The sequence below is a fragment of the Dipodomys spectabilis genome, unplaced genomic scaffold, assembly GCF_019054845.1.
Source record: "Dipodomys spectabilis isolate Male_0828 unplaced genomic scaffold, ASM1905484v1 ptg000095l, whole genome shotgun sequence".
NCBI classification, from domain to species: Eukaryota; Metazoa; Chordata; class Mammalia; order Rodentia; family Heteromyidae; genus Dipodomys; species Dipodomys spectabilis.
Genome location: NW_024870772.1, coordinates 23010479 through 23082567, shown reverse-complemented (window position 1 = coordinate 23082567; position 72089 = coordinate 23010479).

The following is a 72089-nucleotide window of genomic DNA, read 5'->3' as shown; positions in this document are numbered from 1 at the left end:
AAACAGGGGTTATACCGTGGGGGAGGGACATACAAAGCAACAAAGAAATCATCTGATAAATATGTTAGAAACAATCGCAAGAAAGAAAAACCATTTGAGTCCTTATCTTGGGTTCATTTCACCTAACATCAACTTATCTGACCTTTTCTGCTTGTCTCAGACATATACTAGATATTGCAAATAAGGGAAACCGTGGAACCTATGTTTCTTTGAGCCTGGCTTACTTCATTTAATAGAATTTTCCCCAAGTCTTTCCCTTTCCTAACAAATGGGGCAATGCCATTCTTTCTGATGGAAGCATAGAATTCCATTGTGTATATATACTGCATTTTCTTGATCCATTCATCTACTGAGGGGCATCTGGGCTGGTTCCATATCTTAGCTAATGCTGCAATAAACATAGTGATACTGTTAGCTTTAGTATGGTATTGTTTGTGATAATTTGGGTAAATGCCCAAAAGTGGGATTGCTGGGTCATAGGAGAGCTCTATATGGAGTCTTTTGAGGAACCTCTATACTACTTTCCAAAGTGGTTGAGCAAATTTACACTCCTACCAACAATGCAGTAAGGTTCCCTTCTGTCCACATGCCCTCCAGCATCTGTTGTTATGAATTCTTGATTATAGCCATTCTAACTGGAGTGAGGTAGTATTTCAATGTTGTTTTGATTTGCATTTCTTTTATGGCTAGGGAGGTTGAGCATTTCTTCATGTGTCTATTGGCCATCCTTATTTCCTCTTCAGAGAAGTTTCTCTTGAAGTCTTTAGCCCACTTATTTATTGGGCAGTTGTTTCTTTGAGGATTAGTTGTTGGGGGATTTAGTTTTTGAGTTCCAGGTATATTTTAGATATGAGATCCTTTTCCATTGTATGGCTAGTGAAGATCTTCTCCCAATCTGTGGGCTTTCTATTGATCTTGCAAGCTATGTCCTTTGCCATGCAGAAGCTCTGTAATTTCATGCAATACCATTTGTCCAACCTTTCTTTGATTTGTTGTGTTTCTGGGTCTCTGTTAAGAAAATTTTAGCCTGTGCCAAAGAGACCTAGGGTCCTGGAATATTTTCAGAGTGTTTGTTTTGACTTCAAAGTCTTGGATCCATTTGGAGTTGATTCTGGTGCAAGGTGATATAGAAGGATCTAGCTTTAGTTTTCTACAAGTGATAAACCAATTTTGTCAGCACCATTTACTGAAGAGGCTGTCTTTCTTCCATTCTATTTTTCTAGCTCCCTTATTGAAGATTAGATGGCTATAGGTCTGTGGGTTCATTTCTGGGTTTTCAATTCTATTCCGTTGGTCTTGAGGTCTGTTCTTGTGCCAGTACCAAGCTGTTTTGATTACTATGGCTTTGTAGTAGAGTTTGAAATTTGGTATTGACGGACCTCTATGATGAAAACTTTAAATACCTGAAAAACAAAATCAAAACATAACTTAGAAAGTGGAAAATCCTCCCATGCTCTTGGATTAGAAGGATCGACATCGTGAAAATGGCAATACTTCCCAAGGCTATCTATAAATTCAATGCTATACCTATCAATATTCCAACCTCATTCTTCAAGGAAATAGAAAAGGCAATCCAAAAAATTCATATGGAACAATGAAAGACCCCAAATAGCAAAAACGATTCTTAACAGAAAGAACAGTGCTGGATGAATATCAATACTAGATTTTTTGTTTTTTTTTGTAAACCTAAGTTATGCCTTCTGTCCATGCCTGAAAGTGGAGAAGAGCATTACTTATGTATAAGCACTTACTTTATATTGCATATTTTTATGCACCCAGATTTTTCACAGTACAAACTAGATAGGGGTGGAGCCAAGATGGCTGAAATACATATGTAATCCAAATATATCATCTCAGACAATTGCTTCAGTATTTACCAACCCTCTTTTCTGAGTTCTTAATAGACTAATTTGTGCTTTGTGCTGTAATTCTTGCTAATCTAAGTGTTTGGGGATGATTACAAGCATTGAAATGGAAAGAAAGTAGGTAATGTAATGGGGCAGGGAGCCCAGCCCATAAACTAGATGATCATTCTCTGAATTCTTTAGAGTTAGCTATAAACACTGTTTTGTAATTATATGGAAGCGTCTGGGTGATTTATACTGAAAGTCTGGAAACTGTGACAGGAGAGACATACCTTGCACCTGTTTTGCTTTTTCTTTGGACTTGACTCTGTTAATAATAAAACTCATACAACATAAGAAAATTACTGCTGACAGACTCATAGGCGACACAGTGCTTTGGGCATATAGAAAGTTTAGGCAGTTGTGTCTGCACTGAAAATAAACCTTTGTTAGATTATAGGGGTTCATGGAATAGCACGCTATTGATCACTTGGTGTGATTGATTCAGAGAATCCCGGGGTCACTCTTTACAATTTTAGAAATCTACCCCTCCACTCAAATCCATATGGTTTAGGCAAAAAACATGTCCACCAGTCTTTAGGAAAGACCTCATCTTGAAATCACAGGATTCTTTGCTCTTTTGAGTACTGACCCCACCTTTATTTAAACTGACCTGAAAAAGTCACTTGATAGAAACAATTTCTTCAAACAGGTGATGCAAGTTGACTCACTAACATGGGGACAAATGTTGTAAGAGTTTCTTTTTAAATTTCGTCCTTCTGTTATCCTCTTTTCATGGGTATATCTAAATATTTCCCCTCCATCTTTACTTCATTAATTTGCTCTGTAGCTTTCAGTTTATTTCATTCACCTGCTCTCCATGACATTTATATGTGCACCTATCTTCTGTGCAGTACCTATCTGGCATTTACCCATCTCTTCATTTATTACATATACTTGTTACATACCACTCCATTTATCTTTCATTTACTGCCTGTTGTTTTTATTCATTAATTTGCCTCCTTGTTATTTAGTTAGTAGTTATATGTCTTTTTTTTTTTTTTTAAATTTGTTTGTTACCCAAATCCCTGTTCCTCTCATTCACTTGTAACACTCCTTTTCTCAGTACCATTGTCAGCATGGGGGAGAGGGCCGGATTGATGGAGTAAGGGAATCTTCACAGAAGGAATGGAAGTGCTATGCCCCCTTAAAACCAAGTTTGAAGAAACAGTGGAAAAGCTCAATAGAACTCAGGCTGATATCACCATACAAGGAACCAAGTTGAATTCTTAAAGTACTATCATCCTTGAACCAATGACAGGTGTCTGTTCTCCAAGTGTGAGAAAACTTCAAAAGGGGATGGATGCCTTGCCTGGTTGGAGCTAAAGGAACACTGTGGCATCTCCTGTCTCTAGAGTGATGGTAAATGGTTGGTGTAGCTGCGTTGACAGGGAGACCTAGCAGCTTTGGGCAAGGTATGAAGACCCAGTCACCTCTGTGGAATGGGGACAGTGGAGATAGCCATTCTTTTTTTTTTTTTTTTTTTGGGTCCGTTTGTGGGGCATGAACTCTGGGCCTGGGCGCTGTCCCTCAGCTCTTCAGCTCAAGGCTAGCGGTCTACCACTTGAGCCACAGCGCCACTTCCGGCTTTTTTTCTTTTTGCTTATATGGTGCTGAGGAATCGAACCCAGGGCCTCAGGCTTGCAAGGCAAGCGCTCTACCACTGAGCCACCTTCCCAGCCCTGAGATACCCATTCTTGATTGCCCTTGAGACTCTCTGCTCCTGGACACTCAAATTGGTTATGAGAGATAGTGAAGAGTTTCCTGATTTGATGCCAGGCTGAACTGCCACAGCCAGTCTTCCAGATGATGGATCTTAGTGTATTTTCAGTAGTCTGAGTGGGATGATGCTTTCCAAGAACACAATCTGGACTTTTACAATCTCAACACTTCTCACTGGACACTGAACAGAATCAGCCTGTCAACACAAGCCTGAAATAAACATCTGAACATTTCAGATATTAAACTCTGATTATTATTTTATATCACTCACTTATCATTACAAAAGACTTTGAGATCACAAGGACCTGTATTTGAATTGGTTAGCAGCTGGGAGATTTTAGTCAGTAGCCTCTTCTAAGTCTCCTTTCCTCACCCAATAAATTGTAGACAACATAACTGTATCTCAGTGCTGTGGTGATAAAACAAAACAGAGAGCCTACCTGTCTAAGGGGGTGGCAAATAGATGCTCAACTTTACTTGAATCACTTGCTTTCCCAGACCATAGACCCTGCTGGTCTCAGGGGTCAATGACTATCTCTATGTATCCCTTTCAACTATTGTTAGTGCCACAAGATTTCTCATTTTTTTTGCCAGTCCTGGGGCCTGAACTCTTGGTCTGAGCACTGTCCCAGAGCCTCTTTGTGCTAAAGGATATCTCTGTACCACTTAAGCCATAGTGCCACTTCTGGCTTTTTTCTGAGTAGTTTATTGGAGATAAGAGTCTCACAGACTTTCCTGCCCAGGCTGGCTTCATCTAATATTTTTTAAAGCTAGTATAATCAAAGAATTTTAAAGTAACTTATCCATAGTCATAAGGCTGGAGTTCAACATAGGCAAGTTTCCAACCTAGATCTTTCAAACTCATATGCCTACATGGTTTTTTTTTTTTAAAACAAAATTGCCTGGTGCCAGTGGCTCACACCTATAATCTTAGCTATTCAGGAGGCTGAGAGTTGAGAGTTGCGGTTCAAAGCCAACTTTGGCAGGAAAGTCTATGAGACGCTTATCTCCAATTAGTCATAGAAAAAGCTGGAAATGGTGCGATGGCTCAGTTGGTAGAGCACTATCTTGGATTAAAAGGAGCTCTGGGACAGTGCCCAGAGTTCAAGCCCCAGCACAAGAAAGAAATTAAAATTTTATCTTATTTGTTGTATTGCTGGAATTTGAACCCAGGGCCTGGGCATTTTCCTTTAGCTTTTTTACTGAAGGATGGCTCTCTATTATTTGAGCCACAGCTCCACTTCTTGCTCTTGGGTGGTTAATTGGAGAAAAGAGCCTCATGGACTTTCCTGCCTGGGTTGGCAATCTTCCAATCTCACTCTCTAAGATTACCAGCCTGAGCTATCAGTGCCTGCTGAATTCATTGTATTTTATTCTCTTGTAGAACTTTGAAAACCAGGATATATTTGTTCATGTGTTGTATTCTGCCAGAAGCATTCTCCCAGGTGAACACAAAGCAGACATTGATGCAAACTAAACTACTCCATATCTTGTTCCTCAACCAATCTAGAGGTGGCTTTCCCCTTTGCTCATGCCCACATTTACATGGCTAGCTGAAAAATGGCCCCTAGGTACATATTTGTGCAAATTGGTGGGAACCATGAATGCAGCCTTATTGGGAAAAGGGTCTGATGTAATGAAGTTGAGGCTCTTCAGATGAGATAGTTCTCCTGGATTACCCAGTCAGGCTGTTGACCTAATGATAAGTGTCTTTACAAGAAGAAGGCAGAGGAAGGCCTGAGATAGATTGAAGACCCAGAGAAGAGGAGGAGGAAGAGGCAATAAACATCACCTTGGAGTAAAACATTGCAGTGATGGCAGCCATCAGCCACAGAAAGCTTAGAGCTAAGGGTAGCTGGAGGAACAAGTGAACTCTATTCCAAGGGAGTTCCTCAAGGAACATGTTGGAATTGACACCATGGCTTTAGACTCTTACCTTTAAGAATCATCGAAGAGTGAGTTTTTATTGCTTGACGCCACCAAGTTTGAATCCTTTTTATTACTTGAAGGTCGGAGAATGAACACACTACAGATTTGTATGCACAGGCTAACTATAATGTGTGAAATTTCTTCTCTTGAGTGCCTACCCTCTCCTGTGATTCCATATCAAACATAGATCCAGACTTGGAAGCATGTTTAAGAGCTTACCGTTCTTTTCTCTTAAGTATTAAGGTTCTGGCTTTGTCAGCTGGTGGCAGAGCTGAAGGGCTGCCACTAACCAAGCTTGAACAGAGCAAGGTCAGATGACACTGACAGAAGCTTGGAGAGTTTAGAAAACTGGGTCTCAAAGACCCAGGGTCAGTGTTTTTGTCTTTAATCACTTGCCTCCAGGAAGGTGAGGTCAGAATTCTCATTAAATATGGAAAATACTAATTAAAGAAATGAGCAAAGAAGATCATCTCATTACCCGGCAAATTGATTTTTAGCTCACCAGCAACTTGGTGCCACCCGATCTGAAATCATGCTGGTGGGGAGTTGAACACATCCTTTGCAGGCTAAGATAGCTACAATGAGGCATGTGCATATTTTGATAATTAGGACAAATTTCTGCAGGATGGAGGTAAGCATTAAAGTGATCACTTGACATCAGAAAGTAAGGTGATCCAGGGTTGTTTCCATTGTAGTGAATCATAGCAGAATTAAGATGGAAAAATGAAGTAAATTAAATCTTAAAGACTTAAGACAAGGGCTGTTTTTCTGGGAGCCAATATGCTACAAGGAGAAACAGGAGAAGAGCTTTCTGATAAAAGAAACTTGTTGCTGTGTGTGAAGGGGGGGGGCTGTCTGTGATGGCAATGGGGGGGGGGAAGAAGAAGGTAATGAGGATGAGCATCATTGAAGTAGATTTTTCATATTATAAAACAGCATATATACCATTAAAACTATGAAAAAGGCAGGATAGGAAAGAAGAACAGAGAAGAAGAGTTTAGCCAAGGGATATAATATGCATATAAGAACATAATCCAAGTCACCTGAGTGTATTTGATCTTTGTCTACCTCAGGAATTAGATTTGATTTTATAATCATTTACAAGTAAAAGCACAGTAGTTCAAAGTTGAGAGAGGAAGAGAGAGAGGAAGAAAGGAGAAAAGAAAGAAACAAACCTGTCCACAGTGATGATTTTTAGAAGGACCTTTTTTCACCATTAGAAAGTCAAAGAGAAGAATAATGTCACAAGGGCAGTGAATTAATCTTCTGAACAACCACAATACTACAATGCAATTAAAAAAGACATAGATTTATACCTGGAAATAAATTTGCTGAAAGAGATTGTAGCTCCTATTTGATTGCCAGGAGCTATGACTTTAGGCACAAATCAAAAATACTCAGAATACAAAGCGATGGATTTCAGGGCTGAATCCTTGGTCATCCAAAGGTGGCTGAGCTTGTTGCACAGGAAGGCAAATCAATCAGGGTGAGCAAAAAATAGAAGTGATGTTCCTGCTCATCCCCATTTTGTCACAATTTTATGAATTCTCCATTGTAATGGTAATATCCATCATGCATTTTTTCCTCATGACTATTACTGAGTCACAGACATGGCTCTGGTCAGCAGTTCCTTTGGTTCTCTATTTCATTTTTTATGAAGTCCTGTGGTTATCACAATGCTTGGGAGAAAGGTCAAAGGGACAGAGTTCAGAGGAAATCTCCAAATGTTCATGTCCAGATGTACCTATTGTGGAAAATTGGTAACAAACTAAGGTATGATTTTTGGAAATCAGCTTTTCAATCATCAAATAAAGCTTAAGTGTACTTGACACATGGACACAAGCATCCAAAAATCCATGATAGAGAACGAAATCAAGGAAAGTAGTGTGTGATTTCTCCTGCAACATCCTTCTTCCCCCTCCATCTTGTCCTCATGGGACTCTTCAACCAGGTTTTTAATCACACAAGTATGAATTAATGAGTGTTATAAGTAATGGGGCCAAGATTTCATTTTCAAATGACATGCGTTTATCCCATCAGAGTTTCTGGGGGTCAGGAAGCACAAAATGGCTTAATGGAGTTTGAGCTGAAACTGGATGGGGGCTGTGTGGTCCCCTCAAGCAGATGGTACAGTGGGACCATCTTTTGCTATGTTCATTCATGTGGATATTGACTGCTGGTAGATCAACACTCAGTGGTCTGTGGTCAGGTTGGTCATGGTGAGTGAAAGTCCATGTGTAATCTCCCTCCCTGCTACATTGGAATGATGGAATGCTAGCTTCTACTTCCACTACCTATTAAATCTTCCCCTGAGGCCAGGTGTCTATGGCTCATGGCCATAACCCTAGCTGCTCAGAAAAGTTTGTGAGACTCTTATCCCCAATTATCCACCTAAAAGCTGGAGTTGAGCTGTGGTAGTGCTAGTCTTGAGCACAAAAGCTCAGGGACAGCACCCAGGCCCTGAGTTCAAGCCCCAGGGCTGGCACTAGAAAGAAACAAAAACAGAAAACAAAAGTCTGCACCTGTAGACTTATAGAGATTTCACCAAAGTGCCAAGTCCTAATTTTTACATGACATTTGTTTTTCATTCTTGGGTGTATTAGTATCTCACTACCTTGAGAGTAGCCACTCTCAACTTCCAGGATCCAACATCAGGTCATCAATTTAAGGGATAACCTGGAGCAGGACAAATTCCATCATGATCCTTGCAAAATTAATTAAAACATAGGGCTGGAGAATTGATATTCTTTTAAAATGGATAGTGAAACTATTTTGCAAGCCTTACTAGATAAAAGCAAAGTGTTTCCGATGATCTAATAGATGTAGAGAAAAAACTTAATTTCCAGATCAATGCTTACATAATCAGCAGCGGGAGATGTGTTTACTTGTTCTAGCAACAAGCACACCCAGTTGGAAAAGCAGCTGCAACTTGTGTTAACACCTGATTAGACTTAACATTAAGCCACAGTCACTGACCTCCAGAGAGCTCAGATCTCCAGGAATTAGTCAGAGTTTATGTCCAGTGAAGTCTCCCAAAGTCTGATTATTTCCCCTAATAGATGCACAATAGCCCTAGTAATGGCTATAGGTTCTGAATGTAACCCAGCCAACACAACCTCTAAGTCAGTTCCTAGCTATGTGCCTCCTCAGTGTGTTCCGTTGGTTCTGCCTCTCTAGCTGAAACCATTCTTTCTGCCAATTTCTCCTAGGATCTTACTTCTACCTCATTCCTTCATTTGTTACTATTTGTCTCTTTGCATGGATATTCTCACAAGGTTAAGCAACAGCCGTAATAGGGCAGTCACGGTCAATGTTAGTGTCATCAGTGTCTTTAGCAAAAAGGTCTTTATTATCTCATATAAAAGCGAGTTGAAAGGTGGCAATCTGACCTGGGTCCTCAGGGAAACTTCGAGTCATGACTTCTTGTAGCTTCTCATGCCCTTCTCTACAGCCTGGTCTGCCTACTTGGAATATAAGAAAATAATATAGGTCTTCTAATCTTCTTCATATATACGGCCTTGTGTTTGCTTTATGGCAAGAGGAGGAGGAAAAGGCAAGAAGTTCATACTAACTAATTCTTAGCTTTTTTTAATGAGGAACACACTCCTGGCTTGATGAATCTAATTAAAACTGACATTGCATCTCTAACCTCTCACTCCAGCTCCTTCTGAGCTTTAATGGAGGCAGGGGAGGGAAATATATCTTTAGTGAGCAGATTGCATTCCCAAGCAAAACTGGGATTCTTCATGGAAGGAAGGAAGAATGGATAGATGCTAGAAAATTTTACCTTGTGTTTTTCCTTCTTCCTTTTCCACAGTTAGGATGCATTGAAATCATTGTGAGGGAATGAGAAGTAGAGTGAGGATCTGAAACAAAGGATAGGAAAAGGAGGATGAGAATGGTATGCTATAGGAATGGTTCCTTTCATGTTTAGTGAACCTAGTCATTTTCAATGTATATATGTTCTTGCTCTCTTTCTAAGAGAAGTGGCCTGGGAGAGAAGGTTTCCTTCCTTCTTTTTTTTCCCCCATGAGATTTTTTTTATTGTGAAAATACCGTGCAGAGGGGTTACAATTACATGGGCAAGGTAATGAGTGCATTTCTTACCAAGCCATTTCTCCTGCCTTTCCCCTCAGCAAGGCACTACCTTACTCCCCCATCGTTACTTGTTATGAGACCTCAGGGAGTCCTGTAAGGTTTGGTAATCCTCCGTCTTTTCTGTCTCCAAGTGGCTTTTTCCGCTTTGGATTTTCAATTCCCTGTTATTTTTGAAACACTGAATCTGTTTTAGCTGCTTCCAGCAAAAGAGTGACTGCTTTATAGGAGAGAGGGGAAGATTTTAGGCTAAGTCATGATATGATCAGTTGGAAGATTCACTTTTAGATAAATGGGATATAAAGGAAGTTTTCTATTTGTCCCAAATAATGGTGTTTTGGCTATGGAAATTCCCCTTAAGCTCATTCCAGTAGCCAGGACCAGTAAAGGCCTCTTAAATTCCTGGAGAATAGGTTTTTAACAGGGTGATTTTTTTTAATATTTCTAGTATTTTTTTTATTGTAAAGACATTGTTAGATACCTTACCTAAGTAAGGTAATGAGCACATTTCCTACCAAACATTGTTTCCTCCTTTGTTTTCCCCCTACCATCCCTTCACCTCCACCTCTGCAACTCCTCCCTCCCAACCCAAAGTTGTAAAATTTGTCTTCAACATAGTGTCTTCTACATCTTATTGTTACAATGGGTCAACCTGTATCCTTGTTTCAGCATTTTGTTATTTCCCTCCCCTCCCCAAATTAGAAAAAAATGAATATACGAGATTCAGGGCACTGGAATCAAATACAATGAAAACAAGGGTTATACCATGGGGAAAGAACATAAAAAAGAAACAAAAAAAATCACATAGTATGCTAAAAACAACAGTGGCAGTGTCCCTATCTTGGGGTTTATTTCGCTTAGCGTCATCTTATATGGCCATATGTACATAGCTTTTGACCTTTTCTGCTTGTCTGGTAAGATTATCCTAGATGTATACTAGTTATTGCAAATAAGGGAAACCATGGGACCTATGTTTCTTTGGGCATGACTTACTTCATTTAATATAATTTTTTCTAAGTCTTTCCATTTCCTAACAAATGAGGCAGTGTCATTCTTTCTGATGGAAGCATAGAATTCCATTGTATGCCACATTTTCTTGATCCATTCATCTACTGAGGGGCATCTGGGTTGGTTCCATAACTTAGCTGTGGTGAATAAACATAGCTGTGCTGGTAGCCTTATCATGGCCTTGTTTGTGATCATTTGGGTAAATGCCTAGAGGTGGGATTGCTGGGTCATAGAGGAGCTCTATGTGGAGTCTTTTGAGGAACCTCCATACTGCTTTCCAAAGTGGCTAAACAAGTTTACACTCCTACCAACAATGCAGTAGGGTTCTCTTGGCCACATCCCCTCCGCCATCTGCTGTTATGAGATTTCTTGATTATAGCCGTTCTAACTGGGGTGAGGTGAAATTCCAATGTTGTTCTGATTTGCATTTCTTTTATGGCTAGAGAAGTTGAGCATTTCTTCATGTGTCTATTGGCCATTCTTTTTTTTTTATTAATAAGTTTTGTTTTATTGTGAAAATACCATACAGAGGGGTTACAATTACATGAGCAAGGTAATGAGTACATTTCTTATCAATTATTGTAGCCTCCTCCTTTGTTTCCTCCCATCTCCTCCTCCTCTCCCCTCCAAAGTTGTAAAGTTCATTTTTCAACATAACGTCTTGTATATCTCATTGTGGTAGTGGGTTCACCTGTATCCCTATTTAAACAATTTGTTTTTTTCCCTTCTTATTTCCTCTTCAGAGAAGTCTCTCTTGAAGTCTTTAGCTCACTTATTTATTGGGCAATTGTTTCTTTGAGGATTTGTTGTTGGGGGATCTATTTTTTAAGTTCTAAGTATATTTTAGATATGAGAGCCTTGCCTGTTGTATGGCTAGTGAAGATCTTCTTCCAATCCTTGGGCTTTCTATTGATCTTGCTAGGTATGTTCTTTGCCATGCAGAAGCTCTGCAGTTTCATGCAATCCCATTTGTCAAAACTTTCTTTGATTTGTTGTGTTTCTGGGTCTTTATTAAGAAATTTTCGGCCTTGTGCCAAGGAGCTCTAGAGTTTCTCCTGTTACTTCCTGCAATGTTTTCAGGGTGTCTGGTTTGATTTTGAGGTCTTTGATCCATTTGGAGTTGATTCTGGTGCAGTGTGATATATAAAGATGTAGCTTTAGTTTTCTACAGGTGTTTGACCAATTTTGCCAGCACCATTTACTGAAGGGGCTTTCTTCCATTCTATTTTTTTAGCTCCCTTATCGAAGATTAGGTCTGTGGGTTTATTTCTGGGCCTTCAGTTCTATTCCATTGGTCCTCAGGTCTGTTCTTGTGCCAGTACCAAGCTGTTTTGATTACTATGGTTTTGAAGTAGAGTTTGAAGTTTGGTATTGATATTCCTCCAGCAGTGTTCTTTCTGCTAAGGATTGTTTTTGCTATGCAGGGTCTTTTACTATTCCATATGACTTTTTGGGTTGCTTCTTCTATTTCATTGAAGAATAAGTCTGGGATATTGATAGGTATCACATTGAGTTTTTAGATAGACTTTGGAAGTATTGCAATTTTCACGATGTCAATCCTCCCAATCCAGGAGCATGGGAGGTTTTTCTCCTTCCTTAGTTCTGCTTTAATTTCCTTTTTTCAGGTTTTTAAAGTTTTCATCATAGAGATCCTTCACATCTTTTTTTTTTTTTTTGGGTCCGGTCGTGGGGCCTGAACTCTGGGCCTGGGTGCTGTCCCTCAGCTCTTCAGCTCAAGGCTAGTGCTCTATCACTTGAGCCACAGTGCCACTTCTGGCTTTTTTCTTTTTGCTTATGTGGTGCTGAGGAATCGAACCCAGGGCCTCATGCATGCAAGGCAAGCACTCTACCACTGAGCCACCTTCCCAGCCCCCTTCACATCTTTAGTTAAATCCTAGGTATTTTATTTTTTGTGGCTTTACAAAAGGAATTGCTTTCCTGATATGTCTTTTGATTTTTTTGACCATGTATAAATAACAAAACACCAGGTATCGATAATAAATATTAGTTAAATGGCAGATCTTCCTGCCAACCATCTTATCAGAAGAAAACCTAGATTATCTGAAGGGGGTTAGTTATTTCATTATTTTTATATTTTATTTATATTTAGTTTATTGTATCTATACATCAAATATATATTATAAATAATGCATCAATAAATGGACAGGATAGGGCTAGGAATGTGGCTTAGTGGTAGAGTGCTTGCCTAGCATGCATCAAGTCCTGACTTCAATTCCTTAGTACCACATAAACAGAAAAAGATGGATGTGGAGCTGTGGCTCAAGTGGTAGAATGCTAGCCTTGAGCAAAAGAAGCTTGGGGACAGTGCTCAGACCTTGAGTTCAAGTCCTAGGACTGACAAATACATAAATGCATAAATAAATAAATAAATAAATGGACAGGATGAAACTATAGAAGATACTGTATAATAAAACAGTTGTGAAAATAATATGCAATAAGGTGATAAATGGTATTATAACTCATAAACTATGTAGGAAAAGATGTTAATTCTTTTTGCTCCAAGGTAAGTATTTTGTCCCAATATTCATATTGCTAGTCTCAGTGGAAAACTATCTTTAAAAAAATCAGTACTTCTCATTCTTGAATTAGTAGGCTTTAATAATTTAAACTATGTCTTTGATTTCCAAGCTGTCTCCATGGTAACCTAGTTGGAAGTCTGTGGCAACTAGGTGGATGGGAGTGTGTACACAGCCACCTTGACTTGTGGAAAATGACCAATAGCTTTTCATTCTTAAGAGTCACTGTACTTGATTTTGGTACATTGCATCTTGTATATACATATGTCCAATCTGGGGAGGGGAAGGGGAATAACAAAACGTTGAAAGAAGGACACAGGATGAACCACTGCAACAATGATACCCACAGGACAGTATATTGGAAATGAACTTTACAACTTCGGGTGGGGGGTGGCGAGGGGGTGGAGTGGGATGGGGAGGAGTGTGGGAGGTGGGGGAGGAAAGGGCAGTGGGACAACAACAAGGGAAGGGGTGACAATGATCCACAAGTAATGTGCTCATTGCCTTCCTCATGCAACTGACACCTCTATACAGCATTTTACAATAAAATTAAATTAAAAAGAAATAAGTCACAGAGCATCTCATTACAGCTGAAGCATTCTTCAACTCTCCGCACTGAAGAAGATTTAGACCCTTCCAGTTTAGAGTTGGAGACTACTTTTTTCCACTGGAGGTGATAGCCCTACCTTCCCTTCCATATTCTCCATCCTAGTATAGACAGAATCCTGATTCCCCCTCTCTCCTGAAAAGTCAAACTCTTTTGTGTGTGTGTGTGTGTGTGTGTGTGTGTGTGTGTGTGTGTGTGTGTGTGCGTGTGTGTGAAAATACCGTACAGAGAGGTAACAATTACATGGGCGAGATAATGAATACATTTCTTATCAAGCATTGTTGCCTTCTCCTTTGTTTCCCCTTCCCATCCCTTCCCATCCCCCTCTCCCCTACATAGATGTAAAGTTCATTTTTCCACATAAGGACTTGTACATCTCATTGTTGCAATGGGTCCACCTGTATCCCTATTTAAATGATTTGTTTTTGCCCTTCCCCTCCACAAAGTATACCATCATCAAATACAGTGAAAGCAGGGGTTATACCATGGGGGAGGGACATACAAAGCAACAAAGAAATCATCTTATAAATATGCTAGAAACAATCGCAAGAAAGAAAAAAACATTTGAGTCCTTATCTTAGGGTTCATTTCACCTAACATCAACTTATCTGACCTTCTCTGCTTGACTCAGACATATACTAGATATTGCAAATAAGGGAAACCATGGGTCCTATGTTTCTTTGGGCTTGGCTTACTTCACTTAATAGAATTTTTTCCAAGTCTTTCCATTTCCTAACAAATGGGACAATGTCATTCTTTCTGATGGAAGCATAGAATTCTATTGTGTATATATACCACATTTTCTTGATCCATTTATCTACTGAGGGAAATCTGGGTTGGTTCCATATCTTAGCTATGGTAAATAATGCTGCAATAAACATAGCTGTGCTGGTAGCTGTAGTATAGCCTTGTTTGTGATCATTCGGGTAAATGCCCCAAAGTGGGATTGCTGGGTCATAGGGGGGCTCTATGATGTGGAGTCTTTTGAGGAACCTCCATACTACTTTGCAAAGTGGTTGAACAAGTTTATACTCCCACCAACAATGCAGTAAGGTTCCCTTCTGTCAAACTCTTAAGAAACAGAAGGGTGTGTGACTAATCTCCAAGACACTTACGTTTGTGACCCTTGTGTAATTGCCATATCTATATGTTTTGTGACTTCATTATTTCTGTCTTTTCCAAGCCAGCTATTAACTTTGTCAGCTGTTCTGCCACTACACTTGAATAAAGTTTCTTCCTGTTCATGACCCATTTATGCATAGTAAGAACATAAAGCAAAAAGAGGAGGAACTAGGCTTAGAACACCCAATTCTTCACTGCCTGACACCTCTTCCTCTGGCAGCTCCTTCTACAAAGCTGCCAATTCCCAAGGTGAGATGTCAAGCTACCTTGAGGATGATACTAAAAACTTCATTTGTGACAGACACTCAAGGGAACTTAGGAGAGCTACAGGGCAAAATTAGCCAATGATGTCCTTTTCTGAATTGATTTCATCATCATCATTTTTTTCCTTGCAACTGTCAGAATGCATTTGTGTGCACATTCATTTCAGACAAGGTAGGAGGGTTATAGACACCTACTTTTCAACTTCTGTGGGGAACTTATGAAGTGATGGTCCATCTTCATTTCAGAGAGAGAGAGAGCGATCCTCTCAAACATTGATCAAGTTCTGTTGAATTGTACAACCACTTAAAGATAATTAAAATATTAAAAAAGTAAATATGCAAAGCAATCCCCTCACAGTCTATGTCTCTTTGGGTTTGGTTGATTTTGCTTAGTATAATTTTTTCCAAATCTTTTAATTTCCTTATGAATGGCAATGCCATTCTTTATGATGGAAGCATAGAATTCATATATATATATATATATATATATATATATATATGTGTATATGCATATATATGCCACATTTTCTTGATCCATTCATCCACTGAGGGGCATCTGGATTGATCCCAAATCTTGGCTATGGTAAATAATGCTTCAATGAACATGGTTGTGCTTGTGGCTTTAATGTCGCCTGGTTTGTGGTGATTTGGATAAATGCCCAAGAGTGGGCATTTACACTGATTCCCAGAGTGTTTAACAAGTTTACATTCCCACCAACAGTATAGTAGTGTTCCCCTTTGGCCATATCCCTGCCACCATCCGTTTTGTTAGTTTTCTTGATAATTGTCATTCTAACTGTAGTGAGGTGAAATTTCAATGTTGTTTTGATTGCATCTCTTTTCTGGTCAGAGATGTTGAACATCTCTTTGTGTGTCTATTGGCAATTCTTATTTCTTCTTTGAAGAAGTCTCTCTTTAATCTTATTAATTGGGTTGTTGTTTCTTATCTTAAGAAACATAGGCTGCATAGTTTCTCTCATTTGTAATAATTAGAATGTGCCTATAAATCTACAACTAAACCCAATGGTTTGTAAAAGACAAATTATTACACCTGGACATTATTAATTAAACAGCAGTCTAAACATTCACACAGTGAGAAAAAGGAGGATATTCTTAGGAGAGGATTACAAGAGCATAATAGCTGTGTGCATACAATCATATAAAATGAGGCTTATCGAAATGAACTCCAAGAAATGGAAATAAGAGGTGTTTTTAAATAAATTGTACTGTTTGTGGTTCCTTTTTCCTTCTTTCCTTTCTACTTTGGTTTATTGACTTTCATTGATATTTTTTATTTCTGTATTTTAACTATCTGATTTGGGGAAGGCAAGAAGTTCAGAAATGGTAGGACATGGTGCTGGTAAAATTGGTTAACTACTTGTAGAAAACTAAAGCTAGATCCTTCTATATCACCCTGCACCAGAATCAACTCCAAATGGATCAAAGACCTCGAAGTCAAAGCAGACACTCTGAAAACATTACAGGATGGAATAGGAGAAACCCTAGGTCTCCTTGGCACAGGCTGAAATTTTCTTAATAGAGACCCAGAAACACAACAAATCAAAGAAAGGTTGGACAAATGGGATTGCATGAAATTGGAGAGCTTCTGCATGGCAAAGGACATAGCTAGCAAGATCAATAGAAAGCCCACAGATTGGGAGAAGATCTTTACTAGCCATACAATGGACAAGTATTTCATATCTAAAATATACCTGGAACTCAAAAAATTAAATCCCCCAACAACAAATCTTCAAAGAAACAACTGCCCAATAAATAAGTGGGCTAAAGACTTCAAGAGAAACTTCTCTGAAAAGGAAAAAAGGATGGCCAATAGACAGATGAAGAAATGCTCAACTTCCCTAGCCATAAAAGAAATGCAAATCAAAACAACATTGAGGTACCACCTCATTCCAGTTAGAATGGCTAAAATCAAGAACTCTAATAACAACAGATGCTGGAGGGCATGTGGACAGAAGGGAACCTTACTGCATTGTTGGTGGGAGTGTAAACTTGTTCAACCACTTTGGAAAGCAGTATGGAGGTTCCTCAAAAGACTCCACATAGAGCTGCCCTATGACCCAGCAATCCCACTTTTGGGCATTTACCCAAATGTTCATAAACAAGACCACACTAAAGCTACCAGCACGACTATGTTTATTGCAGCATTATTTACCTATAGCTAAGATATGGAACCAACCAAAATGCCCCTCAGTAGATGAATGGATCAAGAACATGTGGTATATATACACAATGGAATTCTATGCCTCCATCAGAAAGAATGACATCACCCCATTTGTTAGGAAATGGAAAGGCGTGGAAAACATTATATTAAGTGAAGTAAGCCAGGCCCAAAGAAACATAGGTCCCATGGTTTCCCTTATTTGCAATATCTAGTATATGTCTGAGTCAAGCAGAAAAGGTCAGATAAGTTGATGTTAGGGAAATGAACCCTAAGATATGTATTCAAATGTTTTTTTTCTTTCATGCGATTGTTTCTAACACATTTATAAGATTATTTCTTTGTTGCTTTGTATGTCCCTCCCCCACAGTATAACCCTGCTTTCACTGTATTTGATGTCGGTATAATTTGTGGAGGGGATGGGGAAAAACAAATCGTTTAAATAGGGATACAGGTGGACCCATTGCAACAATGAGATGTACAAGTCCTTATGTCGAAAACTAACTTTACAACTTTGGTGTGGGGAGCGGGGGGGGGGGGGGGGGGAGGCTTGGGTGGGGGGGTTGGGTGAGGCTGGGAAGGGATGGGAAGGGGAAACAGAGGAGGCTACAATGCTTGATAAGAAATGTACTCATTATCTTGCCCATGTAATTGTAACCCCTCTGTACAGTATTTTCACAAGTTAAAAAAAAAAAAAAGAAATGGTAGGACAAAGGGCAAAGCAATGCAACAGTGATACTCATTAGATACTATGTTGGAAATGAACTATACAACTTGGGTTGGGGGAGAGAAGTTGGAAGGGGGAGAATGACACTGTTCAAAAAGAAATGTCCTCATTATCTGACTTACGTAATTGTAACCCCTCTGTACACCTCCTTTACACTAAAATTTTAAAATATAAAAAAGTAATCCCCTCACAAATATACTATAGAACTTGAATACTTCATTTGCCTTCTCTATAATTAGATCCCTCTTTCTTCCTATGAAAAAGTCTTTTCTCTTTTTCAATTTTGTTATTTGTCTTCAGATCATCTACAATCCTAGCTTTCCTAGTTTCGCTTGCTGGGGCAGAGATTATTGTCTACCATCAATTCATGCTCCCATTGACAGTGGGCAATTGTCCAGCCATGGTCTGTTTCTCAATTCCTTTGCCTTTAGTTGAGTTGTCTGGCTAGTTTTCTCTGATAGAATAGGAGTAGAAATGATAGGCTATTGTGCTTTGTTTAAAGAAGCACTTTTTCATTCCTTGTTCTTCTCTGGATTGCTGGCTAGATTTAAAGTATTTTGAAGCCCAAGAGGGTGGTGGAGCTATAAGATGAAAGGTGCCTAGTCTCGAACTTCTGTGTGAAGAAACTATTGACAAACAGTTGACAGACTCCATTGTACATTTAGACAGTACTACCTGTCTAATAAACTGCACTTTCCCTTTGTTCCTTGTTACCTTCCTATGATTTTCCTAGGTGAATAGCTAACTGGATAGGTAAGGCTGAAGGTAGAAGGCAGATAAATGATGAATTCTGATTTGCAGATAGTAATCTAAGTTTACTGTGAGATATCCAAATAAAGACGTCAAGTAGGAATTTAGATATCTGACCACAGATTTCAAAGAAGTGTGGGCTAGACAGAATGATAAGAGCCATTTGTCTAATACTTATATTTAACTCCAATAAAATTGCTGAGATGATCTAGGAAAAGAGGATAGAGAATAAGTTTTAGCTTCAAGGTTCCTTGACATTTGGAGTATAGAAATGAAATTTGAGAAGGAGTAGAAAGGAAGAAGGAAAATCTGGAGAACATGAGGATAAAATTGCTAGAGGAGAAGAGTGGTTCAAGGAAAGAATAGCCACCATTTTTGACTGCCACGGAATAGCGGAGTAACTATGGGAGTCCCTGGTGATCTTGACAAGAGATAAGGCATTTCATGATGGAGGAAAACTAGGCTAGAGTAGGGTGAGGGGATAAGCAGAGGTGAAAAAGTGACAAAAAGATCTTTACAAGAAGTTAGGAAAGGAAGAGGAGTTTTGAGAAATATGGTGGAGTAGGACAAGATATGGGGATGTTGCTTAAAAGAAATATTTCCTTGAGATGAAAACTACTTGAGTCTATTATATGATACTGAACAAGACCAGGTGGGAAAGGGGAAAGGAAGAGTACAGGAGAGCAAGGGAGGAAGAATAGAGAGAAAGAGGGTGAGAGTGAGGAAGAATGTGTATTAAAAACAGAGTCAGAGGGTCAAGGGGTTTCTAGGTTTTGCTGCTCACTCTCCGGAGTGGCCTTTACTTTCTCTTTACTAAATTAACATAAAAAACCAGAGGCCAGATGAAATGATAAATCCAAGTGAAGGACTTGGGCTTGAGGGGAGAAGAAACATGGCAAGAGAAGCTGAAAGAATCAAGAAATGGATTTTCTCGAGTAAAGGTTGTTATTTATTATTATTACATTATTATTGTGTTATTCCTGGGGCTTAAATTCAGGGTCTGGGTGCTGTCCCTGAGCTGTTTTTGCTCAAGGCTAGGACTCTATCCACTTGAGGCACAGCTTTACTGGCTCTTTTTGTTTTGGTAGTCAATTGCAGCTAGGATTCTTATGGATTTTTCTGCCCTGGCTGGCTTTGAATTGAGCCTCAGATCTCAGTCTCCTGAATTGTTAGAATTACAGGCACAAGCCACTGGTGCCCAGCTGAAGGATTTATTTTTTTAAATTATTATTATTATTATTTGTTGTTGTCTGTCATGGGGCTTGAACTTGGGGCCTGGGTGCTGTCCCTGGACTCTTTTGCTCAAGGCTAGCATTCTACCACTTTGAGCTACAGTGTCACTTCTGGTTTTATGGTGGTGAATTGGAAATAAGAGTCTCATGGCCTTTCCTGCTTAGGCTGGCTTTGACCTGTGATCCTCATATCTCAGCTTCTGAAATAGCTAGGATTACGGGTGTGAGCCACTAGTGCATGGCCTCAAATATTATTTTATATGCTTTTTTAACTTTAAAAGTTAGTGTACATTAATAGTACAAAGGGATTTCATTGAGATAATTCCATAGGTGTGTGCCATGTTCTTTGATCAAGTTTATCCTCTGTTTATATTCCCTTAACCACTTTCCCTTCTTTCTTCCCCTTTTCAAGCAGTGTTTGGATTTTTTTTTCTGGTCCTGAGGCTTGAACTCTGGGCCTGGTGATGTCCCTGAGCTCCTTTTGCTCAAGGCTAGCACTCTACCACATGAGCTACAGCACTACTTCTGGCTTGAGTAGTTTATTGGAGATAAGAGTCTTACAGACTTTCTTGCCTGGGCTGGCTTTGAACCAGGATCCTCAGATCTCAGCCTCTGGAGTAGATAGGATTACAAGCATGAGCCACTAGCACTTGGCTATTTCAGTTTTTTTTAATGGCTAAATACTAATATATGGCCAATATATACACTATAGTTTCTTTACAATTCGTTAGTTGTTTTGGGGTACATTGGCTGATTTCATACTTTGGCTTTAATAAACATGGGTATGCAGCTATATTCCATCCATTCTTGTTCTTATATTCTGGACAATTGGAGTCCTATTCAGAATATAATTACCTGTGCTTCTATCTTCCAGAATTTCCTGTAGCTTCAGATCTTACTTTTAGATCTTGGATCCCCTTGTACAGAGTATCAGCAAAAAGTCCAGTTTCAGTTTTCTGCATGCAGATAGATAGCCAGTTTTCCTCAGCACCATTTATGAAAAGGCTTTCCCCCACAGTATACGTTTTGGCTCCTTTGTCAAAACTTGGGTAGCTTTAACTATGAAGGTTTTTTCCCTCCTCTAGGTCCTCTATTCGGTTCCATTATTCTTCAGGTCTGTTTTTAAGCTTACATCTATCTTTTCTACGTGATTCTTCCTGACATCTGGAGTCAGATGTTTCTCTGACACATCCTGCAAAATTGCAAGCAGCCATCTGCAGTACACTTACCACATTGAAGGATGATTATCCTAACTAATCTTTTTTCCTAATCAACATCTTGCACACTGACTTCAGAAACCAGGCCCTATTCATCTTTAAATGCCAAGAGACTTGCAAAGTGTCAATCATTTGATAGGCATCCAAAAATGTTTAATGAATGAATAACTGAAAACAGCATGAAATTGGATGATGTTTTATAGAGTTGGTGGTTAATCTTTATTTGCCCTGTGGCTAAGCAATATTCTTTTGCTTATATAGGCTTGAAATACTCTGTCTTTAATCACACGTTGCACCAAAGCATTAAAGCATAAAGAAATGCCCATTCTACTGCTAAAAAGTTTGTAAACTATATTTCAATAATACATGACACAACACAAGAAACTCTGTGAAAGAAAGTTGAAATTGGGTAGAACAAATGGATTCTACTGATTAAATTGTTTGGAAATAAAGGCTTTTGATTTTGAAGAAATTAAGTGGCATTATACAGTCTATTTCTGTCAAAAAGTTAATTCTCATTGGGTGAAGAAGATTAATGTGTGATGTAATGTCAGGAATAATTATCTCAAATTGATGATGAGAAACAATCTTTCTGGTATAGCTGTTGCTGAAGTGAAACTTTTGTGTTAATCTCCTACCTCTTAAGACACAGTGGGAGTAGGGAGGAATTCTGTATCCTTTTCAGGGTAATTTACCATAACAGATAATTTACTTTCAAGGAGAGCATTTGTGAGCTACCTCTAGGAGACTTGAAAAGCCACATTTGTAGTTTAGAGTCGTAAACAGTAGATTTGTTTAGTGAAATATAGGCTCTGTGACTGGTCTTTCCAGAGCTGTTGGATTCTGCTCCTTGACAAAAATGAAAAAAAGTCTTCTCTTTAGAGGTTAAAAATGGCAGTTACGCAGGGGATAGAAGCTCATGCGCATGAGCTGTCTAGAATATCTGGAAGAAATAAATAGCAATGGCAAACTATCAGTGTGACTAAATATGGCTTTAGAACTCGAAATTATAAACAAGGAACATTCATCTTTGAGGGGAATTACTTTTATTTATTGCTTTCCACTAAAAGAGCAACACAATAGAGGAGAGAACGCAGTCATAATATTCAAGGCATAGCCTATGAAATTAACAAAATTGAGGGTTAGGAGTTGGGTTGGGAGGGATGGGGAGAAAGATGAAAGAGGAGACACCAAGGTGCATTGTCTTTATAAACTGATTTGTTGAGTGGTAACGCCCTTGAGTATGAAAAGATAATAAACCTATAACTTAAAAAAGACCAACAACAAATTTTTTGTCATGTGTGGCAGTATACATCTGTCATTCCAACATCCAGCCTATATCCAGGGCTACAGCATGAGATCTATGTCAGAACAAACAAACAACATTCCCCTTAACCAAATTAAAAAAAGACAGACTTAATGAAAGCTAAAATTAAAAACAAAAATGAAAAGAATAAATTACTACTATCATCAACAAAAAAAATGTTAACTGACAAACCTTTTTTTTTTGGTTGGTTGTGGGGCTTGAACTCTGGGCCTGGGCTCTTCAGCTCAAGGCTAGTACTCTGCCATTTGAGCTGCAGTGCCTCTTCCAGTTTTCTGGTCATTTATTGTGGATAAGAGTCTCATGGATTTTGCCTCCTGGGCTGGCTTTGAACTGCAAGCCTTAGATCTCAGCCTTGTGAGTAGCTAGGATTACAGGTATGAGCCACTGGCACCCAGCAACACAGGAAAATGGACTAACACAGGAAAATGTCATGAAGATGGGCAAAAACCCAAACAACTTTCCCCTCAAACTCTTGGAATCAAAATATATGTTAGGGCTAGTACAAGGATTTATAAAGTTCATTTAATGGCAGAAGAAAGCAGGGTGAATAGGAAACTTTAGATTCATTTTGTCTTTTATTTTTGTTTTTTGTTAATGTATTGATTATATAGTTTGATAGGGTTTGGTGTGATATTTTCATAAATGAAGTCAGGAATAAAGGATCAGATCCAATTTTCTTTTAAGCACCATCTTCATTTCCAACCTTTAGTAGTCTACCTTTTAAATTCAGGTCTACTGAAAACTCGATTCTTAACACCAGAATGGAAATGCCAGGTTGACAGCTCCAAATTGAGCCCAGGTCACCTCACGCTTATAAAGCACACTTTATCACAGAATTGAAATATTCAGGTTCATGAATCGATTCAACAGATTTAAGAGGCAGGTACAAAGAGAGGTGGCAAATAGAATCTGAGCTGTGGGGACCAGGGCTGCTGTTAGAACTGAAATTCCAGCTGCTTCCTCTACACTGCTGTGTTTGTGAAGCACAGCCCCTCACTCACTATTCACTACAAGATTTTAACTCCGCCATCCTGCCACCCTGGGCCTCAGCTTTCCCATCTGGACTTAGGTAGAGTCAGCTTGTTACTTCAGGTGATCCTGGAAGGGAGAAGCAGATCTGCGCCAGACACCTGGCAAGTGTTTCTCTTAACGGTAGCAACTTTGTATCATGTAAAATTCAGTATGCATGTATAATTATTCTGCTAGTTGATGGAGTACCAGGGCTCATTTGTCACAGTTCTGGACATAAGAGGGAGGGAGGGAGTGGGAGAGAGAGATATTGAGACTGAAATGTGAGATATAAATAGAAAGCTCAATGTAGGATTTTCCAGAAGAGCTGATCAGAAAGGGCAAACTCACAGGATGTCTGATGAATTAAAGCATGAGATAGACAACTTCCGAAGGCCATATCAAATCATGCTTTTCTGCATGGGAAGGGTTGACAGTCTTCTGTTTTTCCCCTTGCCCTTCCACCCCCATACACTTAAATCACATCAATGATGGCACATTGCTTTTCCTCCCCAGAACCCTCCTTGGATGTAGCCCTGTGACTTCTACCTTGTCTGCCCAGACTTCTACTGTGGACTACCATCAAATGTCTGCCTGGACCAGGTGTTCCTCAAGTCCCTTTTCATGAAATGCTAACCCTTGGGCCCCAGAGTCTTACCACCTTCTCACTTCACTCTCCAAATCCATCTTTTTTTTTTAAGTCCCTGCATGATCACAGGTGTGCCTGAAGCTGATTAACAGCTGCTCCCTTAAGATGCTCCTTCTCAGTCCCATCTCCTGCCAGATTTTTACAAGAGCTATAGACATGCAGGGTAACCAGAAATCACTGCAGGATGTACTCCAAATGGTGGAAAAAATAAGAGAGGAAAGAGTCTGGACAAGTCCACGGTAGTGCAACTAACCCTTGTATAATTTGAAGGAGCTCAGGGGCTCTTGTCTGTTTCCCACATTGCCTATCTTTCCTTAGTGTAGACAGAAACTACTTTAATCCTTTTAAATATAGTTGGCTGAGTTGCTCTGCAGCAATGCTATTTAGGGGTATCTGATACTTTCGTTGGTGTAAGAAATTCATCCCTTGCCCTAAAGTTGGAAGGCTGGGTTCTGACTCATTAGCCAAATGTTCTTAGGAAAGTCACTTTGTCTCTCTGTACATCTGTTGTCATCTAAAATTGGTTCCTTCCTCCTGGACACATGGCTGCCCAGCTAGAGATGACATCGATGAGCTTCTTGCACAACTTTTGGGCTCATGACTAAGTTCTGACTGATGGAATGGAAGGAGAGGTGATGTGTGAGGAAACTGCCCACCTTGTATACTTTTCTTTCCCCTCTCTTGGCCTGGTTGCTGGTTTTGGGAGACATGACTTCTAAGGTGTACTTTTGAGTTAACTTCTTGCTAACTCTGACTAGACATTGGACAATTTTCAGTATTCTGAGATTCAATCAAAGAAATACATAAGAATTAAACCAAATGGAGATGAAGGCACAGTGGTTTTTAGCATGCCTAGAAACTTCTGCAAGTGATATTAAAGAGTTAAAGAAGTTGATCATGAGTTGGGAAAGCATAAACACAATGAATGGAATGATAAACATAATTACATGGGCCCCAAATTGTCAGTATCTCTAATTTAGTCCACAAATGACTATTACAAGAACTACATATATGTATGTATATGTGTGTGTGTGTGTGTGTGTGTGTGTGTGTGTGTGTGTGTGTATACATATTTTGTGCTAGTCCTAGAGTTTGAACTCAGGGCCTGAGTGCTGTTTTTGAGCTATTTTGCTTAAGCTAGCACTCTACCACTTGAGCCACAAGCTCTACTTCCAGCTTTTGGTGGTTAATTAGAGGAGATAAGAGCCTCATGGTTTTTCCTGCCTGGACTGGTTTTGAACTATAATCCTTAGATCTCAGCCTCCCAAGTTGTTAGGATTACAGGCATGAGCCACTAGTGCCAGACGAGAATGAGATTGTCTTAAGAAAATATATTGATGGGTGATAGCTGAATTGATGTAGAAATAGCTTAAAGTTACCTGAAATAAGCATCTTAGAGTTGTACATAAACCATCAAGAATAAAGATTTGTTATATATTTAGTAGTTATATATTAGGACAATTAAAGAGAAGATCCACAAAACATTTAGAGACTTGGTTGTTATTTATGAGGAATGGATTCGAGCAACCCTTCAGGATCCAACTATAAACCATTAAAAAACAATCTGAAAAGCCCAGTGCTGGTGGCTCATGCCTGTAATCCCACTACCCAGGAGGCTGAGATCTGAGCATCACATTTAGAAGCTAGCCTGGGCAGGAAGTTCTGTGAGACTCTTATCTCGAGTTAACCACTAGAAAACTGGAAATGGAGCTGTGGCTCATTTAGCACTAGCTCAGGGACAATGCTCAGGTCCTGAGTGCAAGCCCCACAACTGACCAAAAAAAGACAATCTTAAGAGAATCTATGAATCCTGGCCTTTGTCTAGAAACTTCCTGAAGATGCTTTCTGATAACATTGAGAAGGTGCTACTATCAAAATTGATAGAATGAATAATGAGAGGTGAGAAAAATTCTCTAGAGACAACAGTGGCACTTTGGGCTATAGTCATGACTCAGAATGGTAGAGTACTTGCCTAGCAAACTCTAGACCCCAAATTAAAACCCCAGTACTGCTAGGAAAAAAATTAAACTAGTGCTACATCTCAAGCTGACTGTGGTGGCATATGCCTGTAATCCCAGAACTTGTGATCAAGAGTTTAAAGCTAGTCTGAGTTACATAATGAAAAACATAAAAGTTTTTTTTTCAAATAAAAATGAAGGGGAAGGGGAGTCATAAGGGGTGGGGAATAGGAGAAAATTAGGAGGGGATAATACTGTTCAAAAAGAAATGTACTCATTATCTTACTTATGTAACTATAACCCTTCTGTACATCACCTTTACAATAGAAATTTGAATTTAAAAAACGAAACAAAGATTGTGAGTAACAAGAATGTGTTGAGTATTGTTTACTATCTCCCGTGTATTCTTTCCTTGTGCCTCACTAAATAATGGTGAAGTTACTGTTGGGCTAGCTTCAATTCACTTCAAAGATTGGAAAGTTGGCAATACTTGAACGGCCTATCTTCAATGTCACCTTCACCCTGTAAACGTAAGTTTATGACCTTCAGAGTTCTCGTTCTTGTACCCACAGGAAATGTGCTCTGTGCTCCCAGGAAGTCTTTCATTTCCTCTGGTCCTCGTTTCTACTTTCCTTCTTTATGCCTTCTTCCCTTCCTCTGGAGACTTCTCTATCTGGCTTAATAGGAAGCATGATTTCAGCCTCTTCAGCTTTCCTACTCTTGCCTTTCCCTTCAACTGCTTCTCTACCACGGTTGGGTTGTAACGTTTGGGTTGATATGCCGTAATTTCTTTTTTTAAATTTTATTTTCTTTAGTTGTACAAAGTAGTTTCCACTAAGCAGAGCCGTTCATGGCCAATGTCTTGATCCATGTCACCCCTGTAGCATTCTCACCCATCCCTCCCGCCCCACCCCTTCCCTCACGGTCATAATTTTAGGCTATGTATTGGGTTTTTTTTGTGTGCCATTTAACAAGGCAATTTGTGTATAACGTATCTTGATCTGTGTCATCCCTTCAACATTTCCCTCTTTGACCTACTCCTTCCTTTATTTTTCTCAGTTCTGTGGCAGAAACTATGTATTCTTGTCAGAATTGAATCATGCGACATTTAAAATCTTCTGTGCTTCTACTGTCAGATCATCTCCTGGCTCTAAGTCTATACATATTTATCCTGCTCTGTTAAGCTTGCAGGCAGTCATTCTCAACAACATTCACCTTTGCCAAATGGATCCCTTTCGTTTTCTGTCAAGAGGGATGGAAGAGGAAGATGGGAGAAAACTAGGGAAGAGGGACTTGCTGTTCAATCAGCCTCTCAGAGCTATGAGCTGACAGCTGTTCTGTACTGACAGCTGGAATTGGGTGCCAGTAGTAGTTTGTGGTGGTGTTCCTCTTTCTTCTGGAACTCTGTAGTCTCAGGATGTCACCACCAAGTCAGTTGGTGTCCTTTCCCAGAAGTCTGAGTTGCTGGGCAGCTGAGCCTGGGTCTTCTTGGAGATCTGGTCCAGGGCCTGCAGGACCCCACCTTTACTCCCTAGCCAGTCTCTTCCTGGGTTCCCATACTGGATGTTTCTGATAGTTGAAATCTCTGCATTAATTCAGAATTCACTTTTTGCTTTATTAGTCCATTTTACAATACTGGCACAATTGCTTTTCTATGTCAAATTCTCTCTGTTAAAATAACTTTTAAAGCTCCGTTTTTCCCTGACTGGGTCTTGATTGCTACAGAAGTAGCAATTGATTGCCCCAGAAGTAATCACTGTTTTAAATTTGTATGTATTTCTCATTTACATTAATTTATCCCTACTTTAGGCATGTATGCCACAATTCATAAACATTATAAAATATAAATTTTGCATTTAAAACACAAAAATAAACTTATTCTATATGTATAATTTGCAGCTGGCTCTTATACTTATTTTTAGAAGAAAAGTACAAGGTAAAACATAAAGATCTAACTGACTTATTTAAACTTTGGACAAACAATCCCAGTAATGGGTGCCAAATATCCACTTGGTTACTGATACAAACATTGGTCACAGAGAGGATTTTTGTTTACCTATCTTTGGGTTCACATGCAAGAACTTCCCAAGGGTATCATCTTAGAAGTAGATTTGCTATATGGTATGGGTAGGCACATCATTCCAGTTCATTAGCTATTGCAACTGGCTCTATAAATATATCAGTTCTATATATGAATTTTGTTTCTCTGTATTCTTACTAGCTGTCATTTTTTTTTGCCAGTTGTCTCTCCAATCTGATGATGGTATAATATGCTATCTAAATTTTGTTTAGTTGATTTGCATTTTCCTGATTACTAATCAGGATGAACACTTCAAAAGTATGTTGGCTATTTGGGTTTCTTTTTCGGCATTTGCTCCACTTATTGGGTTCTTTGCCCTTTTTCTTATGGTGAGAAGTTGTTTTTGAAAAATGAATAGATGTCATCACCAGGGTCTGCCTGGACAGACCTTGGGTAGACCCTGGTATCAGCATCAGGGGGAGGGAGCAGACAGAGCTTGACAAGGAAGCTTGTTACATTTGCTGAGAATCACCGAAGGTTTAAGACCATCTTTCTCATTGAAAAAATGTTAACTTATTAATCAAAATTAATATTCATCATATTGAATGTTTATGATATTTATATAAAATGACATGAACCTTAGATAAATCGTATTACTCTCAAAATAAACGTTGTCATTTAAAATAGGAACATATTTCTTGAATACACATTTAATACATATATAAATAATCTGGATAGCAATCTATTACTTTTGTCTATTCTTTTGTCTCTATTTTTTGGTTATGTATTCTTTTGTTACACTATAGCTTGTCCTCACTTTATGTTCTTTTCTGCCATAGAGAAGCTTTCATTATTAAGGGAGACAAATCTATCCATCTGTTTTTTTTTTTTAAAGAATATTTACCAAAAAAGACATATAAAAGTTTGTATTGCGTGAGAACATTCTCCTACTACAGATCATTTAGATCATAAAAATGTTCTGGTATTTTAAAGGTTAAAATTTTTTGTCTTAAAAAATATTTTGCTTTAGTCAGGTGGTGGTGGTTTATGTCTGTCATCCTAGCTACTCAGGAGGCTGAGATCTGAGGACTGCATTTCAAAGCCGGGCCAGGCAGGAAAGTCTATGAAACCCTTATCTCCAAATAGCCACTATAAAGCTGGAAGTGGAAGCGTGGCTAAAGTGGTAAGGTACTAACCTTGAGCAAAAATAGCTCAGGGACGGCACCCGGGCCCAGGAAAAAAAGTTCTTAATGTCCTTGCATTAGCATCTGTGTATGATGCAAATTTGGAATATAATTTTTTACCATTTTTGACATAGAGGGCCTTTGTCTTGGCCAATCTTATTCCATTCCATTGGTCTGTGTGATTAGCCCTGTTCCTGACATATTGTCAATTTCCATAGCTTTCTGATTTTCCTGCAGGGTAACAAGGGTGAGGGACTCATTATTTTCTTTAAACTTGTCTAGGTTATTTTCAGCTTCTTACTCTTTCAAGTAAGTTTTAGGACAAAAATTTCAAGAAAAATCCTTTTGGAATTTTGATTGGAAATGCTCTGCATTGATAAGTTAGTTAATGGGGGAATTTAAAATGTCATGACAGAGGAGAAACTTATTAACTGAGGTCTTCCTTGGTCTTTGTGACTGTAACATCGACATCACCCAGAATTTGATATTCTATCCTACATTTGCTGAATCTGGAAGAGTTGTATTGTTAAAATTTAAGAAGAGCTCTAAAGCCATTTCTTTCTTCTTTCTAAATAAAACTTTAAAAACCAATCATTGTCAGCATCTTTACAATAAAATAAAATACAATAAATTAAAAAATGTTATGACCTAGAAAACAATTCGTGTGTGTGTGTGTGTGTGTGTGTGTGTGTGTGTGAGCGTGAGTGTGTGTGAGTTTGTGTATTGGTATTGGGCTTTGAACTCGGGCCTTAGGTGATGTTCTGGAGCTTCTTTGGCTCAAGGTTAGTGTTCTACCATTTGAGCCACAGCTCCACTTCCAGCTTTCTCTCCCTCTCTCCCTTTCCCCCTCTCTCTTTCTCTCTCGCTCTCTCTGTCCCACTTTAGTAGTTTATTGGAGATAAGGAGCCTCATGAACTTTTCTACCCAGGCTAGCTTCAAACCATGAGCCTCAGATCTTAGCCTAGGATTAGAGGCGTGAGCCACCAGCACCCAGCTGTTTACTTATTCTTAAAGTTATCTTTAAAATTGTATGATAGAAGAGGTGACATTGATTGAGAAGCTTTGTACTCGTAAATTGAGACAGGAAGACAGAGGAATGACTGGAAGATGAGAAAGTGGGGGCAGTGAGCACAGGGTTCTTCCATTAAGGAGTTTGATGGGGAAGGGAGAGAAGGATAGTGGATAAGAGCTGGCTAAAGTTAGAGTTAGAGGTTGTGTGTATTTATCAAGATGACAGGTAATTTGGAGAATATGGTAGAGAAAGTGGTGCGGAAAATAGAATAACACTCCCTCCTTCCACACTAGCTGCTGGAGCTCCAGTTACCAAAGACCTCTTACCACCCCGTCTCTGCTCCTCTCCCAAGGCTCCCTTGGCTTGACCTTCTTCCAGCATCTCTGTGCCTGGCACCTGTTACTCTTTTTCTCTCTCTTCACAGTAGTTGACTCAGCCTAGTCTCTTGACATCTCAAGTGCACTGCCAAGCTTCTAATCAGTCTTCTCCAGGTGTCCAATCCTTTATAAAGTTCCTCTGTTTCTTCTGAATGCAAGTCAGGTCATGATTCTATTTCATTGAAACCTTTTGCTAGGGCTTACCTGACAAAAGCTAAACTTCCTTGGACAACTTCCTTTCCCTGCTCTTCCCTTCCTTCTCTTGAGCCTGGGTTCCAGCCAGTTTGGACAACCTGAAGTTCCCCACATCCCGTGCCCCTGCCTGTCTCTGTCTTTGCATTGTCATTTCCTTCTACAGGGTATCTCTCACTCTTTTGTTGGGTCTCATCCTTTGAGATCCAATCCAAATGCTTTTTCTTCTGTGACAATGTCCCTACCCAGTCAGCAGGGACTCTCTACCATGGTGAACCACATTTCTATGACTATATTACAACATAGTGTGGCAACTACTGTTTACCTTTTGTTTCTTTTCAGAGGAAAAGTAATTTCAAGGAATTAATGAGGGCAAGTCCTGACAAGACTTAATCTTAATTGTCTATGTATTTCCATCAACAGGCATGCAGTAGGCATGAAATGAATGCTCATGGCTTGTTCAAATGGAAGACTTAAGGCGGTAGTGGAGACATTTATTTATAGTGTTTGCTCTTGTTCCTGTGTCTGCTTCCAATATTTGACCTGAGTCCTTTGGGATTACATAAAATTCTCCCTCCCCCAGAAGTCCTTTCTAAAATGCTAATGGAAGCACTCAGCCTTGAATACTGAAATACCTCTTCTTGTTGGTAGATCTTTTAGGCTCTTAATCTCTTGCCCTGCATCTGTGTCACTGCCATTCAATCCTAGTCACATGTAGGTTCCATCAAGAATGGGATTGTCCCTTATTGTTCCTCATCCTTTTCCCAAGTGTCCAGTGTAATGCTTTCTCATGGAAGCCACTTGATTGTTGCCTGTTGAAGCAAATCAGCATCGGTTTAATTTAAGCCACTATGAGCTTTACAAGAATACAAGAGAGCTACAGATTCCTAAACTGGCTAGAACTGTTATATGGGTGGAGCATTTATGGAGAGAGGACTATTTTCTATTGGGCAGACAGATCATTCCAAAAATTAGATGCAGATTATTCAGAGAGAGAAGGAGACAGAGAGAGAGAGACAGAGAGAGACAGAGAGAGACAGAGACAGAGACAGAGACAGAGAGAGACAGGGAGACAGAGACAGGGAGACAGAGACAGGGAGACAGAGAGACAGAGAGACAGAGACACAGAGATAGAGACACAGAGACAGAGACAGACAGACAGAGTCCATTCTTAGCCTGATGTAGAATATCTGATTATCTCTGGATTTGGGGCTAAGCACTGAAGGCTGTTTTAGAAGATGTCAGAGGAGAGAGTATGATTAAATCTTCCTGAGCTCTGAGCGATGCTGGGAGGAAATTTGTTCCCTCTGCTTCAGCTCCCTTGGCAGAAGCCTCACAGTTGAGGAGATCTCCGCTCTCACTCCCAGAGGCCATAGGGTTCCAGTCCAGCACTGGAGAGGAAGGAGGGCCTGACTCGCTAAGAACCATTAGCTTAAATGGAACACACTGAGCTCACGGTTCTGTGTTGGCCCTCAGCAGTCACAACAGCTCACACCCCATTCTAATTCTCACCTGCCCTCACACTGAAGAAGGGGTCTATTCAATATGAAATATGCCAACTACTGATGCTGCCTTTGCTATGCTCATGAAGCATCAGATATTTCAATCTTTTATATTGGATGCTATTAATTATCATATGAATATATTCACCAGGGACTATTTCAGAAATTGTCCTCCGTTCTTGTAATCAAGCTAGCACCCTTCAGCTCCTCTCTTGACTCTTCAAGGAATTAAGTTGTATTTGGCCCAAAGTGGCTTCTCCTGGGCTTCTCATCATATAGGAGAGGCAGAGTGAGGATAGAATGTCTCACAGTTCCTCTGACAGCAAGACAGAAGACCCAGCTAGGTGACTTTGGTTTTCTAGTACTGGACAATGCTTTTCATTGCAATGTAGCATAGGTACATAATCATTCTACTAGAAAGGGTTATCTCTAATTTAAAGAAATCCTGTACTATATTAAACAAAGCAAAGTTCAGATGATTATCTGGCAAAGGCTAGAAGAGCATAGCCCTTAAGGGCTTCCATTTTTCTTTCTTTTCAAAGTAGAAATGAAAGGGAAAATTAAAGATAGGTGGAAGAAACCCCGTTCTCTTCATGTGGCTGAAGAACTTATTGAGTGATCACCAATCTCAAGAGAGGCGTGGGTATTTCTTTAAGGCTAGGCAAGGGTCAGCTGACAGATATCACTCTGTGGAAGTATAATGACTGGAACTGACTCCGATGTTTCCTGTTTGTCTTTCTATCTCCACATTGTCCTCCTCCCATCTTGCCCCTGTCCTGGAGATTAGCCATTATTAGATAAAACAAGAGGGCTCTCTTTTTCCTTCTGGGTGTTGCTTGGTTTTACTCAAAGAAAAGCATCCACAACAAATCAAAAGGAAGGGGAGCCAAGGGCAGGAAATTTAATCATTGGCTCTTCCCTGTGTAAAGTTGCTGGCAGGCAGTAGGTTCCTTGGCTTCTGTCCTGGGATCCTCTCCTACAATTTCCTTGACTTTCTCAAGGGTTTTACACTGACTTCTTTCCTCTTCCTGTTGGATGCAAGTGTTGGATGCATCACCATCCTCTTGTTGATATCTCTTATCTCTTGCCACACATGGTAAACAGACTCTTTGTTAAATCTGGCTAGAATTGTTGGCGATAATCCATATTTCATATTGAATGGACATAGAGTTCTCCCTGCATTACCATTTATGCCTGGCCCAGTCTGTCTGATACAGAAGTGATCTTGGAAGTACTAGAGCTAGGTACTTTATACAGTGTGCAGGAATTGGAAGGTATTAGGAGGATGTTGAGCATGAAGCCAATCATGGAGGGGCAAGTAGTAAAAATCACTAGCTAAGCTGCAGGCCATTAGTAGTGGCTGGTACCTATCATTCCTGTGGCAAAGACATTACTTATTGGGCTTATAGCTATTGGCTCTCATTCCCCAGGCATGGGTCCCATTTATGATGAATGGAGTTATGAATGAAGGCAGAGAAATGAGAGACTGGAATACTCTACAGGGTCCAGGTGACCATACCTGGGACACAGTAAAAAATGCTTAGGGGAAAAATAATTAAAAGACTTGGAGTAATCAGATGAGAGGGGGAAAAAAAGATTCAAGGATGATCATATGTGACTATCAACCTAAGATGGAATTCATGTGGAGCTATCAAGAATAAAGGAGTCCACTTGGGAATCATGAATCTTTTTTTTAAAATAAGTTTATTATTGTGAAAATACTGTACAGAGGGGTTACAGTTACACGAGCAAGGTAATGAGTACATTTCTTATCAAGCATTGTAGCCTCCTCCTTTGATTTTCCCCTACCATCCCTTCCCTCCCACCTCCACAACTACAGTTCCCCCACCTCCTGCCTAAATTGTAAAGTTCGTTTTTCTACATAGGGTCTTGTACATCCCATTGTTGCAATGGGTCAACCTGTATCCTTATTTAAACATTTTCTTTTTTCTCTTCCCCTCCCTAAATTATACCAACATCAAATACAGTGAAAACAGGGGTTATACTATGGGGGAGGGACATACAAAGCAACAAAAAAATCATATGGTACCTTATAAATATGTTAGAAACAATAGCAAGAAAGAAAAAAACCACTTGTGTCATTATCTTGGGTTTCATATCTGACCTTTTCTGCTTGTCCAAGACATACACAAGTTATTGCAAATAAGGGAAACCATGGGACCTATGTTTCTTTGGGCCTGGCTTACTTCACTTAATAGAATTTTTTCCAAGTCATTCCATTTCCTAACAAATGGGGCAATGTTATTCTTTCTGATGGAGGCATAGAATTCCATTATATATATATATACATATATATATATCACATTTCTTGATCCATTCATCTATTGAGGGGCATCTGGGTTGGTTCCATATCTTAGCTATGGTAAATAATACTGCAATAAACATAGTTGTGCTGGTAGCTTTAGTATGATCTTGTTTGTAATCAATCGGGTAAATGCCCAAAAGTGAGATTGCTGGGTCATAGGGGAACTCTATATGGAGTCTTTTGGGGGAATCTCTATACTGCTTTCCAAAGTGTTTGAGAAAGTTTACACTCCCACCAAAAATGCAGTAGGGTTCCCTTCTGTCCACATCCCCTCCAGCATCTGTTGTTATTAGAGTTCTTGTTTATAACTCTATAGTTATATGGAGTTCTTGATTAACTGGGGTGAGGTGGTATCTCAATGTTGTTTTGATTTGCATTTCTTTTATGGCTAGAGAGGTTGAGCGTTTCTTCATGTGTCTATTAGCCATTCTTAGTTCCTCTTCAGAGAAGTTTCTCTTGAAGTCTTTAGCCCACTTACTTATTGGGCAGTTGTTTCTTTGAGGATTTGTTGTTGGGGGATTTAATGTTTTGAGTTCCAAGTATATTTTAGATATGAGACCCTTATATGTTGTATGGCTAGTGAAGCTCTTCCAATCCGTGGGCCTTCTATTGATCTTGCTAGCTATATCCTTTGCCATGCAGAAGCTCTGCAACTTCATGCAATCCCATTTGTCCAAACTTTTGAAATTTTTGACCTGTGCCAAAGAGACCTAGGGTTTCTCCTATTCAGTCCTGTAATGTTTTCAGGGTGTCTGCTTTGACTCCAAGGTCTTTGATCCATTTGCAGTTGATTCTGGTGCAGGGTGATATATAAGGATCTAGCTTTAGTTTTCTACAAGTGATGAACCAATTTTGCCAGCACCATTTACTGAAGAGGCTGTCTTTCTTCCATTCTATTTTTTAAGCTTCCTTATTGAAGATTAGGTGGCCATAGGTCTGTGGGTTCATTTCTGGGTTTTCAGTTCTATTCCATTGGTCCTGAGGTTTGTTCTTATGCCAGTACCAAGCTGTTTTGATCACCTTGGCTTTGTAGTAGAGTTTGAAATTTGATATTCCTCCAGCACTGTTCTTTCTGTCAAGGATTGTTTTTGCTATTTGGGTTTTTTTTATTGTTCCAAATGAATTTTTGGATTGCCTCTTCGATTTCCTTGAAGAATGAGGTTGGAATATTGATAGGTATCACATTGAATCTGTAGACAGCCTTGGGAAGTATTGCCATTTTCACGATGTTGATCTTTCCAATCCAGGAGCCTGGGAGGTTTTTCCACTTTCTAAGTTCTGCTTTGGGGAATCATGAATCTTAGCCTCTTGGGGCATGCAAACTATGCAGGCCACAGGCATCTGTGCATGGAGGGAGAGAGATGGAAATTTTTTTAAGGACTAAGAGAAGTCCAGAACCCATGGCCTCCTCCAACTCCATTTTGTTGGAGTTTGACATAAGTGAGTCCTCTTTGGGGGCCACAACTTCCAAATAACTGACATAATTATTTTGTTCTTTTTCTCCTTTATATTCTAATCAGCACCTATGAAGTATACTCAACATGGGGTTTTGTTATGACATGTTCATACACATGCTTTAATAGATGATCATTTGAATAAGCTACTTCCACCTAAATTCACTTTTCATCCTTTTATTTGTGCTAGGAATAGAACTTGGACTGCGGAACTGGGCAATGTTCCTTAGCATTTTCACTCAAGGCTGGCACTCTACCACTTGAGCCATGCCTCCATTTCTAGCTTTTTGGTGGTTAATTACAGGTAGGCATCTCAATGCTGGTGCTCTACTGCTTGAGCCACACCTCCACTGCCAGCTTTTTGGTGGTTAATTAGAGGTAAGAGTTTCACAGACTTTCCTGCCTGGGCTGACTTCAGACTATGATCTTTAGATTTCAGCCTCCTGACAAGCTAGGATGTACAGATGTGAGCAAGTGGCATCCAGCCCTTTTTTCCGTTTTGTAACGTTCAATCCTTCATTCCTATTGATCTTTCAGGAAATCCTGCTGAGACATCTAAACTCAGGCAGATTTCATCTTGGTTAGATGTGTATGCAACCAAACATCTGTGCCCTGTCACCACTGAGTTATAAAGGACACAGATGTTCTGCAGCCTTGCCCTTTTTAGTCTCCCTAGCATTTCCTGAGAGGCTACTGGCTGTGGATAGATGTGCAAGTTCCAAAAATGCCACACTTGGGGTCTTTGCCCTAAAGGAGTAATGGATGGCTGTAAGTGTAAATACCAGGTAGTTCTTCCCTCCCACCTGGGATGTTTCTGAAAAATATCCAGGAGGAGGAAGTGTTTCAAAATATGCAGCCACAGCTTAACTCCATCAAAAAAGAGCTAGTTGGGTATGTGGTATGCGGGTTGGGAATATCTAGCCAGGGTGACAGAGGTGGGTGCTTGATCATGCTTTCTGAAGTTAGCACAGCTGCTAAGATGGGGTTGTATCTGTGTATAGCCTTGAAAGGCAGATTAGTGTTTGCTGCCAGGGGTTGGGAGGTGGGTGAGGGTGGAGATAGGGAGCTGGTATTCCTGCCTAGGTGAACAGCCTGAGCAAAGGTGGAGGAGTAGGAGGGCAGGCAAATGGCAGAGATGAGAATCAGATCACTGCACACAACTGCCTACGGTTTTCTCTGCATTCCATTAATTAGCTGCGGCTCTATTATTAGAATAATACTTGATTCTGGTAAAAAAAAAAAAGTACACTGAAACAGAGGCATATAAAGTAAAAGGTGAAATTCTTTTTTTCCTAGACCAATTTTTCCCGAGGGATCAAAAAGCCATTAAGACATCTGTGTATTTGTTTCCTCCAGGTTTTTTTTCTTGTACATCCTGATTTTTCTTTATTAAAAAAATAAAAATCAGTGAGCAATGTCTACTCAACTTGTAACCTGTGTTTCTGATTTTAACAAAACTTAAATTGCTCTCTGGCTCCTCTTCTCATTGCTACATAGCATTCCACTTTAGACTCCTGAAGCCAGCCAAAAATGAAGGCTGTGTACCACATATCCTGAGACATCAATGCCAGCATTTTGCCATTGCAACTGGTGCTGAAACAATGTTCCTCATGTCTCTGTGTGGATGTGTCTGACTGGAAATGGAGTGGGTGGTCTAAGGCAGTGAGTGGTTTGAGTTTGCTGTCTCTTGTCATGCTCATCGCAACCAACCACACTCTTTTCTACACACACTACTAAGTGTGTAAGTCCTAAATACATGGCTTTCCTGAGCTTGACAAACCAGAGAATTACTACACTGGATATTTCACAGTACCCTGGATACCACCAAGTGTACACCAAATGTCTATCAGGTACATGAACTCCAACCTGGTTGCGTTCTTTCTCTCTCAATTGAAAATTATATTTGAGCATCAATAACTTCCACTTCTTAGACAATGTGTCTTCAATTAGAATAAAAAGAAAGAAAAATCTTTCAGACATTAACGAATCTAATTTCTTCTATGGGCTTCCTCTTGGATATTTCTTACAGCTTCTGACATGTGTTATTTATTTTCCTACCTTAAATATGTGAGCATTTTTAGTAAATTTTCATATGTGTTTTTTTCCTTAATACCTTCTTGCTACTTTCTCTTGATATCTAAAATCCTGTATTACTTCCTTAATTAATTAATTAATTAATTAATTTTGAGTCATGGAGCTTGAAATGGGGGCTTGGGCACTGTTCCTGAGCATTTTTGTTCAAGGCTAATGCTCTACCACTTGGAGCCACAACACCACTTCTGGTTTTCTGGTAGTTAATTGGCAACAAGACTTTTCTTGCCTCAACTTGCTTTGAATCAAGATCCTCAGCTCTCAGCCTCCTGAGTAGCTAGGATTATAGGCATGAGCTATGGGTGTTGGGCTATTTCCTATTTTTTTTTTTTACAGGGTTTTCTGGTCCTCTAATTTTTGCTTACATTGTTGTTAAGAAAGCTGAAAATAAATAAGTAAAAAGAAAATCACTACAAAGAAAGAAAGAAGTACCATAAGTAGAAAGAAGTAGAAAAGAAGTACCATAAAAATAACATGAAGACAAGATTAGAGAGTTTTGAAGTTTGTATGTGGGATATGATATTTAGATATACAGGTTGCACAAGATCTCTTGACGAGCTGACATTTGAGTAGACTCTGAATGATGTGAGGTTCACAAAGAAGGGAAGGGGTGGAGAGTCAATTAGGCAAAGAAGAGTGTGTGTAAAAGCCCTGCCCTGCGGTGGGATTTAGTTTACATGTTCGAGATCAGCTAGAAATCATTCTAGTGAGCCAAAGGGGAAAAAGGCAGCAGCCAGGTCATGGAGAATCTGAGTCAGGTTGGGCCAATCCAAGTGTTAAACTGAAGAGAGACAAGATCTAGCTTAAGTTTTTAAAAAGTGTTAGAAGGTCATTTTGGGGATATGTGTTACACTGACTGCTTCCTGATTTCTCTAGCATAGTCATCCAGAGCATTCTGTTTTACCACATGGTATTGCACAAATCAAATAAGTGAGCATTCAACTACTGGGCTGGCTTTTTGTTTTCTTTTATATATTTGTGTTTTGTTTCTGGTCCTGGGGCTTGAACTCAGGGCCTGGGACCTGTCCCTGAGCTTTTGTGCTCAAGGCTAGCACTCTGCCACTTTGAGCCACAGTGCCACTTCTGTTCTTCCGGTCGTTGGTTGGAGATAAGAGTCTCATGGACTTCCTTTTTCTGGCTGGCTTCAAACTGTGATCCTCAAATCTTAGCCTCCTGAGTAGCTAGGATTACAGATGTGAGCCACTGGTGCCTGGTTGGGCTTTTTGTTTTATCTCCCCTCAGGGTCCTTGAATTCATTTTTTCAAATATAGCTTAATTATACCATTCCATTTAATGTTGGCTGAAGTATTTTGAGTAGATCTGTTAAAAGATCAGATGCCATTTAAAAAACAACCACACTTATCTTAGAACAGACCCAGATTGTTCAACATTCACTTACTCTCTCCAACTCTTCAGAGATGCTTGAAATCTTCCATTCCTATGGAAATTGTAAAAGAAAAGCCATTTCAGATGAGTCAATTCTCTTTTTCCTTCTCTCTTTCCATATTTAATGACAATTTTCTCCATGTTGAGAAACATTGTCAATAAAAGTCAATCTGAGTGAATTATAATTAGAGATATAGTCTCTGAGGTTGCCAAACCAGGCTCTTCCCAGATCTGCAGACATTTCTCTAGTTCTCTCTATTGGCAGATACAGACTTGGAGGGCTTTTCTTCTTTGCACACTGGCTGAGGAGCATCAATTTAACTGCTGGCCAGTTCTATAACAGATGCGTCCCAGGCATTTTCTTCAGTCTCCTGAACCTTGTAATCTTCTGCACTTGGACCCCTTCTTACGTCTTTGCTGACTTGCATAATGAATAGATGTCAAATCTCTCAGAAAGCACTCTCTTTCTATCTGATGGAATTCTGGATTTTAAAAAGTCCTTGCTGACTAAATTGAGTTCAGTGTAGGCATTTTGATTAACAGCAGAAATCAAGTCTAAGAGACTTGATTGTGAGGAGCTCAATGTGAGAATACATAGCTGAATAGCCCAATCACATAGTACACACCCAGAGGTTGGAGATTGGGGGTGGACAAAGAGAGGAGAAATGGTTGAGGAAATGGTTGAGCAGTGCCTGGTGGCTTCTGAGCTGGTTCATGTACTGTGTCCTGTGTCCTGGATTAGCAATTTTTAAAAATATTTTTTATTGTAAAGATACTGTGCAGAGGGGTTACAGTTACATAAGTAAGGTAATGAGTACATTTCTTATCGACCTTTGTTACCCCCCCTTTGTTTTTTCCTTACTATCCCGTTCCTCCCACCTCCCCAATGCCTACCTCCCTCCCTCCCACAGAAGTTTTAAAGTTGGTTTTCAACAGTGTCTTGTACATCTCATTGTTACAACAGGTCAGCCTGCATCCTTGTTTCAGCATTTTGTTATTTCCCTTCCCCACCCCAAATTATATACAAGATGCAGGGCACTGGAATTAAATATAGTGAAAACATGGTTATACCATGGGGGAAGAACATACAAAAGAAACAAAAATAATCACATAATACATTAAAAACAACAGCGACAAAGATAAACCAACTTGTGTCCCTATCTTGGGGTTCATTTCTCTTAGTATCATCTTGTGTGGTCATATGTACATAGCTTTTGACCTTTTCTGCTTGTCTGGTAAGATTATCCTAGATGTATACTAGTTATTGCAAATAAGGGGAACCATGGGACCTATGTTTCTTTAGGTCTGGCTCACTTCACTTAATATAATTTTTTCCAAGTCTTTCCATTTCCTAACAAATGGGGCGATGCCATTCTTTCTGATGGAGGCATAGAATTCCATTACATACACACACACACACACACACACACACACACACACACACACACACACACACACACACACATATGTATATATATCACATTTTCTTGATCCATTCATTACTGAGGGGCATCTGGGTTGGTTCCATATCTTAACTATGATGAATAATGCTGTGATAAACATAGTTGTGTGGACCAGCAATTTTTTAGGAATTGCCAGCCATGCCTTTTCCTCTCAATCCCAACTCAGACCATCTATTGCTCATCTCAGAAAGCTTTTATGAATCCCCAGTGTCTGTATAATTAAGCATCAATTCTGGTGCATTTGATTCTTTAATTGCCTCCTCTTATTTTCACAGTCCAGAGTACATTTCTTAAGATTTCCAGCAAACCAGGAGAGCCATTGCTTTTTTCCTTAGTACTCTGAGCATTTCTGATTCTATCACTTGGATCACACTGACTCTACCAACTGGGAATGCCCTGTAGCATGGGTTTGATCTGTCAAGTTCTATTTATCTTTCAGACTTAGTTCAAAGGGCATATTTTAAATGAAAAATTAAAAAAAATCCTTTCAGTTTGGATGTGCATCATTAAGCAATCATCACATTTTGCTTTTGTGCTAGTCCTGAGGTTTGAACTTGTGAATAGCTTAGTTTTTTCACTAAAAACTTATGCTTTACATCTTGAGCACTTACAGATTTTTGGTGGTTAATTGCACATCAGAGTCCCATGGACTTTTCTTCCAAGGCCCACTTTGAATTGTGATTTTCATATCTCAACTTCCTGAGTAGGAGCCACCAGTGACCAGCAACTATCACAATTTATACTTCATATATATATGTATATATACATGTATTATGCATCACATGTATATAGTGTGTGTTTCTTTTACATATATTTAGTATATAAACTTGTACAGTCTCTCTCTGATGCTGGAAATTACCTATGGGCAAGGGATTAAAGACAGGGGTCATATACAAGGTGCCTGGGGTGTGATATTTAATTCTTACACTGAATTAAATGAATTAAGAGCCTTATCCACAATAAGCAAATATTTCCATCACCTTATGTGGCCATCTGAAAAGCATTTAACTTTCCTGGCTCATATCAGTCTCTGAGAGAGTACCTCATAAGTTTATCTCCTGGAACATACAGTTTTCACTTAGCATGAGAATGAAGTAAAAATTAATTGAATATATATCTATATATACATATATATAATGTACATATATGTGTGTGGTCTGAAAATAAAAGATGTCAGGCAAGTATAGATTGTTTTATAGCACAGTGCCTAAATTCTTTGCTGGATTGAATGGAATGAAAACTTAGTTGGATTTTTTTTTCTTATTGGGCTATTTGAATTGCATGGTAATAGAAATCCTATTGCCATTGTGGGGCATATCCTCTGTGTCAAGTGAATTTGCCAGGAAATTTTCTGGGAATGTAAAAAAGGAGACATTTCTTTCACTGGAGACACTTAGTATCCAGTGAGCAAGGTTATCATGTAAAAGACAGTTCTATCTTATAATGAGAGTGTAGAGGACTGTGGAAGCATAAGGAATGGTACTTAATCTATTTAAATGTTCAGGGAGGACTTTGTGAGATGGTTTTTAGGTTGGGCCTTGGCGGATGCTTAAGTGTTGAAGGATACTCAGAAGACAGGTGAATACAGGTAGAGTTGGTATTCTGAGCACATGGGATAATACCATCAAACCCCAGGGAATGAGGCTACCTGATGTGCCTGGGAAGTTGCCAGGCATTTGGCCTTATTGGAATGTGTAACGAGGTTGGAAATGATGAAAACTGTCATGAAGAGAAAAGTGAAGGGCTGGGATTTCCTCCTGTTGTCAAAGAGGAAAGGAATGTCTTGGCTCAGATTTGCCTCCTGTGGCAACCAAGAGGAGAGCTTTGGGGAGGCCACCATTGGTGGCAGAGGGGTCAAGTAGCATGCTATCTAACTATTGAGGCCAGAGCAGCAGTAGCAGAGAGGTAATGCTTTTGAGAAATAATTAGCAAGGTCACCAGAACTTAGTGATTGGTGCGTATGGGGTAGAGGGTAAGGAGAGAAAGGAGACAAGAGGCTCAGCTTTGTGTGTTGAGGAGTTAGGTGAGGGAGGTCACTACAGATAGAATGAATAACTCATAAGGAAGAGAGCTTTGGAGTAGCAAGTGTGGAAGTGATGAGGTTAATAGTGCATATAGTAAATGTGTGGAAACTCTGCTATGGCATCTGAGGATTGGTGGGTAAGTTCAGTGAGTTCAGTGAGACACATAGTGCCATTTATTAGTGACTGATGCAGTCATCAAACCCTTGTGAGAAAATGAGATAGCCCAGACTCATGTAGAGGGAGAGAAACTCATAGGACAAAGACAGAGAACCCTGTTATTGCTGGGGTGGCAGGGGAAGAAAACACACATGAAAGATAGTCCAGAAATGTAGGAGAGGAAGCCCAGGACAACATCGGAAAAGCCAGAGTGATTCAGAGGTTCAGTAGGAAGAAAGTATCTATTACCTAGTGGAACAGAAAAATAGAATAAAACAACAACCTGAATGTGCTCATTGGATTCGACTCTGCAGATGTTAAAGGGGACCCCTGTGGTAGAGGCATTTCAAAGAGGTGGTTGAGACCAAACCCAAATTCTGGCCACTGAGACATGAAGAGGAACAAGGATGTAGAGGCAGGAGCTACATCATCCTTTCAGTAAGATGCTTAAGAAGGCAAGGAAAGAATTGCAGATGGAGGGCTGGGAAGATGGCTCAGTGGTAGAGCGCTTGCCTTGCATGCCTGAGGCCCTGGGTTCGATTCCTCAGCACCACATAAGCAAAAAGAAAAAAGCTGGAAGTGGTGCTGTGGCTCAAGTGGTAGAGTGCTAGCCTTGAGCTGAAGAGCTGAGGGACAGCGCCCAGGCCCAGAGTTCAGGTCCCGTGATTGGACCCCTGCACCCCACCAAAAATAGAATTGCAGATGGGGCCAGAGGTGGGTCCAGGAATGAAAGGATTATTTTTCCCTGGAATGGATTTCTTTTTTGGATACAGAAACATACTTTACATAGCAGACACGTGCTCTTCTCATTTCACTACCATGGTACACTAAAATGTAAGTTAATTTTTCTATGGAACCAATTTATCTCAAGACTTCATATTTCCAGTGGAAAATAACCTACCGGTTTCATTCAGGGTCTTAAATAACTCAGTGTCATTTGTCATTTATTTTCCCTTTTCGCCCCTGAATCCAGGGTGGATTCTAAGGTCTAAGGAAGTGGGTGGGTAGAGTTCCTGGTTATTGATCATCTACTTACACCACAAGTCACTGAAATGTCTGCATTCCTATCTGGATTCTGGTTATCTTTTGGGATGCCTAGTTTTCATTCACCATAAGTACTCTATAAAGGTGTATGTTCTTCACCTGACTTTTGAGCCACTTCCCATACCTATTTCCTTTGCCTGAACCCTCTCCAGGACAGGAAGTTTTGGAGGTGCTTAGATTGATCCAAGGTAGGGCAAGAGACTAGCCATGTTCATTACTGCCATGAGGGGTGGGAGAGGGGGATGCAGGAAGCTATACAAGGATTTGACAATAAAGAGGATTTGCTGTCAAATGCAATCTTCACCTTGGTAATGATGGAGAGAAGACAGAAATAAACAGAGGTATTGACATGGGATTGACATCTACCATAATAATTGTTAAGTTTTCTTGACATGGAGGACATTTATACTTGTCAGCTGAGGGAAAAGAAGGAGAAGAGAGAGAAGGGGTATTCATGGGATATTGAGGATGGAAGAGGGAGGCTGGCAAATGGAGCAAAGCTCGGAATACCATAGAAAAGAATGGACCAGCCTATCTGGCAGAAAGGCAAGGGACTAGGTCAGGCATGTTGAGACACTGTAATAAAAGAGAACCCAAGAGCTTGGGGGATAGGATGTACATGGGCAGCCTGCATTTGCAGGGTAGGCGATATGAGAGGGAGTGAGGTGGAAAGACATGGGAGATGGTACAATAGTGATGGGGGTTTGAAGAGGCTCTATGGAGAGTGGGAAAGAAGCTTAGATGGCCTCTGAGGGGCAAGTGGAAGATCTGCCTAGTCATGGTCAGGACTTAACAAGCTTATGAGCCATCAAACAGATACGTTGTTCAGGGCTAAGGAATCAATATCATCATTAATGTCATCACTGTCACCACCCCATCATCATCATCATCATCATCATCATCATCATCATCTATGTGTTACAAAATGTCCTCAGCATCTTATAATACTTTGTAAACAATACCATTCCCCTTCATTCACTTCATTCAATACCATTTTACTTACAGCTGTGAAGCAGACATTCCTTCTATTTTACCCATGAGGTTCTGAGGCTAAAGGATTTATTCAAGTTCACATAGCTACTGGACAGTGGAATCACTAACCATCTCTCTCTGCCTCCATGTGGGGGACACATACTAGCCACATTAACCTGTGTGCAGTGGAACTGGGTTACAGGGTAGAGCATGCTTTAACTCCAAAGTAAACCTGCTCAGCCAGAGGGCAAGAACCTTTCCATGTTCCTGAGAGCATCTATGTTGTTGTTGATGATGGTGGTGAGATGGTCCAGACCATGTATTCTACAGTAGATATGTCAGAGATTGTACTTGGAGTTACAGAACCAAGGCCAGCAACAGCCTATGCAGAACACCTCTCACATGTCTTGTACGAAGTACCTATAGTTTAGTTATTCTGAGAGTCTAGCCCTAAAAAGCTAATATTTTGTGTGCCATGGTCTGGAAGGAGAGAGAGTTATTAGAGTTTCTTATTTCCTATTCTTCCTTCCCACTTTCGTTGGACACTTTTGTGATCATGGGAGCCAGAGGTTAAGTTTTCTTGACCCCTTGCAGACTACAATCTCCTCTCAATCAGCACTATCAAGTGGATGGCTGAAAGCTGCTGTTAGCCTGATTGGAGTGTGGGCCCTTCCTGCCTGCCAATGTCTCCTTGCTGGATGTGTATCCCAATTCAAGTACATTTGCTGCTTGGCTACATGTTTTGAATCATAGAGTTCCACTCACTCTGACCTCATCACCTCTCATTTCTATGAAGTTGGAATCAATTTTAGGAAAGAAACTTTCAGTTTAGGAATTTTCAATTACAACAGTTATTGCTTCCTTGGCACAGAAATGCACTTTCCCCTGTTTTTTTTTTGTGTGAAAGAACACAGGATTTTTCATCTCTGAATAAGTATATGATTAGTTTTGTTGAGAGTTTGACTCTCAAAAAGCAGTTTTGTGCTAATATTTATATAAAAGTGACAAGTGGTGGATCAGGAAATCTAGAGAGTAAATAATATATTTTTGAGTATGCCACATTCAAATTTTAACATGGTTAGTATCTGTTTTATTGAGCTAGGTACACAAACATTGCTATCTTCTTTGATAGAAGAACTATGATTTTTAAAATTAGCAGTATTTAGGGGTGTTTGGAGCCAACATGTCAAAGGTAAATATCCATAGATGCTTCCAGAAGGGAGAGTTCACTTGAGAACAAATCCATTGCAATGTCAGGTCTCTAGGCATTTGACTCTTGGTCTTATACAAAGAACTTGAGACTTGCCTATGTTTTCCTTAAAATGAAGTCCTGCCAATTTGCTTTCCAGTTACCTCTATTTCTCATTGATAGGCATGAAACAACTTTTAGCAAAGAATGTGAAAATTCAGCTCACATATATTTGCCTTATACCTCTTTTCTGAAGATATTGTGTGCTATGGCAATTTAAAAATGCATGAACAGCAGTCTCTGCCCTTCAACGAGTCAGGGTTTAGTGTCAAGGACACTGGAGTATGAGAGATTATTGCTTCTAGAACATAGACTACTTTCCCTTTCATTGTCTTCCAGAAACTTCCCTTTCCCAACCATATGAGGGGATGACATATTGGACTGGTGGGTATTGGAGAAAGAGCTCAACTAAGCATGCTCTGAAATGTGTTAAGTTTAGTGGTGCTGGCCCTAGCTCTCCTGAGCAAAGGCTATGTGTTTGCTGCTGTCTACCATCATCCAAGGAGTCATACTAGCAGTTTTCTTTGCCTCTTCAACAATGACAATTTAATTATTGTAAAATAATTATGATAATTAAATGATAATTTATGATAATTTAACAATGATTTGTCAGTGTATGCCTGCCTAAATTGTTTGTCTACCTCTCACCATACACCAAACTCAAAAGGGGCAAAAGAGTTAATGACCTACTAAAACCCCAATGAAGGCCATTCAGGAGAAGGAAGCCATGTTGTTAAGAGATCAGAGTAGGGATATAAAAATACATAGAAAAAATACATAAAGATTCTCCCATCTTGAAGCAAAGTATATGAACTATAGGGAAAAGGCTGAGTCACTTCTTATTGATCAGTTATTTTGAAAATTCTGCATACAAACATTGCTATCTTCTTTGATGTATGAGTAGTTTATTGGAGACAAGAGTCTCATGGACTTTCCTGACTGGGCTGGCTTTGAACCCTAATCCTCAAATCTCAGTTTCCAAAGAAGCTAGGATTACGGACGTGAGCCACCAGTGTCCAGCACTTCTTGCCTTTTTTTTTTTTTTTGAGAGGAGATCTTACTCTGTAGCCTAGACCTCAACCTTAGAACCAATTCGCCTCAGCTCTCTGAGTGATGGGATTATAGGTATGCACCTCCACACTTGACTTGTCAGCTTTTTTGCTGATGCAAACAAAATTGTGTGATTAAACAACTCCAAACTCATTGGCTTATGACAATCAATATCTATTCATTATTTGTAGGTCTGAGGATTGACCATGATTATAGTGTGCTCTGCTAAGCTGGGCATGTTTTCTCACTTGGAGATGAATTCTTTTTGATAGACAGCAGGAGAATAAAGGGACAAGATCAAACCCCTGACACTTCTCACAGCTCAGAAGCAGTGCACTTTCCTATCTCTATGCACATATGATTGGTAAAAGCAACTCATGAGCAAGTCCAAGGTCAACAGGTCAGGAAAGAATTATCTACCACCCACAGTGAAGCATGACGGGGACTGAGACAGATGAAAGGACCATGATCTCACATGCTACATTTGTCTTGCATGTAGAATCTTCAGCTGCTGTTTGCCACAACTAATTCATTTATTTCACTTGCATTTAATAACGTTATGAAGATATTCATGATTCCTTGATTTCCTCTTCTGCTATAAAGTACCATTAAAAACCCTTTTAGGTGAATATTACCACTGAAACTACATGGGTAAGTGGATAAGTTATTTCAGTATCTTATTCATAAACTTCTGATAAAATCAGTAAGGTTGGGCATATTCTTTGCAACCAGAAACAACTTATTTACTAATCTTAAGAAATCTAGGCACTAAAGGACTGCTCTTTGAAATATACTCCAGTTTACCTCCTTGATTTCTGCCTTCTAGAACTCTTATAGTAACATATTATTCAGCTTTCCATCACAATGACAAAATGCCTATGGTAATATCCTTATAGGAAAACGGGTTTATTCTGACTTGCAGTGTTGGAAATTTCAGTCCATGGTTGGGTGACTGTTTTTTGGGGGAGCAGTGGTCCCAATGCACATCCTGGTAGGAAGTTACAGAAGAAGAAAATATTTACTTCATGACAGCCAGGAGAAGGGAGACAAGAAGGAACTGAGGTTCCAATATCCCCTTCAAAGTCATAGTAATGACCTAAGTTCATCAAAGTTTGGCCTCATCAAAGTTTCTAGTACTTCCAACTAGAACCATAGACAGGTGACTGAGCCTTTAACACCTAGGCCTTTGGGGGACACTTATTCATGTCATTAACACCTTGTGATCCCTCTACTTTAAGTGTGAGGAGAGCCTATGGCTTGCTTTTAACCAATAGCACATCATAGCGGTGACAAGGATAGATAAGACTATAATCTTTTTTTAAATTATTGGTCATGAGGCTTGAACTCTGGGCCTGGGTGCTGTCCCTGAGCTCTTCAGCTCAAGGCGAGCGCTCTACCACTTCAGCCACAGCGTCACTACCAAGACTATAATTATTTTTATACAAGGAGACTAGAAGACTAGACTTGGAAGAAAGAAGCAGCCATATTGGGAAAGTGAACATAGCAAAGAAGTGGGAGTGGCTTTCAGCCCAGAGTCAGCAAGACACTGAGGTCCTCTTTCCAACAGCTCACAGGAATTGAATATGGCTTGGAAATAGATCCTTATTCCATGAGTCTGAAGATGAGATTTAAAAACTAACCCTATGGATAGGATCTTCTGATACCATGATTACCTTGTACCCCTGACGAAAAAACTGAAAAGAGTCAATCGGCATTGCTTCAAGCTGCTCATGTGTTCATGATATTATGGAGATGTGGAAAACTTCAATCCACCATCCATTACAGAGTATCAAGCATAAATTGTCTTGATTAATTCATATTACCTGCCTTGTCGATTACTTCACTTCATTTTGATTTCCCATTTTGTTTCAGTTGGCTGAGTCCTTGTGTTACCATGAGGGGTTTTGGGTGGTTGGTGGAGTGGCCAAAATTCCTTTGAGTCAAATGTGATTATAGACAGGATTTGTATCTAGTTGATATTTTTAAATTATATTTTTATTATCTTTAGTTGTACAAGGGGGTTACCATTCAACTTGTTCTATTCATTTTGACAATGCCCAGCCTTAGCTGTAGTGTCCTGTCAAGAAGAATATTAAATGTTTCCTGGTAGGCCCCGGGCCCCTTTGGTTCATGTGGTCATCCATGTCTGGTTTTCAGCTTGATTCTACAAGCCCCTTCACCCATAAATCTTTTAGCAAATTCTTCCTTGGTTTGTTTGGTTTAGAAAAAAATGTGCTCTTGTGTTTAAAGATACATATTTGTTTCTTCATGTTAACTAGTAAACATTTACAATATGCTTGGCATATGGGGTACGCAGAAGGACAGAAATGATTCTGGCCCTCAGGAAGCTTACATGTGTAAGCAACAATTAAATAGTTGCAAAATTATGCATGTAACTGAGTATGTGGAGGAAATAAATAGGGCACTGTGATCTAGTCTAATCAGAGACTCTTCTCCATAAAGATTTTCCAGGAGTTAGCACTTAAGCTGTGATTTAAGAGATGAAAAGGAGTGAATATATTGCCTAACTCCATCAGTTCAGGGGTGAGTTCTTTAATGCAAAACTGAATTTTCTTATGTGCATATATGTGTGTGTGTGTGTATAGAAGTAGTACAGATAAGAATTGTAATAGGAACTCTGTTCAGAAATGGATTCTAAGAAAAAAATCTTTGGGGTTCAGAGGACTAAAAAATATAATGGGTAACAAGAAGTATCTATACTTGGAATATTATGATAAATTGGATAGACATAGCATGGTGGAATAGTATGTTAGCAATGTGGTAGACAAGAAAAAAATTATGAAGTTGGATATTGAGTTTTCTATAGCAAGTACTGATCAAGTATGTAACAAGACTCATATTTAAAAGAGCAGATTCAGGTGATTTCTGATAGCTCTGGGCAGCTCTGTCTCCAGCTGGCACCTCGGTATTATATCTCAGCAGTTGCTCTGCTGGCTTTTATTAAGTTGTAGATAACTCATACCACTGTGGATTAAAATCTTTTGCTTCTGTCACTTCTGTAACATATTGCATTTAGATCAGAGGCTAGAATGTCTTCCGAGTGTTGTCAAGAAGGAAATTTTTGGTTTGAACTTATTTCTTTCTAATTAGTTTCTAGAGTGGTTGTCTTTTAGGCATTTCTGTTGATGGCAACAATCTTTCCCTGAAGGTGTGTTTAGATCTGAAAGTGCATCTGTCTTGAGAGCCTGGCACTATTTTAAATGTAAACATGTGCTTTGTGAGTGTTGCTGGAAAAAGACAATGGAGATTGGTATGCATAGATTCTGTGTGTGTGTGTGTGTGTGTGTGTGTGTGTGTGTGTGTGTGTGTGTGTGTGTGTGTATGTGTGTGTGTGTGTGTGTGTGTAGGGGATGACACTGGGAAAGTTGGAGAAAGAGGCAGAAAAACAAAGAGGGGAGAGTGAAAGAGGGATGTGTGAGAGACAGAAAAGTTACAAGAGAGCCAGGAAGTGACAGAAGAGAAGAAAAAAAAGAAGACAGGATCCTCAAAATTTGAATTGTGCTACCGGTACCTTCCTCTCTGTCCTTCTTACCATCATGAAGTGAGCAGCTCTCTTCCTGACACAGAAGACCACAGCACAGCAAGGAAACAAAGCAATTATAGACTGAAACCTTGATTCAGAAAGGAGAGAGAGAGAGAGACAGAGGCAGAGGCAGAGATGGAGAAACAGAGAGAGACAGAGAGAGAAAGAGAGAAAGACAGACACAGAAATACACAAATGAGGTGGGGATTATTTTGAGCTGAAGACAATTGAGAGACAGCCCTTCTGAAATAAGCTAAGGCCAGGGTATACATGGCCATTAATTTCTTAAGTTGTCTTCCAGGAAAATGCTCTAAGCCTTTCAGTAATGACTCTTAGTTTGTGGCACTGGTTTTTCAAGAATGGATGCAGGCAGAAGATGTTAGGTTGCTGGGTCAATGGTATCACATGCTCCTAGTAGAACTGAAAGAGGAATGGCATCCAGTCAACAAGCAACTTTTCCCTTCCTATGACATTCTTCCATTTCCAACCAATGGGAGAAGCAGATTTGAGCTTATAGCTCTTGGCCTCTTTGCCAGTGAGCAGCCCAACAAACTTTTTTTTTTTTTCTGGTTTCTAAAACCCCACTGCAGAGAATCTTATGCTCAGAACAGAGCAGGAGGTGGGGTGCAAGTACCTAGTAACTTGCTGAGCTCCCAATGCCCCAGGCTCCCCATACCAAGATCCACACCAGGGATTGACATGACACAATGGAAATATATTTCAAAAGGGATAGGTACCCCAACTATTAGGCTGTAGCCCTGGTTGCCAGGCTCAATCTAAAGGAAAATGGACCTATGGCTATGTTTCCGAAGGTGCTAGGCCACAAACTCTCAGCTGGCCCTGAGAGAATCTGTAATGTATCAATTACTAGGGGTGGGAGTAGGCAATTTTCTACTGATCTCACCATGGTTGTTTTATCACAAAGAAGCTCATTTCCATTTGGGTAACTTGAGATTACTTAGGTAAGGGCGACCTTCATCCACTCAGCTCTTAGAATGTCTTGCCCTAAGACATTCTGCTTCCACCTGGGATGGGAACACAAGAGGGCTTCTGGAGTGTTGTGGTTATACTTGGTCTTAGGGTCCCTATGACACTGACCTCTGGTCAGACAGCCCCTTGATTTTCAGAGCTCCCCTTAGCCCCTCGAAATCTTTCAGTGAAACACCTAAGTCTTCACATTGGCTTTGTGTACTGAGATGGATGTTGTCTAGCATATTCCTGAATGTATGGGTGCAGGGAGTGAGGGATGTTGTGTCTGCTGCTCCTGCAAATCTTTATAAGGCCAGGCCATGAATGCACCATCTCCTCAACTAGATAAGGGATCTTGCTTGTTACTGAACTCATATTCCTATGGTGTTGCATTGGAGCATTTTTGTTGTGTTTTGTTTTTGCAGCTCTTTTTTTCTGTGTTAGAGATGGGACTCAAGTTCTTGTGCATGCTGCATGCTAGACAAACACTCTATTGAGCCCCAGTTGGGGCATTTTTGTAGGTTTTCCAGGTAGGAAAGGAATTGCTGTGCATATATTAATTTCCTTAAATAGATACTGCCCATACCTTGCTAAGTGTTCTATCCATCCTTGCCAACACCTAGAACATCATTGCTTGTCTGCCTGTTGTGGTTTTCATATTTATTCCCCTGATGATTGGCAGATTGGGCCTGTCACATGTCAGTTGATCATTAGAAGTCCTCATGTCTCCCTCCCTTTTTCATTAAATCTATTTCCTTATTTTGAAGTTACTCTTCTATCCATCTGAAGTGCCTCAAATATTTTTCCATTTGTATTTGTTTAGTAGCTTCTTTTGATTGTTTAAAAAATGTTTTTTGATTTTAGTGCTTTGCCAATTGCTTGTTTAAGGACCTGTTTTGTTTTTCCATTTCTATCAATAGCAAACTGACATAAAGCTCAATCAAGATGATTAAATATTGAAACAAACAATGTTTGAGCATTGGTTTCATTGGCCTCCAGGTGCTTCGAGCAGTGAGCCCTTACTCAATAACAATTTCTGGCTACCCCAGTTGGGGCCTTGAGTCCTTCAGCTGCCTGTCCAAGGTTCTGTGATCCTGCGTGGGACATGGCTCTCACTGCCATTTGGACTGAGGTAAGGCTGGAAAGCTCAGCTTCTGACCTGGCTTCCCTGCCTCAGTGCTGCCAGACCACAATAATAAACTGAACTTTTGCAAAAAGAACCTGCTCTGGAAACAATATGTCTCTGGCTGAGTGAGCCTATAAGGTATTGGGCTTTGAACTGTCTCTCTAGTTTAGGAACGTAAATTATCCCTCTGGTTTGACTTTTCTGGGTAAAATAATTTCTTTAGGAGTCCTGGTTTATTCTAGCCTCCAGAATCTGGTTTATAGGCAAAATAATAAGGTTTTTATTTGAGGGCTCTTCACAGTTTCAAGAAGGAGGAAGAAGAAGAGGAGGAAAAGAAAAGCAAATTGGCCAGATACCAGTGGCTCACACCTGTAATTCTAGCTACTCAGGAGGTTGAGATCTGAGGATTGCAATTCTAAGCCAGCCAGGGCATGAAAGTCTGTTAGACTCTTATCTCCAATTAATCACAGGAAAGGCCAGAAGTAGCACTGTGGCTGAAGTGGTAGAGTGCTAGCTTTGAGCAAAAGGAGCCCAGGGACAATGCCCCGGCCAAGAGTTCAAGCCCCCGGACTGGTGGGGAAGTGTGTGGGGGGGAAGCAGGGGGGGTGTGGGGAGCGGGGGAGGGGGGTGAGAAAAAAAGAAAAGGAAATTCTTTGAGATAGTTGATAAAAATCATTTAATCTGAAGCAGTTGCCAGGGTTGCAGTAGGAATAATAGAAGAATCTTTATTCTCTTTTCCTAGTTCTGAATTAAAGAAATAAGCCGATTCCCTGTCCTAGATACCAGGGGCTTCATGGAAAGGATCAGGACTAGGTTATTAAATAAGCAGCGATACCTGAGGTCTATTTTGAAAGTATGATGGGAAATAAGGAGTATTTGGGGGTGTGATTCCTCAAAAGTACTCATTTCCCTGGTCCTGGAGGAGTTGAGCACTCCCGGCTCTATGTGTGTAAATTCCTTGTATCTGCTGAGGCAGTAAACAATAAATAAGGCCAAGAGTCCTAAAGCCCTACTTGAGCTTTAGCACCTGAAGTCACTAATCCCTTCTAGAGCTTCCAGAAACATCTGTTCAGCATTCCATTCTCTCGGCCCTCCCTTCCCTTCCACTTCAATGAATCCCTTTTAAGCTTCTTTCTTCAATATTTGTCAGGCTATTTCTTTTAATTTTTTTGATGTTTTTGTTTTTACTTGCTTTTAGAGACACCCAACTTCTAATCTTTGGAACATTTCTTCTTTAACTCACTATGCCACTGGACTTAAAAAAACACATTTATTAGATAGTATCATTTAATTAAATTGGAGGCAACCATAATGTAATGGATGTTTATGCACCAGATGCCATGCTAAGTGTGTGGCTGAGGTGATAAGAAAGCCAGCCGTGGTTCTTCAGACCCCGGCAGGCCAGCAGTTTAATGGAAGAGACTTGTGTTATCCAAGCAGACACTGTGTGCACAGTGCTGTATATGCTCAGCAGGGAAGGCTCCTCTCAACTTGAGAGAAAAGACTTGGAGCTTAGTAAGTGGTGGGAGAAAGAAGTAAAGACAGGGCCTGGGGAGGGCTTTGTGGGGAAGGTGTGGAGTGAGCAAAGCATGGTGAACGTCACATGTGGATGGAAAAGTATGATTGCAACCTGCAGGGAAGGAGGGGGTAAGGGAAAAGGTGGGGACAGTGCTTTTATATAGGCAACAGGGAGCAGTATTATGATCTACTTTTTGAAAACTAAATTCTAGCCAGGTGCTTGTGGCTCACACCTGTAATCCTAGCTACTCAGGAGGCTGAGATCTGAGGATCGCGGTTGAAAGCCAGCCCGAGTAGGAAGTGAGACTCTTATCTCCAATTAACCACCAGAAAACTGGAAGTGGCTCAAGTGGTAGAGCGCTCGCCTTGAGGTGAAGAGCTGAGGGACAGCACACGGGCCCAGAGTTCAAGTCCTATAGCCCACCTTAAAAAAAAAAATCTATTACCTGTGATAAGAAAGGATTGGATGACACATTAGGTGAAAGATAGAGGTTAGATTTGCCAGGATTCCTGTGAGTAGTGAACTGATTTGAACTGGGTAGAGATGTTGGGGGGATGGACTATAAGGCTCAGAAGTATTTAAGACCTAGGAATAATAGGATCAAGTAGTTTAGATGCTGAGGGTGAGGAAGAAAGAGTTCTAGGGTAAAGAAAGAGGAAAATATACCTAAGAGAAAGATGAAGAAATCAGCTTCAGAAATGTGCTTGAAGGGTCCTGGGGTACTTCTGGTTGACTAGAAATCAGGTTCATTTATAATAAAAGGAGATCAAAGTAAATTGAAGTAAATGAGGCCACCCGAGGACTTACAGAGAAAGAAAAACATTCTAGAGAACAAGGAAAGTTAAAAATTGGTCAAAGAAGAATAAAGTTTCAAGAAAGGTAGGAAGTCTCTTAGTGTAAAATGCCTTTAGTTCTATGTGTTAAAATTGATAGAGATGGTTATTTTGACAAATGAGTGGAGTCATTGTTCAAATGACATCTAGAACTTTAATTTCTTGCTGGTGCTGAGAATAATATTACTGAATGAAGATTCACAGGTATACATTTTAAAGTATGTCAAAATATTGATCAGATCTGGAAACTTGAATGTAAGACTCACAAGGTAGAGGAACAAGAAAAAAAACTCTCTCTATGAAGGCACGTCTATTAATTTGGAAAATATATTATTTCTTTTCCTTTTATTATAGCACCTGAACTCTCTTTTTCTTAAAAAATTCAAATAAGAAGCCATTGTAGCTGGGTGCTGGAAGCTCATGATGTAATCCAAGCTGCCCAGGAGGCTGAGATCTAAAGATCATGGTTTGAAGCTAGCTAGGGTAGAAAAGTCCGTGAGACTCTTATCTCTAGTGTCTTATTCCTCAAAAGCTGAAAGGGAAGCTGTGGCTCAAGTGGTAGGATGCCAGCCTTGAGCACAAAAGCTAAAGGAGAGTCCAAGGCCCTCAGTTAAATCCTCAGTGACAGCACATAAAAGAAGAAATGGAGTCCAAAGGGCTTGTGCACTGTCCTTGAATGTTTTTGCTCAAGGATTGTGCTCTTATCTTTGAGCCACAAAAAACTTCCAGTTTTTTGGTGATTAATTGGAGATTAAGAATCTCATGGACTTTCCTGCTCAGGCTGGCTTTGAACCACAATCCTCAGATCTCAGCCTTCTGAGTAGCTAGTATTGTAGGCATGAGCCACTAATGCCCAAACAGTACCTGAAGTATTAATATATCAGATACAATTATGTGCACTGATTTTCTTTTTCTCTCATCTAAAAATGTATCTTTCACATCTTTCTCTACCAGTATGCAAAGAACTTCCCTATTTATTTTAAAGAGATAGTTGTGCGGTATCCCACTAAATGTATGTACGATGATAGCCAGCCCCATATTAATGAAAATTTAGATAATTTCTAGTTGTCTCTATGCAGACACTACTTCCATGTAAAACCATGCTCATGTGTATTTCTTACAACTCACAAATGTGCTGTATTTGTCAGGTAAGTTGCTAAAAGTGGAATGGCATTGTAGGATACATTCCTAACAATGGAACATGAAATGATACGTGCACTTGGAATTCTAACTAATATGCTCCTCTACAGGTAGTTCCAATTTGTATCTCACCACAAACAGGAAGCATTCATATTGTCCCTTCTGATTTGCCAACAAAACCTGTCTCTAGATTTTCAAAATGCTGCCAATCTTATGAATAAAAAATTAGGCAGCAGAGTTTTAATTAGCATTTCTTATATTAGGAATATGATTAAAATATTTACTATGCTTCAGAACCATTTTAAAGCATTTTGGTGACTTAGAGAACTTGAAAGACATGAATAAAATCCTTTTAATTGGTTATAGCAATGATAATAATATATATATATTCTCCAAGTGATTTCCTGTCTTTTGGTTTTCTGTTTACGGTGGCTTGTGCTTTGCAGAAAAATTTAGATTTAAAAAAAATTTATTGTAGAAATACTGTACAGAAGGGTTACAGTTACATGAGTAAGGTAATGAGTACATTTCCTATGGAGCATTGTTACTTCCTCCTTTGTTTTTTCCCTACTATCCCTTCCCTCCCCACTTTCCCAACTCCTCCCTCCTCCTGCCAAGTTGTAAAGTCCGTTTTCAACATAGTGTCTTGTACATCTCATTGTTACAATGGTCAGCCTGTATCGTTTCAGCATTTTGTTATACAAGATGCATATACAAGATGCAGGGCACCGACATCAAATACAGTGAAAACAGGGGTTATACCATGGGGGAAGAACATACAAGAGAAACAAAAAAAATCACATGGTACACTTAAAATACTTTAAAAACACAATAAAAAATTTAAAAAAAGAAAAAAAACTTTAAAAATGATAGCAAGAAAGAAAAAAACCAGTTGTGTCCCTATCTTGGGGTTCCTTTCACTTATCATCCTATATGGTCATATGTACATAGCTTTTGACCTTTTCTACCTGTAAATTTTGATATTCTTGTGTTCAAATTTTTCAGCTATCTAAAAATATCATTTCTAAGTTTCATAGATATATATTCTAAAATATCAAGAAAAATTTTCTATTCTGTGTGTTTTATAGTTTTATTGGTTTAGATTTAAAATTTTAAACTATTTTAAGTTTTTCTAGATATATAAATGCCATATATGTTATGTATAAATATGTATTATATATCAATGCTATATATATTATATATACTTGTATATGTTATATATAACTTTATATTATGTAATTTAATTATGTAATATAATCATATAATTATAATTACATATTATATAGAAACAATTAAATAAATATAAGCTATATAATATATACAATATATTGTATAGATATAATATTATTGTATAGATATTATATAATGGATATAATATTACATTTATGACATATAATTATATATTGTCATATATATTTAGAAAAGAAGTAAACAAACAGACCAGATTGCATTTTACACCTTAAATATATGTTACTGTTATTTATCAGTTCTATCTCAATAAAACCAAGAAAAACACCCAGAGTTTGCATTATCCTCTTCCCTTCCAAAATAACAACAAAAGAAACCACAAATAAAAGTCTCAAAACATCTTTTATATACATTTTTCTAATTTGGGGAGGAGAAGGGAAATAACAAAATGCTGAAACAAGGATAAAAGTTAACCCATTGTAACAATGAGATGCACAAAACATTACATTGCAAATGAACTTTACAACTTGGGAGCTGGAGGGAGTGGTTGGGAAAGTGGAGAGGGAAGGGATGGTAGGGGAAAAAAAAGGAGGGGCAACAATGCTTGATAGGAAATGTACTCATTACCTTACTCATGTAACTGTAACCCCTCTATACAGTATCTTTATAATAAGAAAATTAAAAACGTCTCAAAACAAAAATTAAGCAAAGAAAACCATGCAGAATTCTGACTGGAGAAGAGAACTTTAAGGAGCCTTGGAGTATTACTAGAAATAGAACCAGAAGTTTGAGAACAAGTCACATAGTATCCCTTTTAATGTATAAAGTAATTTAATATTTTTGTTATCCTTCAGTAATTGTACAAAGGAGTTTCTCCTGCCAATCCAAAATATCTGGTTAGTGGTTTAAAAAATATGAAGAGCTACAATGGTCAAGATGCATTGCAGGAGGACATTTGAACTGTGTAGAATTGGAGCTCTCGTGGCATGACCAATAAAGATCCTATCTGGCCCTTAGGTTACATTTTGCAATCAGTTCCTTTCAGGTCAGGATGAAATAGGGAGTTTGGGTCTGGCTGGGCCATCCTTGCCACATGATGGATGATAGGGTCTGGCATCTTGTCTTCATGGTGGGGGAAGGTGAAGCCCCTGTCCCCTAGGTGATGGGTGTGCCTGAATCCCCGGAGGCAGGGGCAGGCACTTGGCTGATAGGTTACTAAACCTGTCAGTCTAGTGCTTGGGACTGGGAATTTCCTGTGACCCTGCCCCCTGACCTGACCCTATTTAGGCCAGAACCAGGTCAGGCACCATGACACGCCATGTATCTCTGCGTTCATGTCCTGTCTCCTGGCGCTTCTTTGGTCACCATGGCATCCCAATTCAGCTCTTCATTGGCGCTGAATTGGTTTGTTGGTGTTGTTTTTGCTCTTTTCTTCCTCTCTGGCCTTCATGGCTCAGTTTTCTAACAATGTTAAGTATTTTTGCTGGCTGCTGGTCTTTGAGGCCCTGTAGTCACTGGCAAGATTTGACTTCTCAAAATGTGGCCTCTCTGTTTCCTCACCTTATAACAAGGTCAGCTGTTGCTGACACCTAAGTTTGTGAAATGCTTTTTTTGTAGAGCTTTACAGATTTCAAAATTTCCACAAAGAGATCATGGACTTTCTCACCGTGGATTATGTGTGGTCCCCTTCCTGGCAATGGTTTATGCTGAATTTATCAGCCTCAGAAGAGAACCCTGTTCTCTGTGGTGGGGGAAGAGGTACTTTTTTTTTGTCTTTGGAAAATGATTATAATAGCAGAAACACAGACTTACAGTTTAAATATATCTATAACTACAGGTTTCCTTGATCAAATGTTAGGAACAAAATGTTTCCTACCAGATGTATACATGTGTGGAATCTGCTCAGGTAAGCCCCAAATTCATTTCTATTCCCACTTTATACTTCCGTGTTCACTTACATTGTGGCTTAACGTTAACATCCTACTGGCTACATGTTCTGCCTACGTGTTTACACAAATGATAGGGATGTGGAAACAAAGAAAGATCCAAACAAACAGAACAGTATACTTGGCCCAGTGCAGGGAGTGTTAGGTCGAAAGAGACAACATGGTAGAGTGCTTTGGGGGCATGGAGGAGGTACAGGGAGGTAAAGGGCTTGAACTGAATGGGTTCTAAGGATGAAAAGGACAGTGAAGGAAATGTGAATGGATTTTTATTAAGAGCATGGATGTGGGAAAGCCAAGTTGAGATGGGGTGAAAAGCACACCTAGAACAGTGAGGGAGCTTGCAGCTGGAGGTAGGAAGGAGTTAGATCACAGATGCTCTTATGTCCTGATGGGAGTGCCCATAGCACCAGAATAAGGAACTTTCTACTGGATGGATTAACCAAGCGTTCATGCATTTAGCAGTTAGTAGAAGCAGGCTAGAATGCAAAATGCACAGAGGGGTGTCTGACCTTGTTGATCTTGAGCCAAGATGAAAGAGCTAGTGCATAAGCTCTGTCTCAGTTATGTCTAGTCATGCCATCCACTCATCCACACTGCACATCTGTCTTTATGGGATACCTGCTCCAGTGACCTGGTCACCAAATGGTCACCTCCCCCCTCAATGGGACTCAATCTTTTTGTCTTCTGGAATTTTGTCAGTGGAAGAATGTTGGAATGATCAAGGATTCATGTACATGGAGATTTGAAGTTACTTGAGAGTATCTTAACGCCAACTTTAGAATTGATGTTTGTGAACATGTCTGTTATTTCGTGTGAATAGTAGCAGTTCTAATCAGCATTTTTTCCTACCTTTTAGGCTTCAGACAAGGCCCCACTATCCTACATGCTCACCAGACAGCTGGCCTCCATCTGTTCCTTCTCAGTGCATTGTCACCCTGCCTGCTCCTTTTATCTGTTTCCCTTACTAAATTCTACCTTTCAGAAAATAACTCGTATCTGTGTTGTTCAATGTTCTACTCACACAACAGTAATAACAGAAAATTCTCTCTCAGACTCATTCTCATTAGAACTATCTAAAATGAGTAAAGAGTGAGATGATCAATGAGAAATTTGAGGTTTGGAAAGCTTTAACAACTTTCCCAGGGCCACACAACGAGTACATGGAGAACTATACAAGTAACATTGCTGCTCTTATCATGCTACGGCTGTCATCTCTCCTCCTCCTCCTCCTCCTCCTCCTCCTCCTCCTCCTCCTCCTCCTCCTCCTTCTCTTCCCCCTTACCCCCTCCCCTCCCTCCTCCACCTCTTCCTCCTCTTCCTCCTCCTCTTCTTCCTCCTCCTCTTCCTCCTCCTCCTCTTTTTCCTCCTCTTCCTCCTTCTCCTCCTTCTCCTCCTCTTCTTCCTCCTCCTCTTTCTTCATCTCCTCCCCTTCTCCCTCCCCCCATACTGATATAGGGCCTCACAGTTGCTAGGCATATAGTCCTTATCACTTGGACCAAGCCTTTCTTGCATGTTATTTTGAATATATGGTCTAGCATTTTTTCTTTTTAAATAAGTTTTTTTATTGTGAAAATGCTGTACAGAGGGGTTACAGTTACATGAGCAAGGTAATGAGTACATTTCTTATCAAGCATTGTTGTCTCCTCCTTGGTTTTTTCCCTATCATCCCTTCCCTCCCATATCCACAGCTACACTTACGTGCCCCCCCCCCAATTGTAAAGTTCGTTTTTCTACATATTGTCTTGTACATCTCATTGTTACAATGGGGTATCCCTATTTAAACATTTTGTTTTTTCCATTCCCCTCCCCAAATTATACCAACATCAAACAGTGAAAACAGGGGTTATACCATCAGGGAGGAACATACAAAGAAACAACAAAAATATCACATGGTACATTATAAATACATTAGAAACAATAGCAAGAGAGAAAAAAAAACAGTTGTGAACCTATCTTGGGGTTCATTTCGCTTAACATCATCTTATCTGGTCATATGTACATAGCTTTTGACCTTTTCTACTTGTCCTAGACATGGGACCTATGTTTCTTTGGGCCTGGCTTACTTTACTTAATATAATTTTTTTCCAAGTCTTTCCATTTCCTAACAAATGTGGTGATGTCATTCTTTCTGATGGAGGAATAGAATACTGTTGTGTGTATATGTGTATATATGCATATATATATATATATATATATATATATCATATTTTCTTGATCCATTCATCTACTGAGGGACATCTGGGTTGGTTCCATATCTTAGCTATGGTAAATAATAGCATTTTTTCTTAAGCTGGCCTCAGACCTTGACCTTTCTACCTTATACTTCTGCCCAACTGACATTACAGATATGAGCCATCACATTTGGATAATTTGTTGAGATAGTGGAGGGAGTAGGTCACTCACTTTTTTTTTGTCAGAGCTGTCTTCAAATCTTGATCTTCAAGATCTCTGTCTCTTCAGTAGATGGTTTTATAGATGTATGCCAACATGCTGGACTCCAATAATTGTCTTGAATGTAGGTCACAATGCCACCTTTCTGAAGGAATAAGATTCTTATGAAATAAGCAATCTATGGTGATGGTTCTGCCTCTGTCACAAGTCTTTTTTCTTTTTCTTTTTACCCCCAGCTCAGCTGATCTCTTAGAAGTCTGTGGGGGGCTGATTTTGTTTTCCCTGTAGAAGGGAAATACCCAATCCTTTCAGAACTGATTAGCAGTGATGTCTTTCCCTGGGGATATAATCATCTCTGGACCTTTCCTTCTGATGGAATCTGAGTTTCTTCCTCTTGCTCTGCCCGGTAGGGGTGAAAGGTTTCCAGCTCTTACTTTTTTAATGACTGTGGAAGGGAAAAAGAACAAGCCGGTGCTGGAGGGGAGGTCAGTTCTACTGGAAATGAAGAGGGAACTGCAAGGTTAGAAGCCATGTTGTCTGTGGCAGGGGGCTGATTCTGGACTCCTTTCCCCATCCCTGGTAATTATTTCAAGGAGCTCAATCAAACCCACTGCTGGCCCTGTGCAAATCAAAGGGAGAGTTAACTAATTGCCAATTTCTCCCTTTCAATTACATAGTTTCCTGTCATTAAGTGGGTAGCACACAACTACCTAAATGAAAGCATCAGCTCTGCATTTTGTTTCATAGTCTCCTCTCTCTCCATATATGGAAGAGGGGCAACCCTGACAAATCAGAATTTCAAAGAGGTCTGACAGCCATCTAATGAGAATGAGATGAGACACAAATTGCTCTGGGAGAAGGCACATCCTCCTCCTCCCCCTCCTCCTCCTCCTCCCCCTCCTCCCTCCTTAGAACTGTCTTAGAGTTCTTAAAAATAATGAAACAAAACACTTTGATTTTAATATTTTTTGAGCTACCTGTATGTACCCTTTTAAGTCAGATCCAGTTCCCTTTCATCACAGTGATGATGTGGAGGAGAACACTTGGACACTGCTATTTCAATGTATTCCTCATGGAACCCAGGTTAATGAAAAATCCCTGGAATGGTGCCAGGACACTTCTTCCCAAGGTGGGATACAAATGCATCTCCATGTTTTGCAAAGTCACGGTGGAGTGTAGAAATTGAATTTCTACTTTTATCCAAACCTTCTGCAAATATTTAGCAGAACAACCCTTTGGTGTAACCATTTGTAGAACTCTTTTATTGAAACGCTATGATAGAAACTCTGTACCTTTTGACAGGTGAGTGTGTTGGATGTACCTACAATCCCAGCACTCAAAAGGCTGAGGCTGGAGGATCATGAAATTCCAAGCCAACCTGTCTACATAGTGTTGGAGACCAATCTAGGCTATCTAGTAGAAGGTATTTCCTTTTTCTAAAAAAAGAACAAATAGTACCTTCTTCCTCTCACTTTCCCCTGGAAACCAGAATTCGTTTTTGTTCAATTTTAGATTGAAATAAGGATACTGGGTCTAAGCAATATGTCTTGTCCTCACAGCCTCCCCTAGTACCTACCTGGGTAATGGGAGCTTTTCACCCAGCTTCAAAAGCCTCAGACAAGCCATTTTTCGAATTGCAGATATTTAGCTCCAGGAGAGCTAGGAGAGCTCTGCTTCAGAGAATATGCAGATGTCATGCTGTTTAGCCTTAGGAAAGTTTTGCTTATACCTGTGTAATTCCCTAGAAGATCTGCTTCCATTGGAATTGGGGCTCCACCCCAAACATGTAGATTTTGTCCTTAAAGATTTGTTCAAGCTCAGTTTTGGGCTGCAGGTCTTTGTGACAGGAGTCTACCTGCACTTGCCTGCTATCCAGTAAAAACTCTCAGTTCGACATCTCAAAATGTGGCTTCCCTGTTTCTCATGATTGAGTTCCCATACAAGATACCTCATCGAAGGATAATAACAAATTTGCTGTTTTGTATCTGGCTTATTTCTTTTAGTATAATGTCCTTAGTCATTCTTTTTTGTGTGTGCCATCTCTGAGCCTTTGTGCTCAAGCTTAGTGCCTTACCACTTAAGCCACAGCTCCACTTTTGGCTTTTGGGTTTTTGTTTTTATCATTAATTGGAGATAAGGGTCTCCTGGACTTTTCTTCTCTAGGCTGGCTTTGAACAGTCATCCTCAGATCTCAGCCTCCTGGGTAGTTAGAATGACAAGCATGAGCCACCAGCACCTGGGGTTCATCCCTTTTAAGACTAAATGATATTCCACTGTCTATATTTTGTTTACTCATTCATCTATGGATCAGCACTTGGGTTGTTCTGAAGTTTTGGCTCTTATGAATAAGGCTTCTCTGTACATTGGTAGATACTACAAGCATCTTCTGAGTCTCTGCTTTCAATTCTTTGGGTTTTATACCCATTAGTATAATCACTGGATAATTTCATTCTAAGTTTAACTTTTTGAGGACTTGCCAAACTTCTCCAGCAGCTGTATGCATTTTACATTCCCACCAGTGATCCAGTGTCTCTGTGTCCTTGCCAACATGACTTATTTTTTAAATAATAGTTATTAAATGGGGATAAAGAATCCTACTGTTTCTGATTCCTAGGATCATCCCGCCTTCCTAGAATCACATCTGATGTTGCACAAATGTCAAATTACTGGAGAGAGTCTCATGACAATGGTGTGATCTGCAAATCCTTCTTTCCCTGAGACCTACAGCCCAGAAAACAGTGAGGTTCTGTGACACTTCTCAGAGATCCCTGAGGTCAAAACAGAGCCAAATTTGCCTCAAGTTGGGACCATTTCTTAGGTGTAAAAGAGACAAGGAAGACAAATACCATCCCTAACAGTTCAGGCAGGAAGAACACAGGAACTGTGTGCTGAGGCCCTGGCCCACCTCTGAGTTTCATTGTGAATCCAGCATGTCTGGCAGAACCTTACCATTCGGTATTTTAGCTTGCTCATCTAGGGATGGGTGCCATGATATGCTTTCCTCAGAGGGGTGACATGAGGAGGACATGTCTGGTACATAGACTTTCCTAGGGGACTACTGGCCACAGGGTCAATACTACATAAATGGTATAATTGTTTCTAGATTCCCTGCTTAGCAGTAGTGAACGCACGAGAAGAGTTACAACAATATTGATTTAAACGTCCTTAAAAATAAGCCCAATGATCTGTTGAAGATAGTGGCCAGTCAATTTGCATCAAGATTTCTCTGCTCCTCCTACAAGAGTCTGGGCTATTTTGGGGGATACCATTAGGCTCAGTGAGTCCAGATAGAACACACATGCCCAAATTGAGAAAAGAACAAAATAGAACTCAAAGTATTCTCATTTCCAGTGGCCGTTGAGCTATGCGTGGCAGAGGGGCTGGTATAGGTGCCATGCATGGATATCAGAAAAGGAATGGAAGGATCATCTGGCTTATTTCCTGTGATCTTGGATAAAGGCTGATAGAGCTTGAGAAGATCAAAAAGAAATGCCTGGTTCTGTTGTTTAGTGGAAGGGGCATGTTTTTCTCTGTATTTTCTCTGTGGGTAGACATATATCTTCAAACAAATGACATATATATGTCATATGTGTCATACATATGTCATGTATGAAATGATGTAATATATGTGACAACACTACAATCTTTATATTTTACACCTTGGTTAAATGGTAATATTTTTGTGATTTATTGTTCACTGTTACATTTTAACCAGAATGCCCTCAGGTGTTGAATTCATTGCTTGCATCACATTTTTTTAAACCTTCTCCATTGACTTTCTCATGAGCCCTCCCAACCATATTTGTCATGGGCTCAGAAAAAAAATATTAGGATGATTTGAGGCTGATTTACTAAACAACCTATTTATGAAGGCACCAGAAGTAATGAGAAGACCAGGGGACAGTAGATCACTGGGGTTAGTAACTGTAGTGAGGAGGAAAGAGAGAAGCTTCTGGAATCCCAAAGGAGCAAGTGAGAAGAGGAACATTTTGAAAGAAGCCCAGGCATTGCAAGATGAGGGAAGCAGCCAGCCAGAGAGGACAGGTCTAAATAGTTTTACCTCTCTTTTCTCTCTTTTTTTAAAAATTTTTATTTTTATTTTTTGTGAACATACTGTACAGAGGGGTTACAATTACATGGGCAAGATAATGAGTACATTTCTTATCAAGCATTGTCGCCTCCTCCTTTGTTTACCCTTCCCATCCCTTCCCAGCCTCCCTCCTTGCCCCCACCCAAGCCCCCCCCCTCCCCGCACCAAAGTTGTAAAGTTCGTTTTCGACATAACAACTTGTACTTCTCATAGTTGCAACGGGTCCACCTGGATCCTTAAACGACTTGTTTTTCCCCATCTCCTCCACAAATTATACCGACATCAAATATAGTGAAAGCAGGGGTTATACTGTGGGGGAGGGACATACAAAGCAACAAAGAAATAATCTTATAAATGAGTTAGAAACAAATGCATGAAAGAAAAAAACATTTAAATACATATCTAAGGGTTCATTTTCCTAACATCACCTTATCTGACCTTTTCTGCTTGACTCATACATATACTAGATATTGCAAATAAGGGAAACCATGGGACCTATGTTTCTTTGGGCTTGGCTTACTTCACTTAATATAATTTTTTCCAAGCCTTTGCATTTCCTAACAAATGGGGAAATGTCATTCTTTCTGATGGAAGCATAGAATTCCATTGTATATATATATATACCACATTTTCTTGATCCATTCATCTACTGTACCTCTCTTTTCTCTATCCTACCAATTCCTTCTAAGACTTCTAACTGGCTGATCTAAGGGAAACCAGAGATGAGGTCATTGCTGCATCCCTAAGTGTCTTCTGTGGCTGGTAGAGTAGGACTGTACTGAGTGCTACCTGTCCTTTGTCCTTCTTTACCACATCTGAGGGAGAGCTGTAACAACCCACAGCTCAAGGGGAAGAGAGTTAAACTCTATCTCTTGATGGGGAAGAGTCAGGTCCAGATAGTCTTCTGTAGGTATTACTACAATAGTACCTGAGCCCAGGTACAGTGATTTATTTACTACTTCTTCCCTTAAGAGAAGGCAGAAGGGCAAGAAAGAGCAAACCATTCCAGATGCTTTTTATTGTAGCATTTGATTCATTCACAAGAGCAAAACCCTCATGACTAAAATGTTGCTCAAAAAGCCTCCTCTTACGAAGTGTGGTGACACATGAACCTGTGGGCAGGCATTATGCTGGGCCATCTGTGGTAAATGCAGTGTCTCAGAACTTGTGTAAACAACTATGTGAGCTAACGTAGGCTTTACAAAGCTCACTGTTGTGACTACTCTGTGATAGGGAGAGCACAGTGGAAGTATGGTGGCAGGGAGGCCAGTGGGGATGGAGAGAAAAGAGGCTGTGTTGAGTTAAACTGCAGAGACTAAATCACCAAGGATTGCTGATGGACTGCATGCCATATGACCTAGAGCTGTTACCAAACAGGCCTCTGGGGCTCTGAATACGAGACGTCATTTACTGAGGCTGGGAAATCAGAAAGGGAGGAAAGAAAACTGAAGGAGAAAAATATTAAAGTTTCAGCCTAATGGTTTTAGGGGTGTCCAAGTGGACTTGTTAAGAGGTAAGCTGAGAAGGGAACCCTACTGCATTGTTGGTGGGAGTGTAAACTTGTTCAACCACTTTGGAAAGCAGATGGAGGTTCCTTAAAAGACTCCACATAAAGCTCCCCTGTGACCCAACAATCCCACTTCTGGGCATTTACCCAAATGATCACAAACAAGACCATACTAAAGCTACCAGCACAACTATGTTTATTGCAGCATTATTTACCATAGCAAAGATCTGGAACCAACCCAGATGCCCCTAAGTAGATGAATGGATCAAGAAAATGTGGTATATATACACAATGGAATTCTATGCCTCCATCAGAAAGAATGACATTGCCCCATTTGTTAGGAAATGGAAAGACTTGGAAAAAATTATACTAAGTGAAGTAAGCCAGGCCCAAAGCAACATAGGTCCCATGGTTTCCCTTATTTGCAATAACTAGTATATGTCTGAGACAAGCAGGAAAGGTCAGATAAGATGATGTTAAGTGAAATGAACACCAAGATAGGGACACAAGTGGTTTTTTTCTTCTTGCTGTTGTTTCTAACATATTTAGAATGTACCCTGTGATTTTTTTTGTTCCTCCCCAAGGGTATAACCCCTGCTTTCACTGTATTTGATGTTGGTATAATTTGGGGAGGGGAAAGGAAAAAACCAATTGTTTAAATAGGGCTACAGGTTGACCCATTGCAACAATGAGATGTACAAGATGCTATGTTAAAAAACAAACTTTACAATTTAGGCTGGGGGGCGGGGAAGGGAGGGAGTGTAGTTGTGGAGATGAGAAGGAAGGGATGGTAGGGGAAAAACAAAGGAGGAGGCAACAATGCTTGATAAGAAATGTACTTATTACCTGTAATTGTAACCCCTCTGTACACTATTTTCATAATAAAAAATGTATTAAAAAAGAGGCAGGCTGCATACTCATGTCTAGAGCTCAGAAGATGATTCTGAGCTAGAGCTATATAGATATCAATCATGAGCGTATTAATGACATGTTAAGGCCATGAGAACAGTTGGGATAGAGTTGAGAAAAATCTTGTAGGGAGAGGAGAGACTATATGGCTCAGAGCACTGGCACCAAACAAAATAGAAATGACTAGAAATCAAGTGTATTTTCTGTGAAAGGAGATGCACATACACACACGTGTGTGTCCTGTATATAATCATGCAAATGTATTGTACATTTGTAACATCAAGCATATACATATGCTAAATATGTATATATTATATACACAAAGCATGCATATATTTATATGCACACATATACATATACACTGCATATATCTCCTAACCCAGATGGATTAGCACAAACAATATTTGAATAATAAAGTAATAAAACATTTCCTTTTTAATAAAATTATAAAGGAAACATTTAATGTGCTTCTAAAATTACTGCTTGAACCGGGCTTTCCTTCTTGCTCATGTATCTTTTATACTTTACAAACAATATCTGATTTGTGACTTCTGTCAATGAGTTATTTGTATAAAATAATTAAGAACTGCTGGGCGCCGGTGGCTCATGCCTGTAATCCTAGCTGATCAGGAGGCTGAGATCTGAGAATCGCAGTTCAAAGCCAGCCCAGGCAGGAAAAGTCCGTGAGACCCTTATCTCCCATAAACCACTAGAAAACCAGAAGTGGTGCTGTGGCTCAAGCGGTAGAGTGCTCGCCTTGAGCTGAAGAGCACAGGGACAGAGCCCAAGCCCAGAGTTCAAGCCCCACAACTGACAAAAGAAAAAAAAAATTAAGAACGGAAAGTGTTTTGTTGGATGCTTGTCTTGAAAACCTGTCTCAAAAAAAGAGAAAAGAAAAGGGAGAAGTGTTATATTAGATTACTGATTTCCATCTGTCCCCAAATAACTTGTTTAGCATATTGTATTCTTTTTGTTTTGAAGTTACCTGGGTGTCAAAGGAGTAATCAGAATGGCTCTACTTTCTTCTTGGTGGTTAATTGGATTCACAAGTTTTAGAAACTTTCCTGTTCCCAGATGGCTTTGAACTATGATCCTGAGATCTCAGCCTCCTGAGTAGCTAAAATTTCAAACATGAATCACTGGTGCCCAGCTTCCACTGGTTATTTTAAGCAAGGAATTGATGTTACAGTTTGAGACTTTTCAATGGCCAAGATTGACTGTGGTTATCACTCTATCCATGGATTCTATATTTGCAGATTCAATCAACCACAGATCAAAAATGTTTGAAGGAAATACGGTGTAGTGTCAGCCTTGAGTGGAAAAAGCTAAGGGACAGTGCCCAAGCTCTGAGTTCAAGCCATAGTAAACACCTGCCCCCCTCTGCCCCCCCCCCCCACTTACATCTACAATTACAATTTGCAGCAACTTCCTGGTGAAGGCAGACACCATGTTTTTCTGTTTACCATTGGATCTAGGTCCTAGCATCTGTGCTCAACACATATATGAACACACATATGCATATACACATACAGATTTATTACATGAGTGAATTAAACTATATACCAAGAGCATTAGAAATACAGAAATGGGATAGTTGCTTTGGGGTTACTTGATGACAAGTTAAGACATTTTTCCTTCCAGGTATCAAAATCTACTTTGAAACTGACTTAGAATTGACCTAAAATATTTTTCTTTCTTTTGCCAGCACTGGGGTTTGAACTCAGCCTTGTTTCAGCTAGGCAGGTGTTCTGCAATATGAATGGGTTATTTCTGCTAATTTTGGAGATGAAGTCTCACAGGATTGTCTGCTCAGGCTGGTATCAAAGTATGAGACTTTATTTCTTAGTTTCTGGAGAAGTTAGGAATACAGGCATGAGTCACCAGTTCTTGGCTTTTAAATATTTTTCTAATAGTGTACTTCCTGTTTCTGGCATAATTTTCTTAGGCTAGAGTTTTTCTGGATGATTTTGTCTTGCTTTCTGATTGTAGTTTTCCTAAATATCTGTTTCCTATTGGAGTTCCCAGATTAAGTCAGAACATGTGTTTCCATATCTTAGAAAACTAATTATATTCCTCACAAACATTGCTTTACATAGTTCCTGTCTATTTGCATTCACCAATTTAGACAGATAGTTCTGCAGAGGACTTAACAATCCCATACATGACTTATTTTTCCTGTTGAGAGTTGGTATTACAGGACAGTGGGTAAGAGGTGGCCACACAGCTCCATTTTGCAAAATCATGTCATAAAGAAGTTATGAGACATGCTTCAATTCATAGTAAACTTCAGAAGGAATCCATTTTTGCTTTTTAAATATTTCCTTATAACCAATGCTCAAGGTCATATGAAATCTGTTCTCTAAACACATGCCTAAGACTTTAAAAAAATATGCCTCAGAATAACCACGATGACTTCAAGGAAATGTTGGGAGTCATCTCTAGTTCTGGCTCTCAGACCACTTACCAGCTCAAGTAAGAAGAACATGTGATGTAGCAGCCATGGGGTAGGTGGGTTTCATGTTGCTTAGAGATAAAGATACTTAAAGTCGAATGTATTGTTTAGTATTACATTGATTGGGGCTGAAATAACGATCCGTAAGCTCAGAGAACGTCCTAGTCACTTCTAGGAATGAACAATTCAAGCTGGGTGCTGTTGACTTGTGCTTGTAATTTTAGCTACTCAAGGAGGCTAAGATCTTAGGATCATGGTTGGAAGCTAGCTCAGGCAGGAAAGTCTGTGAAACTCTTAAATCCAACTGGCCACCAAGAAGCCAGAAATGGAGCTGTGGTTCAAATGGTAGCATGCCAGCCTTGAGCAAAAAAAGCTAAGCATTGATGCCCAGGTCCCTCCTGTTTCCTCCCCCCCACCCCCTCGCCCCCATTGTTTAACTGGACTTAAAGTGGCATACATTTCTGACATTACAATTGAGAAGAAACAATAGTGTGTTCAGTTTTTTAACTTTGCTGTTCAGGTTTTCCAGAATGATTGATTCTTTGTAAACTTCAGATGTACTCTTGGATTTTCATAGACCTGGCTGTGGCTTGGTGCTGTTAATCTAAACTCGCTTTAGCTTGAGCATATTGGGACACCAGTTTGTAGCACTTCAGAAGTCTGCCTTGTGTCACCTAAGGCCAAATTAATTTAACAAGCATTTATTGAAATCTTTCTAACAATGTTTTATAATAGGTGC